This window comes from Akebia trifoliata, chromosome 9, assembly GCF_017979445.1.
Source record: "Akebia trifoliata isolate Shusen 1 chromosome 9, ASM1797944v1, whole genome shotgun sequence".
NCBI lineage: Eukaryota > Viridiplantae > Streptophyta > Magnoliopsida > Ranunculales > Lardizabalaceae > Akebia > Akebia trifoliata.
In genome coordinates, this window is record NC_141383.1 from 20871064 (window position 1) to 20943152 (window position 72089).

At 34.1% G+C, this 72089-nt stretch overlaps 4 protein-coding genes and 1 pseudogene across 5 annotated transcripts; 4 read left to right on the forward strand and 1 right to left on the reverse strand.

The window, feature by feature from the left end:
• Positions 1-25176: 25176 nt before the first annotated feature.
• Positions 25177-28675, forward strand: LOC147394583 (tryptophan N-monooxygenase CYP79A68-like). The gene is made up of 3 exons (XM_086453872.1): positions 25177-25317; positions 25872-26863; positions 27823-28675. The coding sequence occupies exons 1-3, from the start codon at positions 25266-25268 to the stop codon at positions 28459-28461; spliced, it is 1683 nt and encodes a 560-aa protein (XP_086309998.1). The 5' UTR covers positions 25177-25265; the 3' UTR covers positions 28462-28675.
• Positions 28676-30931: 2256 nt separating this feature from the next.
• Positions 30932-34520, forward strand: LOC147394584 (tryptophan N-monooxygenase CYP79A68-like). The gene is made up of 3 exons (XM_086453042.1): positions 30932-31073; positions 31656-32647; positions 33606-34520. The coding sequence occupies exons 1-3, from the start codon at positions 31022-31024 to the stop codon at positions 34242-34244; spliced, it is 1683 nt and encodes a 560-aa protein (XP_086309168.1). The 5' UTR covers positions 30932-31021; the 3' UTR covers positions 34245-34520.
• Positions 34521-35813: 1293 nt separating this feature from the next.
• Positions 35814-36955, reverse strand: LOC147394585 (uncharacterized). The gene is made up of 2 exons (XM_086453313.1): positions 36722-36955; positions 35814-36296 (listed from the first exon to the last, which is right to left on the reverse strand). Exons 1-2 carry the CDS (start codon positions 36953-36955, stop codon positions 35814-35816), a joined length of 717 nt encoding a protein of 238 aa, XP_086309439.1.
• Positions 36956-59900: 22945 nt separating this feature from the next.
• Positions 59901-64715, forward strand: LOC147394586 (tryptophan N-monooxygenase CYP79A68-like). 2 transcript variants are annotated; one of them, XM_086453045.1, is made up of 3 exons: positions 59901-59961; positions 62176-63164; positions 63681-64715. In XM_086453045.1, the coding sequence occupies exons 1-3, from the start codon at positions 59937-59939 to the stop codon at positions 64317-64319; spliced, it is 1653 nt and encodes a 550-aa protein (XP_086309171.1). In that variant the 5' UTR covers positions 59901-59936; the 3' UTR covers positions 64320-64715. The 2 variants fall into 2 exon arrangements, with proteins under 2 accessions (XP_086309171.1, XP_086309170.1); XM_086453044.1 differs by lacking the exon at positions 59901-59961 and having other exon boundaries at positions 62034-63164.
• A 408-nt stretch (positions 64716-65123) lies between these two features.
• The window catches only part of LOC147394587 (tyrosine N-monooxygenase-like), a 10068-nt pseudogene continuing 3102 nt past the window's right edge, over positions 65124-72089 (forward strand).

Sequence of the window (72089 nt, forward strand, 5' to 3'; positions counted from 1 at the left end):
TTTATTCCAAGATTCCCATTTATAGCTTGGCTAGCTATGCAAAGGAAACTCTCTACAATCGAAAATATAAACAACGGAGGATTAAGTGGGTGTTGCATTGCCAATTGTATTTCATGAACCAAGAAACGAATGACCATTTGTTTTTTGGTTGTCACTTTAGAAGATGGACGAGGAACCAACGCTTGCGGAGGTTCAGAATACTAAGAGAGCGGTCAGGGTCAGTTGTTGAAAAGCCTATGGTGATTGAGAGCATTTAAAGGCCGACCAAACACATCCCGCAGATGTTGTTTACATCATTTTGCGCTGTGATTTATTTCTGTTGGAAAGAGAGGATTTGAGTAGATCCTATCACCAAAGGATGTAGTGCTGAAGCAAGTGGAAGAGGTCATTACAAATCGATCAGTTCGATGGTACCATTATTGATGATGATACATCAATCAGCAAGTAGTGCCCAGATTCTTCAGAAAAGCCTGCTGTTTTTCCATTGTACAAATAAATCCTCCAGTTAAACATCTATTTTGGAAAGCGCCTGAAGTGAATGTGGTGAAGATAAACACGGATGGTTCAACGTCTTAGACTGGGGCTGGTTTTGGTTTTATGGGGAGGGATAGTTGTGGTGCTACTCTCTTTGCAGGATGGAGTAACTCTATGCAAGATGACATTATCATGACTGAATTACAAGCAATAGTTGAGGTATGAAATACGCGAGAATGAGAAATTTTCTAAACATCCTTCTTTTGTTGGATTCACTCTATTCAATTAAAAAAATTATGAAGGAGATAAAACTGGCGTGAAAATATCTAGAGATCATTTTGGAGATTACCATCCTACGTGATTCTTTTGAAACATGTAGCTTCAAATCTATTACACCAAATTTTTCATAACACAAACTCTCTTTCTCTCTTTCACTCTCAAGCTTGCAAGGAATTATCTGAATTATCTAATACCATAGGGTCTAAGCTGTAGAAACATTGTGATTTCTCTAGTAGCATTGACGTGATCAACGAGTGATTTGGTCTCTACAATCTCTGATGATAGGTGAAAACGTGAAACTACTCCAGTTCGAATCTTCTTCAATACATCAAAAGTATGCATTCTAATCCTACAATCGTCGTTAAAAACCTTGTCTCAAAAATTGGGGTTGGGCAAACAAATCATGCTCTTCCCTTGAATTTTGTCTAAGGTCATGTCTTCTATTTATGCAAATGTGTTCACATCCATTTTTACAATCACGTTCCTTTTGGTCTTCTTCTCGCTCTTTTAAATCTTGTCTAAAAAATTGGGGTTGGGTGAAAAATCATGCTGCTTCCTTCAATTCTGTCTAAACTCATGTCTTCAATTCATGAAAATGTGTTCATATTCATTCTTACCTCCTTAATTTTGCGTCATTTCGGGTCTTCTTCTCACTCTGTTAAAACCTTTTGTAAGATATCTTTACTATTATAATTAGAGTAGGAGAGTAAGAGTGGTTCAACACCAAAATTTGGAAGACCAAAAATGCTCCCTTATTTTTATCATGGCTATTTTCATAAAAAAAATAAAATAGATTACAATCAAATGGTTGAATCACATAATTTAGTTTATAGTTTCCTAAAATTAGAGAAATATTCTTTTATTATGTTACTTTCAAAATTATCTTTGTTAATATTTTAAATTACAAAAGGCCCTTACAACATAAAATTACAATCCCAATTCCCAACCCTATATCAACGTTAGTTAATTTTTTAAAATTATAAAAATTCATTTATTATTTCATGTTCAAAATCACTTCAGTTAACATTTTAAATTAAAAAAAGGTCCTTATGGAATTTGATTATCTATTTGAAATATCTAAAACAATTTTAAAAGTATTTATAAAAACTTTTAATCAGACACAAATCCTAAATACATGTGCCTTTGCACATGCCACCTACAAGTAAATTAGCTTACAAAAACATCTCCTTTGATAATCCTACAAAATATGGTTTTAACAAGAAAACCTAGGTTTAGAAGGTTGTTTTAATGGGTTCCAAGGAATTACGAAACAATCTCTGTAAGATATGATGTAATATAATAATGTATAAATTAGTAATCCATATCATCTTTGTTAAGATAAAATTTTATTAGACTAACGTAGAAAATTGTGTTTGAGACGATAACAATTAAAATAAATTACAAATCAAAATAGATAGAGCATGACCAATGATTCACGTGGTTTAGCAAGATAGCCTACGTCCACGGGTGATGATGAGATCCTTCCGTTGTCTCCATGAAAGCCATCTTTGCGCCTCAAATGTCATTTGAGGTTAGAAAAGAAATGATGAGCCTAATTTTCTTGATCAAGCCCATTACCCATATAGAATTCTAAACTGACTTCTCTTGCAAGCCCATTTAAGAAGCCTATGTTCATTAGCTCAATCACCGTAACACAATCCATTTATTAATCATATACCCATTCAATAAGTCCAAAGCAGTTTCACATGGCTCAAATTGGGTGTCATATCATTGAGCCTACATTCACCTGATCACTAGATCAAAAGCCTAATTCACTCCCTATCCTTGTTTGTGTAAGAGGAATAAAATAACCAACATTGGTTATACATGGGTCAGATAGAAGCCAAGGGTACTCATTGGCCCGAAGAGACTTTGAATCCATTCATGACAAAGATCACATTTATAGGGACATTCTCATTTGAAAAACATTTCCCTACTTTCAAGGTTGGCTTTAACTGGAACTTGACTACGAGATTGACGGAATGGATTACACTTGAAAAATACGGACTCTAATGTATGACAGATAGAAGAACTGTCATTCCCTTAAATTTAAGACTCTTAAGATTATCATATGTGAAATAAGGGATTGATCATTTTCTTTCGAATTTCTTTTAAAAAATGCTTGAGCTGGACTTTAAAAAATCTTGATAAATATTAGAATAGAAGATCTTTCTCTTCAAAGTAGTTGATGATTATACATTTTCCATCAGTGAACACTTGAACAAGTAAACATACTATTTACAATGTTCAAGATGACTTTTGATTTTTTCGACTTCAACATTATCTTCATCGGATGTGAGCTCTTGGCTGAAGAACGAAAGTTGTGACTTGAATGGTTCTGCATTTTCTAATTTCTACACAAGCTTCATTCTGAATTTTTTTTCTTGATAGGACCTTTCCTCCCATTTGATGATGCCCTAATTTTTGCTTAAGTTACCTTTCCAGGTTTTCAACCTAGCGAGTTTTTTTTTTCTTTTTCTGATGATGCCTTGATTTTTGCCTAGGTCGCTTTTTCAGGTTTTCAACCTAGCAGGCCTTCTTTTGTATTTATGGTTATGCCCTAACTTTTGTCAAAGTCGTCCTTTTAGGTTTTCGACTTAGTGGGCTTCCTTTCTTCTTGATGATCTTGAATAACCAACTCGACAACTTCTTAGTTCCCTGTACCTTAACCGAGTCAATTAACATTCAGGAGGACTTAATAGGTGGGTTTAGGATACGATTTAGAAATAAAAGATATAAGGCTCAACTTTCCAAAATGCCCCTAGTTGATATTCTTCTTTTTCTGTCAATTATTTTGATTTTTTTCTAAATGCCCCTAATTTGACATTCTTTTCTTTTGATTATTTTTTCTAATGCCCCTAGTTTATCATTCTTTTCTTTTGAACTTTTAAATAAGGGATTTTCCTTCTGGATGACACTTTTCTTAAGAGAATAATTTTTTTGCATAACCGGGCCTGAAGTAACTTCTCATGTTGCCAACGTACCCCAAATATTTCTTTTTCTTTGGGGAACATGTCAAAACGTAGTTCATACTAGATATCCCTCCCGAGGTTGGTTTGTGTGGTTTAGAAAAAAAATGCTATTGATTTTTTTTTAAAGGCTGCGAGGGGTTAAAGAAAGTTATCTTTTTTTTTTTTTGTAATACAGGAAAATGGTTCGACCAAAGGAGGCCCCCTTTGGTGAATTGCTACTTGACTTGGTCAAGGTTTGAGGAATTCGATGTCTTGATTTCTTTGTCGAGTAAGGCCTTCTTTTGAGAAGTAGTAATTTTCAGTCTTCTTCTAGAGAACTGAGTGTGATTGAGTTTTTTTTATCTGACATTGACTCGTTCAACCCTTTTCAAACTTTGAAAAAAATCTAGCATCTTTGTCGATGGTTTCAACTAGATTATTCTTGATCGACTTAGTTTGTGAAGACTGAGCGGCTTGAGGAGATGGTGCGAAAGAGGTGTTGGCCACTTGTAAGTAATTGACACTTGGTTTGAAATATTTGGATTTTGACTCAAACGAGTTACCAAAAAGTCCAGAAGAGTAGGCATCCTCGACTTGATTTCCAACCTCAAGGAGGGATTGAAAAGTGTAAAGGTACAGAGGCATCAAGTACTTGGCATAATTTGGAGTAAGATTCCTGAGAATGATCTTAACTTGTTCCTTATCTTGAGGTCGTTCCCACAATTGAGCTGGTTTAGCTCTCTATCGAGTAATGAACTCAGTGAAAGTTTCCCCGGACTTCTGTTTAGTTGTTTCTAGGTCTCTTCTTTTGAGCTCAATAACCGTGTTGCATGAATACCGACTAATAAACTCCTTCATCAATTCATGCCATGTTCTTACCCGAGATAAATCCAATGACATTAGCCAGCGTAGGGCAGGACCTGTAAAGGTTCTTTGAAAAAGTTGTGCCATCTGTTCTTCACTTAAACCCTGAGATTGCATGATGCCTACATATACTTTCAAGTGAGTCCTAGGGCATGTCTGGCATTGTGACCTTCTCTAGTAAACGAACCGTGGGAAATAACGTCATTGCTCTTAATCCAAGAGTAAGATCATCGGGGTCTTTGATATTCTTCAAAGTAGTTTCAACCTGAGTTATTCGATGAGCTAAGACATGGTCGACATGTAATTGATCATCTCTTTCTCTCAAGCTTGCAAGGTATTATCTGAATTATATAATACCATAGAGTCTAAGCTGTAGAAACATTGTGATTTCTCTAGTAGCATTGATCAACGAGTGATTCGGTCTTTACAATCTCCGATGATAGGTGAAAACATGAAACTACTCTAGTGCGAATCTTCTTCAATACATCAAAAGTATGCATTCTAATCCTACAATCGTCGTTAAAAACGTTGTCTCAAAAATTGGGGTTGGGCAAATAAATCATGCTCCTCCCTTGAATTTTGTCTAAGGTCATGTCTTCTATTTATGCAAATGTGTTCATATCCATTTTTTCAATCATGTTCTTTTTGGTATTTTCGCCACTCTCATCCTTCATTACTTTGACAAGTACGACCCATCGAAAAAAAAATGATAATGAAAAATTCAATGCCAATTCGACCTTTTATGAGTTTTTCATATTGTGAGTTGGAGAGAAGAAGAAGAGTTCAATCCAAATATAAAAAAAATGTTGCAGCAATTTACAGCAACAGAGAAGAAGACTGCAACTCAAAAACGAAGGAGTTCGACCTGTTGGAGAACAAGACGTCAAGAATCTGCTGCTGTTGGAGGAGACATGGAGAGGGAACCTTTTATAGTGAAATGTTCTCCTTTAATAGAATTCAAGTTTCTGTTTTCGATTTCCTTTATTTCTTTTTTCCTTCTTTTGTATGTTTTTTCTCTTTTGAATTTCCTCTCTTTCTTTCTTAAGAGAATGGGAGTAGCGATTTCATGCTACTCACCTCGTTGGTAGTCTCTTGTTGACGAGTTGTGATTGGTCAATTTAATTTCGATTCCATTGGTTGATAATAATTATTTTTTATTATTTCAATTTTGATTGGATTTTGCCGACATTAAATTTGATGTTTAAAATTTAACTTACAATTTGATTTTGAATTTTAATTGTCCAATTTAATTTCATTTTGGTTTGGTTGATTAAGTTCAATTTTGAGTTTTGAATTTGTTGCTTTAATTTAGTTAGGTTTCGATGGAATTTGAATTTGAATTTATTGGTTGATTGATTTTTTATTTTTTATTTGATTTTTCATTTTAATTGATTAAAATAATTTTTAATTTGATTTTGATTAAATTCGATTGCTTGATTAAGTTTTAATTATTGCTTGATTTTTAATTTTAATTGTTTAATTCTTAATTTGAATTTTATTTTCACTAGGTTGGATTTTTAATTGGATTTCAATTTGATTTCTTACTATGTTTTCCTAAGGATCGGGGTCTTTAAATTTGAATGTTGAGGGAAATTTCGGTCATTTTTATGATTTTTTCTAAATTTCTCCATTTTCGTCAATTTAGGTCCCATTAGACTCAAAATCATATTCTAAGTGCAATGGAGGTACTTTCAAGATTTTTTAGATATCCAAAATTTGTGAGGGGTATTTTCGTCATTTTGTCAATTTTTACAAATTTTTATAAATTTTAACGTGAGGTTTCTTTCAGTCCTAACGAGATTATTTTCAAGTTATCGAATCGTGTAGTGAACCTAAGGCATACGTACTTTCTAACTCGAGTGTAAGGTGTAGCGATCCTAAACGTGGAGAAATTTCTATGCCGAGTTGTATTGAATAGGGGGGCTGAAAGGACTAGAAACAAAAGGAATCAGGGATAGTACTCACAAGCCTTCGAGTTCTTATAGACATTAGTCTTATTTACATCGGATTTTAAATCAATGTCTAAGATTTTTTTTTTTGTTATATAAATGCAGATTTGGAACGGTTTTAAGCAGTTCCAAAATCTAAGTTTTGGAACGGTTTTTAACACTTCCAAATCCTGAGATCTAGATTGGTTACCAATCGTTTAAATTCATTAATGACACTTTGATTAAAGACGATCTGTGAACCGTTTCATACTAGCTTAGAAACGGTTATAAACCATTTCTAATTTCCATATTTGTTGTAGTGTTCACTCTAAAAAATATAGCATGAATCTCAAAAATAAATCCCAACAATTGTATTTACTATGAGTGTTGATATTCTAACTAGAAAGTCTTCACTCCGTCAATACTCCGCTGACATGTTCGAACATGGAACCATAGATTTGTTTCTATAGGATATAAAATTGTACATCTTCTATGGGGATTTGTATTTTTTTGTATCCCGAGGAAAAAGATCTATGGTTCCATATCCGTAACACTTCAGTCGAGAATTGATCGAATGAAGACTTTCTAGTTTGAAAATAATAATTCATTTTATAGATTTATTTTAGATAAATCTCTCTCGAAAATTATTTTTAATCTATTACATAAACTTGCATTGGATTAGAAGTAAAAATACTTTGGATTAACGTTTTCTCTGTGATTCGACCTTTATTTGCCAAGATTTTTTTTGTTCTTATTTTCTCATCATCTACAGCTCAAACAAGATTATAAAGGGAAAAATCTAATTGCATCACATAAGAATTAAAGAGGGTGGAAAAGATATATTTAAGACAGAGAACAAATGTTGATGCCTAAAAAAGAACTTCACCAAATTCCATTTGCACTCCAACCAAGATTCGATTCTAATGAACTTGAAAGATGAAAGATATTCATGTTTAGTTTAAAATTTTAATGTTGATAATTGCTTCAATCTAGGGTTGCACAAAAAACCGTTACTCGTTACTTGCACGAAACCTAACCTGAAAAACATACCCGTACTTGACCCATATCCATAAAATACCCAAATCGAACGTAACTTCGTTCAATTCAGTAACGACTTCCCTTCCCTGGAACCGGTTCAAACCTGTAATTGACCTAGATATTACCCGCTACCCAAGTATTAATACAAATGCATTTTGAGATTTTTTTCAATATATTGTTAGGTTTTTTTTTTAGTTTTTAAAATTTTTTAACTTATAAACATTTTTAAATGTTTTTTATAATTTTACATTCTATTTTTGTGTAAACACCCCATTTTTGAATGTACCTAATTCGACAATTCGTCATCCAGTTGCCGTGAATTCTTAATGATACAAGTAAAGAACTCAAAGGCTTATGAGTATTGTCTCCAATTTTTCTTATTTTCAGTCCTTTCATCACCCTTACTTACTACGACTAGACATAGAAATTTACGCACACCTAGGATGGTCATACCTTACACCTAGGAAAAATTTAGCAAGCACGTAAACTTAGGTTCGCTATACAGTTCGATAACTTAGAGACCTTGCCACACTAGGAAAATACAACCTTGAAACTTAGAAATAATCATGTTGGGATTGAAAGAAATCTCACGTTAAAATCAGTAAAAATCTATAAAAGTTAACAAAATAACGGAAATACCCCTCATAAATTTTGGACATCTGAAAAATCTCAAAAATACCTCCATTATGCTCAGAATATGATTTCGAGTCTAACGAGACCCAAATCAACGAAACCAAAAAAATTTAGGAAAAATCACAAAAATAACTGAAATGCCCCTCAATGTCCAATTCTAACCTAGAGACCATGATCCTTAGGAAAACGATAAAATAAATAGAAATCAAATTTAAAAGTTAATCTAATAAAAATCAAGTTCAAATTAAAAATCAAACAATTAAAATTAAAATTTTAAACTGAAATTAAAAATAAAATCCAATCGACCAACCAATTAAAATTAAAATTAAAATAAAATCTAACCAAATTAAAATCAAATTCCAACTGATCAATTAAATTTGAATTAAAATTAAATCACAAATTCAAATCGATCTATCAAATAAAATCTAAATCAAATAGCCAATCAAAATTCAAATTAAAAATCAAAATCCAATAAAAAATTTAAATCAATAAAAATCAAAAACAAAATTAATCAACCAATATAACTCAAAACAAAAGTTTAGCAATCAACAGAAGAAAAATTAAATTTACCAATCGCAACTCATTAAGGGAAGATTATCATGGTAAGAGTAGCATGGAATCCCCACCCCCATTCTTCTTGAAAGAAAATAAAAAAAAAAAACGTGTAAAGGTAAGAGAATAAAAAAAAATTAAATAGAAACTGAGTTTTTATAAAGGAAAATGCTGAAATCACAGTAAATTCGGGGTCACCCCTACACGACTCTTTTATAAATATGTTGAATTCCCTCATGTCAAGGGCTCCCTCTCCAGGTCTCTTCTCCAACGAAGAATTCAATAGCAAAAGCTCTTCTTCGGCTCTTTGAATTTTCTTCTCCATTCTCTACTCTCCTTTCTCATCAACAGCCTTCTCCTTCCCCATTAAACCTGCATCTACAGCATTCTCCTTTACCTCTCTCTCTCACATCTCTCACCTCTCCTTCACGTCCCTACAACAACCTTCTCTTTCCCTATTGAACCTGTAACTTACCTCTCTTTCATTTCTTCCCCACGCTCTCTCTCTACTCTCTCTCTTTCCTTTACGTTCTCCAGTCTAGAACGATCTATTGCTGTCCATTTTCTTCCCCCCCCCCCCATTAAGCCTGCAATACCCACTCCAAAATGCCCCCCACAACCTTCTTCTTATACTCCATTGAACCTCACACCCCTAGCCGTAGCAGCCCGCTTTTTATCATCTTGTCTACTCAACAGATTTTTCTTCGACTCGTTGCTACAACGCTGTTACATCACACATAAGTACATCTCTCTCTCTTTCTGCTCTCGTCTCTCGCATTTTTGCAGCGGTGAATACTCGCAAGTCTTTGGGTCTTACTTGAAGGAATTAATTCGTTGCTATCTCGTTCTATAGGTAAGTCTATTGTTAGTTTTTTTTTTTTTTGTTCTCTTTCTTTTCTTCCTCATTTTTCATGGCACATTGCTTATTTTTAGCTCTATTTTCATATGCTAAACTTTCCCCCTTACATTGAGGTTCCACATTGATCTTGGCATCCTGATCATCATAGAATTTGGTATGAAAGGGATTTTTTTTGTGATGCTATATGGTGATTTTATGCATTTTTCTATGTTTTTAGTTGTTTTTGCGTTTCAATAGGGTTAGGAGGATATTTTTTTATATATTTTCTTTCTGTTTTTATCTATTTTTATTGCATATCAATAGGATTAGAAGAAATTTGCTTCCTTTGTATATTGTTTCTATATTTTATTTATTTATTTATCTTTGCATATTGATATGATTAGAAGAACATTTTTTGGTATTTTTTTATGTTTTTATTTGTTTTTACGTTTTAATAGGGTTAGGAGAATATTTTTTTTATTTGTCTCTATATATTGATAGGATTACGAGAGTATTTTTTTATGCATCTTTTTTATGAGTTTATGATGACATGATCTTTGTGTCTAAGTATGATGGTCCTATACGATTTTTTACAATGAATTTGTAATGAGTTGATGACTATTACATGTGATGATACATTCTTACCATGACGAGCATGTATGTCGTTGAATCCTAATTATTTCGAAAAAAAATTAAAAGGCATGTCGTTGAATGCTACCTGCTTTGGAAAAATTGAAGATTATGTATGCATGCCTGTTTGGGTCGATTTAAGAATCATATGAATTTGGATTTTTACTTAATTTGTAAATTTTGTATGCATTGGTATTTGACAATCTCCAATTTGGTAAGCATGATGATATGGAATTTTTCATTGTTATTTTATTGGTTGCCAATTTAGTGATTCGTCATAAATTCACAATTTTCTTATTCGAAAACTCCTATTCATAATCTTGTTTTGGAAAATTGATATTTTGAACTTTTTAATATAGAAATTGCATAATTTTCTATTTTGGAAAAACATATATTTATAAATTTCTATTTTAGAAATTTCACGTTTTATCAATTTCCCAATTTAGAAGATTTTGCATTTTCTTATTCAGAAATTTCAAGTCCATAAAAATTTGGAATTTCCTAATTCGAGAATTTGGTATTTTTTGGAAACTTTTCATTTTGGAGAATTCATTTTACAAACTTATAATTTTGGAATTCACGATACCTTTTTCAAATTCTAATTTAGGAAAATTCAAATTCCAAATTTAAAAGTTTTCTAAGTTCCAATTTAGCAGTTTTGCATTTATAATTTTTTTATCTAAAGCATTTTTCTTGAATTTCTATTTTGGATGATTTGGAAATATTGTTATATGGATTCTTGAATATGGGATGAGATTCAAGGCTTTTTCAAAATTCCTTTTTTTTAACGAGATTCAAGGAATGATTATGTAATGATTGGAACAATTATAGCCATAAGATTCATTTAGAACATCCAATATAAAATGATGATGATGATTGGACCATTGCCTTGGTCATAGTCTTTCTCGTTTGACCTTAGGATTTTTCTTGGATCGTAGTAGAGACCGATCATCTTGATCAAGCAAGTTCGGTGCCTAACACCTTTTTAAACCTATAATCTGTCCCCTTGCCCGTTTTTCTTATCCATGGATCGATCCATATCTATTTGAAGTTATTTCTGATTTCTAGACCTAAACTAGGTGGCGACTCCCATTTCTAAAAAAATCCCCCTTTTACCAGTCAAATCCTTATTCGCTATTTAGTAAAAAAAAGTCGTAACAATTTTAGTAGTGACTCTACTGGAGATTTTAGGGTCAAACCTAACCCAATCCAAAACTATCCTTAGGTTGATGTTTTACTCAAATCAACCTATTTGACTCAAAAAGACTCTTAGATTAGGCTAGATTTTATCCTTTCTTTTCATTAGTATATGATTGGATGTAATTGATTGTTCATTTCCTTTGACTGGTTTGATAATTTGTTGTATGTGGCTTGTATGATTTGATATTCACGAAAATGCCCTAGATGTATTTTTTCCCTTCGCACATACTCACAAGCATGCATACTCATATTTGCATAATGACATATCCTTATAAACCCCCGTAGTCGGATCCAAGCTAACTTGGTCTTTCAAGACAAAGGGGATGATAGTGAACGCTATAACTTGAATATAGTACCTTCAAGTATATCAAATTGGAACACCACGTACTGCTTGACCAAGTAAAATTGGGATAGTATATCGGTGTTTCGGACTGAAATGACCTAAATTTTGTTCTAACCTAACCTCAATCATATAGTGAGTTTAGAACCTTGAACTTAAGTGCGGTCCCATTAAACCACGACTCAAATCGATCAAGAGAGTTCCTAGGTTACTTTATTTAATTTAACTAAAAGGTAAGAGAGTGGACTAGTCCACACAGTTCAAATTAAATTCGCAATACCGGTCCAACCCAAATGATATATTTGATAAGACATACCGATCAATGTCAAGTTAAACCAGTTAGCCCAATTGGTAAATAGATCTTATAGATCAACACATGAACTGATTGGATTAATTGACTTAAAAATGGTAGATGAAATTATTCAAGTAAAATATTCAGATCTATTGGGTTGAATCGGCCAAAACTCAAATGGATACATAGTCCCAATCACTTTTTACTTGCCAATTTAATTCAACGGACTGAATATTTCACAATCAAATTAAGAGTAGTTAAAATCATATTAAGGGATGTACCGATTAGTATAATCTGGATCTTACTTTTTGAAGATTGTACAATCCTTAATTATAATTTGAAATTACGAAAGATTCCTGATCAATCAACAAATCATCTTCATGCAATTTCTTGCTCAGAATGTGTTATCGATTAGAGACTTTGAATTTAAGGGGTAATTTAATAAATACTATCAAGAGGGACTTTTATTTCTAATTGCTAAAAACCTATTCTTGGTTTGCAACAAATAATCCATCCTTAATGGGATTTCAGGATATCATTGTTCTTAAGCGTAAGCGTCTACCACCTAGTTGGAGTTGTGAGTTGAGTATGTTAGAGGGAACATTAACACCAAGTGAATCGTCAAAAATGACCTCTAAATCTGAACTGAAAGAAATTCGTAAGATTTTGACAGTATTTGCAATGGATATAAACAACATAAAGTGCAAGGTAGAAATACAAAATAGATATCTAAATAAACAAGAAACCCCCTTGACATCAAAGAGGTAAGGGACCGGAAGGAAACATGATTAAGAATTTTGAAGAGGTTTATGAGCTCGATGGTAATGAAATATACTTTAACGAAAATCCAATGCTATCTAACAGAATGACTCAGTTGGAAACGGCCTTGAAAGAAGACATAAAAGGGATTGATGAAATCGTAGCGGGCATTGAGGCCCTAAATTAAATCCTTAAAATCTGTTTGCCTGAGATATTTGTAATGCCTGAGATGAAAAAATTCAATGGGGTAGGTTGTGCAAGAACGCACCTCAAATATATGTCACTAACATGCGCACTTTGGTCTTAAGTGATGAACATATGATATTATTATTCTAACGTACCTTATCCAGATCAGTGTTACGATGACTGATGTCTCAGGATTCGTCTACAATTGGGACATGGAAGAATATGTCAAAGTTGTTTTGGCACCAATACAAGTATAGTACCTAAATCAAAACTTCTCGAAGAGATTTAGAGTCGACTAAGCAAAAAAACGGGAAAACATTTATTGACTTCATCGACCGTTGGAAAGTTGAGGTTGCACAAATATGGGATAGACCTTTTGAAAAAGAACAAGTAGCTATCATCTTGAAAAACCTCTCCTAAGGGTATGCTCAGCATTTAGTCTCCTAGTACCTTCCTACGTTCGAATTCTTATTGCAAGCTGGTAGCCAACTAGAAGATACTTCACTTCTAGGGTCCTTTCCAACACTTTTGACAATAAGCTTAAAAAGCCATTCACCAACTTCAAGCAGAATACTAATCACCACCATGTAGCTAATACATCTGTTGCATCGCCCTTCATCACCTTGTTCAAGACCTCATCAATGCCAAAAAAGTTGTTGTCCCTTCTCTTATGTAGCCAAATGTTACCACCAATCATTTACCCATGTGCCAACCTCCTTAGACCTTGACAATGGTATCCAATACTCATCTCCTATTTGACCCAGTTCTCCTTGTCCACCTAGTCAATCCTAAACCACCTAGCCCTCTTCTTATTAGAATGATAGTCTCCAAGGGAATTTTCACCATTGGCTATGAACAATTCACCCTAACTTCAGATGAAATGTATTGCTTGTCCCCACTTCATTATGATAGTTCTATTTTCATCACTTATGTTTCAACCTAGATAGACTTAAAATAATCTAGTTTCTTAGAAGATAAAAATCCTAACTTGTTGGACCAAGAATACGAATTTTTCTCCCTCTATTGCAAAAAACCTGAACATGTGACTCGGGAAGAAAGAACGTTCAAAATATCTGAACTCGATATGGCCTCGGCCAAAAGAAAGAATCAAGTCTGAATAAGCAAATGTTAAAAAAGAACAAAGAATCTGAAAAAGAAGTTCAAAACTGGCAAACTTCTACAAAGTTTCTCAACATTGCCTAGTTGTTTTTTGAATATTACCATGCTTTAGTCATATTGGTTGAAAGCAATGTCCTGAGCCCTCAGTCTGTAACCAAACTCACTGTGAGTACTTGTCTTTAATTTTTCATGAGTCTTGTGACTTAGTTTGAGTCTAGTTTTTGTTTAATTTCACAATGTCTTATCTTTGTTAGATAGAGTCTAGCCCTTTTCTTTCTACTAAGTCGAGTCAATTTTTCAACTCTACAACGGCGTCTGTTGCCCCATATGGATTTAATTGAACAAAAAAAATTTCTAAATACCTTGAGCGTATTAACGAATTAACTAATAATCTTGTTTTGGGAGTGGATCCTCTAACGAAGAACTCCATCCCGAGTTAGTCGCATTACTTGAACAAGAAGACAAAGGTGGCTCAACATCTAATTAAGGAAGCGAAGGTCATTGACCTCACAATAAAAAAATAATTCCCAAGAAATTTAGATTAGATCTAACATATCCCCAGAGGAACATGAGGAGGTGATGAATTTATTCAGAAAAGTCAAAAGACTTATTCGCATAGTCCTATGGGGATATGTTGGGTAAGTTTGGGTGTTGTCCAACAAGAAATGGATACTCATTCTATGAAACGAAAACATCACATATAAAGCCAGAATGAAATCACATAATCAGAGGACAAGTTATGGAATATATCAACATTGGATTTCTCAAAATAGTTGGGCACCCAGAATAGATTATTATTGAGGTAGCTAACAAGAATCTTAAAATCATTAACATGAAAATGTATGAGACACATCACGATTGATATGAGAAATTTTCTTTCACACACCCTCAACATGTCAAAGTTCGACTCAGTTCTTATCATGGACTACCCAGGACTCTATGTTATGTGGCATGAAAGGAAGTCTTTGAAATGAAAAGTTCATTTATTAAAGTTTGAATAAAAACTCAATCATCAAAAATGAATTTGATTTATCGCCATAAATCATTTATGTTTTAATAAGAAAGTGAAAATGCGGGACATGCAAGTTTAAGATTTAGCCTTCAAAGAAAATCGAGCAGTTGTCTCCAACCCAATAAAGAAAATGCAAATCCAATAGGGAAGGTCCCTTCGTCACTAAGATAAGACTATTTGGAAAAGCTGTCAAACTTCAAAAATCCTAACTATGCCAAAATGCTAGAATCAATTAACCTTGGCCAAATCGAGCGGTACTAGATCTAAGGAGGCCATCTTTGGCCGAATCAATTTTTCTGTTACCCAGCTCAATATCTCCTTCTTTAGTCCTTTGCAGTCTTTTCAAAAAGTAAAAAATAAAAATTTTGCCTTTTTATTTCTTAACCTTATCACCCAACCTAGTGGAGGGAATTGTTTGAACTATGTTTTGGTTGATCCCAAAATTCTGGGGTATGTAGGCAACCTGAGAAGTTACATCAGGCTTGACCACACCAAAAAGAAATTATTCCCTACACAAAAAAGGAAGAACGAAAAAAAAAATAATAAAACAGTAACAAACTAAGTAGGGAATTAAGTTCAAAGAAAATGAATTTTTTTTGAAAAAAATGCCACATAAGGGGCATTTGGGTTTTGAGCCTCAAGTTTCCTTTCTTTCGTAGTCTATTCCTAAGCCCACCTATGGAAGTTCTCCTAAATACCGCACGAAAAAATCAAGGAAAATAGCATATCATGATCCGACAGTAACTCCAGAAGTTCAAAAAAGAAGAAAAAAAAAGAAAGCCTACTAAGTCGAAAATCTAAAATGACAACTTAGGCAAAAATTAAGGCAAGCTCATAAGATTGAAAATCTAAAAGGACGGCCTTGCCAACAATTAGAGCAAAAAAAAAAAATGGTAAGTTCGCTAGATAGAAAACCTGAAAAGACGATTTAGGCAAAAAATAGAATATACTCGTCAGATTGAAAACCTGAAAAAGTAATCTCTCAAAGTAATTAAAAGGAAATCTTAGTCAAGTTGAAGATATAAAAGGTGGTCCGAGCCAAAACATCAAAAGTTTGAATAGCCAAGCTTCATCGACTATAGGGCAAATAATTAATCATTGTACAATCAATACCCAGTTTGAACCAAATATGGATTCAATGGATTTAAGTATCTCGTCTATGATTGATCTAAAGAGCTTCACATCCCTAGGTGAACCAACGGGAAAAAATAACAGATTTTGTGATGAGTTTCAAAAGGAAATATTGTGTTCCAATTTCTTTGAGCCTAACTCAAAATCTTCAACATAAAAAGTCAAAATTAAAAGTTAAATCGTTGTTGCACTTGCGGTAATCTAAGATTTCAAACTTTCATAACAGGGGCACTTCCCTTTTCTAAAGGGTGTAGTTTCCCCATTACAATAGGGGCATTTGTCTTCAAATTATGTTCATAATCTCCAATGCAATGTTGCCTGCCAAACTAGGGGCATTTTGTTCCGAAGCCTGATCAATTTCAATCCTAAAGGATAAGGTTAACCTTGAATTAAAGATTTCCCTCTTGATAGCAATTTTGAAAACCCCTGAGGCTCAATGAAAGTTAAAATATTGACTAGACTATCATAAAATCCTATACTTTCTAGAAATGTTGTTAATCTCCTATTTTTTTTGCCCAAAATAGTTTATTATTCTTTCACCCTGAGGAGGTATAGTAGAACTTCTAGAAAAATAGTTCATTACTCTTTCACCCTAAGAAAGTAGAGTCTAACTCCAAGAAAAATAGTTTATTACTCTTTTACCTTAAGTAGTTAAAGTAGGACTCCTAGAAGAAATAGTTCATTACTTTGTCACCCTAAGTAGGTAGAGTAAAACTCCGAGAAAAATAGTTCGTTACTCTTTCACCTCGAGTAGGTAGAGTAGAACTTCTAGAAAAATAGTTCATTACTCTTTCACCCCGAGTAGGTAGAGTAGAACTCCTAGAAAAATAGTTCATTACTCTTTCACTTTGAGTAGCTAGAGCAAGACTCCCAAAAAAATAGTTTATTACTCTTCACCCCTAGTAAGTAGAATAGAACTCCTAGAAAAATAGTTCATTACTATTTCACCCCGAGTAGGTAAAGTAGGACTTCCAGAAGAATAGTTCATTACTGTTTCACCCCAAGTAGGTAGAGTAGAACTCCTAGGAAAATAGTTCATTACTCTTCTGCCCCGAGTAGGTAGAATAGAACTCCTAGAAAAATAGTTCATTACTCTTTCACCCCGAGTAGGTAGAGTAGGACTCCTAGAAAAATAGTACTCCCAAAAAAATAGTGCATTACTCTTTCACTCCGAGTAGGTAGAGTATGACTCCTCAAAAAATAATTCATTACTTTTTCACCCTGAGTAGGTAGAGTAGAACTCCTAAAAAAATAGTCCATTACTCTTTCACCCAGAGTAGGTAGAGTAGAACTCCTAAAAAAATATTTTATTACTCTGTCACCCCGAGTAGGTAGAGTAGGACTTCAAAAAAATTGGTTTATTACTCCTTCACCCCAAGTAGGTAGAGTAGGACTCCCCACCAAGAAAATAGTTCATTATTTTTTTACCTAGAGTAGGTAAAGTAGAACTCCCAAAAAAAAAATAGTTCTTTACTTATTTACCCCGAGTAAGTAGAGTATAACTCCAAAAAAAAGTAGTTAATTACAATTTCACCCATGGTAAGTAAAATAAGACACTCAAATTTTACTCAAATTATACTCAGTCTATGCTCAGATTTTACTCAGTTTTATTCAATTGTTAATTCACAATTTTCTCAGGTTTTGATAAGATTTTATGTTAATTTTATGCAGTTTTTCATTGTTAAGTTTGTTACCCTCCCAACATGAATGCATAGATGGAGGTCTGTCTTTTCAAAATTATCACTACGCTATTGCACACACGTGCACTCTCATTGCATTTGCATTTGTCAAGGAGAATTCTTCAAAATTCAAGGATTTGACATTTTTAGTCCAAAGAGAGATTACCCCTTAAGGATCTGGATGCCTGATAAATTGTGGTATCAAGCCGCAAAATGAGCTGTCACTAGCTTTGGCATTTGGATGTTGCACTATCTACCACAATAGATTGGTCATTTAGTTTGCTTCCACCATCTGCAAAAGAGGGGCATCTTTAGACACTTTTGTTTTTGCATCTGCCTAATTCAACAAATCGTCATCCGGTTGCTGTGAATTCCCAATGATGCGAGTAAAGAACTCACAGGCTTGTGAGTACTATCTCCAATTTCTCCCATTTTCAATCCTTTCATCACCCTTACTCACTAGGACTAGCATAGAAATTTACATACGCCTAGGATCACCACATCTTATACCCGATTTAGCAAGTACATACACTTAGGTTCGCTACACAATTTGATAACTTAGAGATCTTGCTACGTTAGAAAAATACAATCTTGAAACTTAGAAATAATCACATTGGGATTGAAAGAAACCTCACACTAAAATCCGTAAAAATCTACAAAAATAGATGAAATGACAGAATTACCCTTTATAAATTTTGGACCCCTAAAAAATCTCAAAAGTACCTCTATTGCACTCAGAATATGATTTTGAGTCTAATAAGACCCAAATCAACGAAATCAGAAAAATTTAGAAAAAATCACAAAAATGATCGAAATGCCCCTCAATATCCAATTCTAACTTTTAGATAACCTGATCCTTAGGAAAATAGTAAAAAAAATGAAATCAAATTTAAAAGCTAATCTAATAAAAATCAAGTTCAAATTAAAAATCAAACAATTAAAATTAAAAATTTAAACTCAAAATTAAAAATAAAATGCAATCGACCAACAAATTAAAATTAAATCTAACCAAATTAAAATCAAAGTTAAAATCAAATTCCAACTAACCAATTAAATTCGAATTAAAATTTAATCACAAATTCAAATCGATAGATCAAATAAAATCTAAATCAAATAGCCAATCAAATTCAAATTAAAAATCAGAATCCAATAAAAAATTTAAATCAATGAAACTCAAAAACAAAATTAATCAACCAATAAAACTCAAAATAAAAGTTTATCAATCAATAGAAGCAAAATTAAATTTGCCAATCGCAACTCATCGACAGAGGGTTTTCGTGGTACGACTAGTAGGGAATCTCCACCCCCATTCTCATAAAAAGAAAGCAAAAAAAAAAAATGTGTAAAGGCAAGAGAAAAAAAAAATTAAATAGAAACTATGTTTCTATAACGGAAAATGCTGAAATCATAGTAAATTTGGGGTCACCCCAGCACAAATCTTCTATAAATAGGTTGAATTCCCTCACGTCAAGGGCTCCCTCTTCAGGTCTCTTCTCCAACGAAGAATTCAGCAACAGAAGCTCTTCTTCTGCTCTTTCATTTTTCTCCTCCATTCTCTGCCCTCCTCTCTCATCCACAGCCTTCTCCTTCCCCATTGAACCTGCATCCACTGCCTTTTCCTTCACCTCTCTCTCATGTCCCTGACCTCTCCCTCACGTCCCTACAACAGCCTTTTCATTCACCATTGAACCTGCAACTTACTTCTCTTTGACCTCTTCCCCACGCCTTCTCTCACTACGTGAAAACTAAAAAATTCTATAGAAAAAATCGACAAGCCAAAGCCCACAAATTTTAGAAACTGAATTTTGACGGTCTAGGACTGTCGTAATTCTTGATGTTCCTAGATTTGACGGCTTAGAGCTGTCGAATTTCTCTCATCCTTCATTAATTTGACATATTCGGCCTGTAAAAAAAAATAATTTGACAATGAAAAATTCGACACCAATTCGACCTCTTGGTCCATCGAATTTTATGAAACTTGACAGTCCAAGGCCGTCAAATTTGGGCTTTTTTCACATTGTGTCTCTTCTCTCTCCCTTTCCCTCCCGTTCTCTAGTCTAGAATGATCCATTGCTACTTATTTTCTCCCCCCCCCCATTAAGCCTGCAACACCGATTCCAGAACGCCCCCCTTGCTGCCCTTTGTTCTTCCACTGAATCTGTAATATTGTCTCTCCAGAATGTCCCCCTCATAGCCTTCTTCTTATACTCCATTGAACCTCACACTCCTTGCAGCAGTAGCCTGCTCTTTATCACGTCCTCTACTCAATAGATTTCTTTTCAACTCGTTGCTACAATGCTGCTACAACACACATAAGTATATCTCTCTCTCTTCCTTCTTTTCTTCCTCATTCTTCATGGCACTTTGCTTATTTTTATCTCTGTTTTCGTATGCTAAACTTGCCCCCCTACATTGAGGTTCAACGTTGATCTTGGCATCATGATCATCATAGAATTTGGTATGAATGGGAATTTTTTTTTTTGTGCTGCTATGTGGTGATTTTGTTGCATTTTGAATGATTTACAATAAGGGATATGCATCATTTTACTTTTTTAATATTTATCTCCACATATTGATAGGATTAGAAGAATTTTTTTTATGTATTTTTCTATGTTTCTATTTGTTTTTGTGAATCAATAGGGTTAGGAGGATATTTTTTTATATATTTTCTTTGTGTCTTTATTTTTATTTTATTGCATATCGATAGGATTAGAAGAAATTTGCTTCCTTTGTATATTGTATCTATGTTTATTAATTTATTTATCTTCGTAAATTGATAAGATTAGAAGAACGTTTTTAGGTATTTTTCTATGTTTTTATTTGTTTTTGTATTTCAATAGGTTAGGAGAATATTTTTATATATATATTTTTTATTTGTCTTTGTATATTGATAGGATTAAGAGAGTATTTTTTTATGCATCTTTTTTATGAGTTTGTGTTTAAGCATGATGGTCCTATACGATTTTTTACAATGAATTTGTGATGAGTTGAAGATTATTCCATGTGATGATACATTCCTAGCATGACAAGCATGCATGTCGTTGAATGATAATTGTTTTAGAAAAATTGAGAGGTATGTCATTGAATGATAATTGCTTTGTAAAATTTGAAGGTTATGTATGCATGCATGTTTGGGTCGATTTAAGAATCATATGAATTTGAATTTTTTTCTTAATTTAAAAATTTTGTATGCATTGGTATTTGTTGATCTTCAATTTGGTAAGCATGATGATATGAAATTTTTCATTGTTATTTTATTGGTTTCCAATTTAGTGATTCATCATAAATTCACAATTTTCTAATTCAGAAACTCCTATTCATAATCATGTTTTGGTAAATTCATATTTGGAACTTTTTAATATGGAAATTGCATAAATTTCTATTTTGGGAAAACATATATTTATAAATTTCTATTTTAGAAATTTCACGTTTTAGCAACTACCCAATTTAGAAGATTTTGCATTTTCTTATTCAGAAATTTCATGTCCATAAAAATTTGGGATTTCCTAATTCTTGATATTTTTTTGGAAACTTTCCATTTTAGGGCATTCATTTTATAAACTTCTAATTTTGGAACTCACCATACCTTTTTCAAATTTAATTTAGAAGCTTCATAAGTTCCAATTTAGCAGTTTTGCATTTGTAATTTTTCTATTTGGAAGATTTTTGATAAATTTCTATTTGGATGATTTGGAAATATTCCCACGTGAATTCTTGAATATGGGATGAGATTCAAGGCTTTTTCAAAGTTCACTTTTTTGTACGAAATTCAAAAAATAATTATTTCATGATTGGGATAATTGTAGCCATAAGTTTCATTTAGAACATCAAATATAAGATGATGATGATGATCGAACCATAATCTTTCCCGTTTGACCATAAGATTTTTCTTGGATCGTTGTAGAGACCGATCATCTTGATTGGGCCGGTTCGGTGCCTAACACCTTTCGAAACCTGTAATCTGACCCCTTGCATATTTCTCTTATCCATGGATCGATCCATATCCATTTGGAGTTATTTTTAGTTCCTATACCTGAACTAGGTGGCGACTCCATTTTTTCAAGAATCCTCAATTTATCAATCGGACCCTATTCGCTATTTAGTGAAAAAGGGTTGAGGCGATTTCATTTTGATAAAAAAAAATTTATATAAGATTTACAAATCTATAAATTTAAACTTTTGTTTAAAAACTAAATAATTATATAAATTAAATAGTTAAAAGTTATATTAAATTTTAAATTAAATTATTGTAAAATAAAATGTATTTAAATATATATCTAAATCCATACCAAAAATCAGGCCTGAGTAGGGTACATGTATTTCCTTTTGATCTTTACCCGTACCTAAAACTTAAGGGGTCGATTCCAATTTTTTGTGTATCCAACATACCCCCCAAAAATTGGGTTGGGTACCCGAATACTCCAATCCAAGATCCAAAAAAAATTAATGTTTTGATTTAGTTTTATAACCCTAAGATAATTTTGTCAAAGTTCTTAATTATCCTGGGGTGCAACTTTCGCCAACTTAACCCCACCTTAGGTCATATTAGATTTGCAAAATTTTGTTTGTTGGATTTAGGCTTATATCTTTTCTCGGAATATTTCACACACACACATACACAGTCTTCCCAAACTCTTTTGAGGGAATTTATTTATTTTGTTAAGTATGAAAATATTGTATGAACAGTCAGAATGACGTTAGTGTGAATGCCCCATATTTGTTGTACCCAAATTCAGCCCTAAAGAGGTAGGGGTGCAAATGGTTTGGATTTTAGCAAAATTGGAACTGAACCAAACATGATTGGTTCTACAAATTTAGAACCGAACCAATCCAATTACCCTATAGAACCAAACCAATCCAAACCAACCTTGGTTTGGATCGGTTCTCGGTTCTCATACTTTCAAAATAGAAAAACTAATATTTTTTCGTTCAAAAGAGGAACCCTTTGGATCATATCATAAATAATGGCTATTTAAAAAATGAAAATGATTTTATGATTAAATTTTGACTGAAATCTGTATAAATTGAAAATTAGAGGAAAGTCAATGAGACTAAAAAAAATTGTAATTTTAAAATTGGTATTGTGGATGGATTAGTGAGGAAACTAATCTATAAATGGTAGATTAATGAATCCAATTCTAGGTTCGTATAGTATATTTCATCTAACAAACACGGCATAAAGGTTCTTGTAAAAAAATAGGGAATTAAACTCTTTGAGAAAGTTTTTCCATAAATGGGTAGATCCATTTGAGAGTTGAGATAGAGATTTGTGTGCATTTTTTTTTAATGAATTTTTGTTAAAAAAAATTAGAGGAGATGAAGTTGAAGACTTTAATGAGTTACCTCTTTGTTTTCCGACGAGGTGGCGAGGTAAGAGAGTCGAACGATGGCTAGGTTTTCTTCAAACTTGAAAAAGAGATAAATAGATAAATAGAATAAGGAAATTAAGAAAGAGTATATATATATATATATATATATATATATATATATATATATATATATATATATATATATATAAAACTCTTTCTTACTTCGGATTAGTTCGGATCTCGGATTGGTTCGGTTCTATTATACCCCTAATCCGGAACCAAACCAAATTAATCGATTTTTTTTTTTTTTTACAGTCCACACCCAAACCAAATCATGCTCATCCGAACCAATCCAATCCAAAAGACTTCGGATTGGTTCGGTTCTCGGATTTACCCAAACCAGTGTGCACCCCTATAAAGAAGTCAACCAGTCTAACGGTTGCCATTTTTTTTTTACAAAAACTCCCTTGGAGTTCAGACGACTTCAAAGGTACCTTACTTTATGTTGTTTGTTACCCGCCAAACCTCACTTTATCAAATTTATTATAGGAGTGGGATCCACATCAAAAAAATTCAAATTTAATTGGTTTATTCGGTAGCCATCTATTTTCAACACCTACTATCGAGTTCAAAAAAATAAATTTATTTAATTTTTTGTTTTCTTTCGAAACTGAGTTTTTTCATGAAATCTACAGTTATGTGTTGTTGGATTGCTAATTTGATAATCTATGTGAGCTCAACAACTCTTAGTAAGATTTGAAATCTTACTAAGTTAGTGATGATAGTATGATTTATAAGCTAACGTATGTCCAACAAACAAACTTGACAAAATATGGGAGTTTTTTATAATAAAATTACAACAGATAGGTCTGCTTACTCTATAAAATATATCTGAAAGAAATAAAAAGCATTTAAAAATATAAGAAAATTATAAGGTTAATTGGTCGCATCAGATATGCATTTAATAGAGCAAACCTAGGTAGTACTGATTTCCTACCTAACCTATTGTAAGGTAAGAAGCAGTATGAAGGGAAGATAAGGACTAATGTGAACACAACTAGGCCCACTCACACTCCGAAATCCCACCAAATAAAAATAATAATATCCAATTTATTATTTTTATATTTACTTACTAAATAAATACAACTAACTAGCAATGTATGAGGTTGATTACGCAGCTTTAGTGACAAGGACACAGAATCACACATCTTTTTCTTGAATATCCCTATAAAAAAGATCTATGGTTCTGTGTCTTAGCCGCGTATTAAATCCGTGTGCATTCATCACGACTCTAATAATAATAACTCTATGAGTCGCAATGAATGCACGTGAAAAATCATATTAGGATACACAAGGAAAACGATTTGCAATTCTATGCTTTTGTCACATCAGCCGCGTGCCGACCACCTAAGATTTACCATGTGCATTCTTTATTAGTCTAAATGAATATAAAACGTATAATTTACATCCAACCGATGGACTTCTTTAATTATTATTTTGAGTCTTGGAAAATGTATATAGAACTGTAACTGTATTCTTGATTTTTAAAACAAACAAAGGAGACATCAGTCTAGGAAAATATTAAATAAAGACCCAAAGTCTTTCATTTTTTAAAATAAAATTCCTTGAAATTCCGATGCAAAAACTAGGAAAGATCCTACATTGTTTTAAATAAGACAAAGTGCGATATCAAAGACTTTAAGTTAATGAGATTGGCTGAAGAATTTGAGTTTAATTGTTGGTAAGAGAAGAGGCTTGCGGCTTTATCTGCATGTGTTCATGCTTTCCTCGAGTGTTTAATTTTTACTGCAAGAGAATTTGCAATTGAATACCTGTAGTCAACCCCTTTAGTAGGGCAAGGAAACCCGACAGAGTTAGGCAAATCCTACTCTCTGTCCCCTGCTCTCCTTCTATATAAAGGCATTGGTTTGCGAACTCCTATGTATTATATAACATCCACCAGTACCTAAAGCTTTGATCATTATTTATAGCGATAAAGAGAGTGAGAATTATTTATTTTTATTGAAAGAGGCTTGGATCATTGGGATCTAATGAGACACTCACTGTTTCTTTCTTTCCTCTCTCCTCGATCAATGGCACCAGGTATGATTACTCTAAAAGTAGAATTATATTTACATTGATGACTTTTTGATTAAATATTACCTTGAACAAGCTATGTCAATAGCATATATAACAGAAATAATTGTGGAGGTCTATCTTTTAGAAGTCTTACTGGAGTGACATTGAAATTTTGCGCGTTGTTGACGTTGAGCCGCGCACAAAATCATAGATGCTTTTCACTTGTATCTCGATTAAAAGCATCGACGGTTCCATACACACATCCACGTCACTAATGTGTAAAACGAGATCAATTTTACTGTCACTCCATTTTTATTTTTAAAAATATATTCGAAAAAATGTCCCCTAATAAAACAGAGGGACCAAATAAGACATACTTAATAAAATATTAGTCTAAGAAAGATCTTTTGAAGTATTTTTATAAAATACCTAAATTACCCCTTCAAATAACTTTAGAAATTTGGAAGAAATAGGTGGCTCCTCCATGTTTTCGAAACCCTTTTAAAAATTGATGACACGATATATTCTTGACCTTGCTCTTCTCTTATAAATTGATGTTTGTCTTTTTTTTCTTACAGTGTTGATTAGCGTCGGCATTCTTCTACGTATCTTCCCCCATCCCATAGTTGTGTTGCACCTCATAACATTTGCTTTCGCATTTCTCCTTGTATTTCGATTTGCAAACAATGGGAAACATCAGCTACTCCCACTTCCTCCTGGTCCAATCCCCTGGCCAATCGTAGGGAACCTACCGGAATTGTTTATAAACAAGCCAAGGTTCCGATGGATACATAGCCTTATGAAGGAGTTTAATACTGATATTGCATGCATACATCTCAGAAATGTATGCATAATCCCAGTGACTTGTCCAGAGATTGCTAGAGAATTCTTGAAGAAACAAGATGCAATATTCGCATCGAGGCCTATCACAATGGCTACTGAGTATGCCACTCATGGCTTTAAGTCAACTATTTTTGTACCATGGGGAGATCAATGGAAGAAGATGAGAAGAGTGTTGGCATCCGAGGTGCTCAGTCTATCTAGAATCCAGTGGCTTCAACAAAAGAGATTAGAGGAAGCCGACAACCTTATTCGATATATTTATAACCAATGCAACAAAACTATGGGTGATAGTGGTGGTGGTGCAATTGTGGACATGAGGAGTCTTGCATGGCAATATAGTGGGAACGTGATAAGAAAGATGATGTTCAACAAGAGGTACTTGGGAAAGGGAAGGAGCGATGGAGGACCTGGTGTCGAAGAAGAAGAGTACATCGATGCAGTTTTCACCATTCTATCTCTCTTTAATGCCTTTTGTGTATCTGATTATATGCCTTGCTTGAGACGGTTTGATATAGATGGTCATGAGAAGATCATGAAGAAGGCAATAGGGATCTTGAACAAGTATCACGATCCAATTATTGATGAACGTATACAACAGTGGAGAGGTGGAAAGGATGAGTGTTGTCTCAAGAAAGAGCCCAAGGATATCCTTGATGTCCTCATTTATGTTAAGGATTCTAGTGGAAAACCACTGCTATCGACGGAAGAGATCAAATCACAGTCTGCGGTAAGATTTTTATAACTTAGTACTCCCACTTGTCGGACCTATAGGGATAATAATTTAGATAAACAATCTTAAAATGAATTGTCCATACCATGAAGATCAGCCTATGTGTATAGGCTGTATGCTATTATAATGAGAAGGCCAAATCGATGTTTAATTTATCGACAACAAAATTTGGAAGACAAAAATGTCCTCATTTTTTGACATTCGACATTAATAATATTAAGATGAAAATGATTTGGACTTACAATCACATGACCCGGTAACCATTTCAATTTCTAGTCTTCTAAAATTATAGAAATATCTTTTTATTATGTTGTCAAAATAATCACCCTAGTTAATATTGTAAATTATGAAAAGATCCCTACAACACTCATTTTACCACCATATTGACAGAAGGTGTTAATTTGTTGAACACAAAATTTGGAAGACCGAAAATGTCTCCACTTTTTCATTTAAATTTACTATTATAACTGTCATGCTTTTTGTTAAAAAGAATAAAACTACAATCCCACAAGTTGAGTGTATATTTTTATATCTTCTTCCACTCTCGGGTGTGTCATACCCCAGTTAAGCCCTCTCATCCTCTTATATTCATAGTTCTCCTTTTCTCCATAAGATTAGTCTTTTGGAATACTTGGTTGGTTAACATGGTATTAGAGCACTAGGTTCATATAGGTTACGGGTTCGATTATTTCCACCCTTATAAGTGAGGGGGAGTGTTTGAGTGTATATTTTCCTCTAATCTCGAGTGTGTCATAACCTAGTTAAGTCCCGTGATCCTCTTATATCCATAGTTCTCCCCTTTCTCTATAAGATCGGTCTTTTGGAGTAGTTGGCTAGTTAACACCACGATCCTATAATCATTAATCAATTTTAAATTTTTTAATTAAATTACAATTTTTGTAACGTGTTTCCATTATCACATGCTGCCTAGTAAGAGGGATCATTTTGTTTTGCAGGAATTGATTTATGCTGCAATAGACAATCCATCAAATGCAATTGAATGGGCATTAGCAGAGATGATCAATCAACCAGAAATTCTTCGAAAAGCTGTTGATGAAATCGATCAGGTGGTTGGTAAGGAGAGACTTGTCCAAGAATCAGATTTTTCCCAACTCAATTATGTCAAAGCATGTGCAAGAGAAGCATTTCGGCTCCACCCTATTGCACCATTTAACGTTCCACATATGTCAATGGAAGATACGGTGGTTGCTGGCTATCACATACCAAAGGGTAGTCACGTGCTACTGAGTCGAACCGGGCTAGGAAGAAACCCTAAAGTCTGGGATGAACCACTCAAGTTCAAACCAGATCGGCACTTAAATGATGGGTCTACTCAAGTTGAACTCACTGAGTCAGAATTGCGGTTTATCTCGTTTAGTACGGGTCGACGCGGTTGCGTGGGGACTCGACTAGGGTCCCTAATGACTATTATGCTATTTGCTAGGCTTCTTCAAGGGTTTGATTGGAGTGTACCACCTGGAGATGGATCGTGCATCGATCTCAATGAGTCAACTCATGACCTATCATTGGCCAAGCCACTGCATGCATATGCTAAGCCACGCTTGTCGCCACATTTGTACCGAACATCTAAGTAGAAATGTGGTCCATTGCCTTTAAAATTGAGAATTATTAGAGTATTTTATATGTTCCATTGTAATAAGATGTATCATGATACATCATATCATGTTTATAATTAGAATCATTGTAATAAGGTGCATGTTATGTTGATGCACTAAATCTTCTAGATGAAGATAAAGATCAAGCTAGGGTTAGGTTAGATCAGATTATTTAGAGTTTAGTTTTAATTAGGATAGGCGTAGTTTGTTATCAATTTTAAACCCTGTCAGGGTTCTTGCAAGTTTAATTAATCAATTTAAAGGTCAATTTTCTACAAGAATAATATCCATAAATTTAATAAATTAAGAGAACTTTTAAATAAATTAATATACATAATTTTGCCCATAAGGGTTTATGGAAAATTCTCTGTACTACATTTGACCATTGCCAATAATCTTTTCATTTTTTCTTAAAATTCTAACTGATTCATACGTATGAAAGATTGTGCAAAAAAAAAAAAATTGTGATAAATTAATTTTTAAAAAAATTTGGGGAATATATATCAAGAGATCTCTGTTAGGAATGATATCTTATCTATTTTCTTGGTCTTTCTCCCAAGTTTGGAAAATAGAAAGACCAAGAAACAAACCATTAAAGAAGGAATGATAGAAGTGAAGTAATTGCCATATTTAATTTTCTATCTTGGCCTTTACCCCTTTTTTAGCCTCTTATTTATAAGTTTTCTTTGTGCAAGTTATTATCATAAGGGTTGTGTTGTAAATTAACTGTTTAGAGTTACCCCCCTATCAAACCATGGGTCTTGCCATATAAATGTGTCGTCGCCATTACCAATTCTACACACAATTCAATTCTGGATGGTCTCCCTTAGTTGAAAATTTTTCCTCCACATCCATGAGGCATTGTTGGGTTTTATGGGCGTTGTCCAGAAATATTCCCCTTTCGATTAAAAACCGAAGGTCCAAAACAACTTCCATGACACTCTATGACAGATTAAGAACTTCTTCCTAGATATTAAACCAAAGTCACTACATAAATTCGTTTAAGTTTCAGTCATCCAGCCAAATCCAAACATTCCACGTGTCTTTCTTTTTTTTTTTTCCCCGCCAAAACATCCTTCCGTAATCTTCACAATAACGCGTTTCCTTCTCTCGACTCAGTTTGACAATTTTTTTTTCCTTATTCTACTTTACTGACTCACATGAGAAAAAATAAATATGGTCGGCAATTATAAGAAATTTTAAAAATTGAAAACCACGTTTCATACTAAACACGTGGTTTAAAGGACGACTCGTAGAAGTAAGTAATGTTTCACGTGGAATAGAGCCATTTTCATGATAAAGTTGTTCCTTTATCAGCTCAAGCCGAGCTATGCATAAACAATTCAAGCCGAGTCAGCTTCACAAAATTATAGATCCTTTTAATGGACAGAGGAGATAAGAAGTGAAAAACAATTTTTTGAGTATTATTTTTTCAGCGGTTGATGGTTTAGTGGTCTCCTCCATTTTCGTAGTCCTAAAAGAATGTTTTTGAATTTTTTTTATTTAAAATCTGATCCGATATACACGTGTGTCTATATATGGGGTCATGACCGGCGAACAACAATTTGTTACAACATCTAGATGCCATCCATTTTAGAAGATCGGATAACTTTCGATGGAGATGTAAAAAAAATGATGGTAAAATGGACAGTATCCAGGTGGTCTTGTAATAAATGATTTTCCCCCAATCCTGACTAGGCCATTACGTGAAAAATAGATAAATTCGATGTTAAGCTTCGTCAAATTTGACTATAATCGACAGATCTTAGAATAGAATTTATCCCATTTTTCACATAGTGGATGGAAAGGGAACTCAAATGTTCACTCACAATTCTAATCATGTACATGTGAAATCTAAGGATCAAGATTAAAAAAATGTCCCAAAAATATAGTATGAATCTTGAAAATAAATCCCAACAATTGTATTTGATATGAGTGTTAATATTCTAACTAGAAAGTCTTCACTTAGTCAATACTTCACTGACATGTTACGTACACGGAACCATAAATCTGTTTTCTTGGGATACACAATTTTACATTTTTTATGGAGATTTGCATGTGTATCCCGAGAAAAAAGATCTATCATTTCATATCCGTAACCCATCAGGTGAGTGAAGACTTTCTAGTTTGAAAATCATTATTCATTTAATACATTATGAGATGCGTATAAGATCAATAAAAGCACAAGTTAAGTTAATGAGATTGGCTGAAGAATTTGAGTTTAATTGTTGGTAAGAGAAGAGGCTTGCAGCTTTATCTGCATGTGTTCATGCTTTCCTCGAGTGTTTAATGTTTACTACAGGACAATTTGCCATTGAATACCTTTAGTCAACCCTTTAGTACGGCAAGGAAAACCGACAGTTAGGCAAATCCTATTCTCTGTCCCCTGCTCTCCTTCTATATAAAGGCTTTGGTATGCAAACTCCTATGTATTATAGAACATCCATCAGTGCTTAAAGCTTTGATCATTATTTTATAGCGAAAACGAGAGAGAGAATTATTTATATTTATTGAAAGAGGCTTGGATCATTGGGATCAAATGAGACAATCACTGCTTCTTTCTTTCTTCTCTTCTCGATCAATGGAACCAGGTATGATTACTCTAAAAGTAGAATTATATTTACATTCCCGACTTTTTGATTAAATATTACCATGAACAAGCTATGTCAATAGTATATATAACAGAAATAATAATGCTTTGGAAAAATGATTGTGGAGGTCTATTTTTTAGAAGAGTCTTGCAGGAGTGACATTGTAATTTCACGCGTTGTTGACGTTGAGCTGCGCACAGAATCATAGATGCTTTCCACTTGTATCTCGATTAAAAGCATCAACGGTTCCATACACACATACACGTCACTAATGTGTAAAGCGAGATCAATTTTACTGTCACTCCATCATTTTTCTTTTTAAAAATGTATTCGAAAAAATGCCCCTTAATAAAAAAAATATGGACCAATTAAGACATACTTAATAAAATATTAGTCTAAGAAAGATCTTTTGAAGTATTTTTTTTAAAATACCTAAATTACCCTTTCAAATAACTTTCGAAATTTGGAAGAAATAGGTGGCTCCTCCATGTTTTTGAAACCATTTTAAAAATTGATGACACGATATATTTTTGACCTTGCTCTTCTCTTATAAATTGATGTTTGTTATTTTTTTCTTCACAGTGTTGATTAGCGTCGGCATTTTTCTGCGTATCATCCCCCATCCCATAGTTGTGTTGCACCTCATAGCATTTGCGTTCGCATTTCTCATTGTATTTCGATTTGCGAACAATGGGAAACATCAGCTACTCCCACTTCCTCCTGGTCCAATCCCCTGGCCAATCGTAGGGAACCTACCGGAATTGTTTATAAACAAACCAAGGTTCCGATGGATACATGGGCTTATGAAGGAGTTTAATACTGATATTGCATGCATACGTCTCGGAAATGTACACATAATCCCAGTGACTTGTCCAGAGATTGCTAGAGAATTCTTGAAGAAACAAGATGCAATATTCGCATCGAGGCCTATAACGATGGCTACTGAGTGCGCGACTCATGGCTTTATGTCAACTGCTCTTGTACCTTGGGGAGATCAATGGAAGAAGATGAGAAGAGTGTTGGCATCCGAGGTTCTCAGTCCATCTAGAATCCAGTGGCTTCAACCAAAGAGATTAGAGGAAGCCGACAACCTTATTCGATATATTTATAACCAATGCAACAAAACTATGGGTGATAGTGGTGGTGGTGCAATTGTGGACATGAGGAGTCTTGCATGGCAATATAGTGGGAACGTGATAAGAAAGATGATGTTCAACAAGAGGTACTTGGGAAAGGGAAGGAGCGATGGAGGACCTGGTGTCGAAGAAGAAGAGTACATCGATGCAGTTTTCACCATTCTATCTCTCTTTAATGCCTTTTGTGTATCTGATTATATGCCTTGCTTGAGACGGTTTGATATAGATGGTCATGAGAAGATCATGAAGAAGGCAATAGGGATCATGAACAAGTATCACGATCCAATTATTGATGAACGTATACAACAGTGGAGAGGTGGAAAGGATGAGTGTTGTCTCAAGAAAGAGACCAAGGATATCCTTGATGTCCTCATTTATGTTAAGGATTCTAGTGGAAAACCACTGCTATCGACGGAAGAGATCAAAGCACAGTCTGCGGTAAGATTTTTATAACTTAGTACTCCCACTTATCGGACCTATAGGGATAATAATTTAGATAAACAATCTTAAAATGAATTGTCCATACCATGAAGATCAGCCTATGTGTATAGGCTTGTATACTATTATAATGAGAAGGCCAAATCGATGTTTAATTTATGGACAACAAAATTTGGAAGACAAAAATGTCCTCATTTTTTGACATTCGACATTAATAATATTAAGATGAAAACGAATAAAATTACAATCACATGACCCCGTAACCATTTCAATTTCTAGTCTTCTAAAATTATAGAAATATCTTTTTATTATGTTGTCAAAATAATCACCCTAGTTAATATTGTAAATTATGAAAAGATCCCTACAACACTCATTTTACCACTATATTGACAGAAGGTGTTAATTTGTTGAACACAAAATTTGGAAGACCGAAAATGTCTCCACTTTTTCATTTAAATTTACTATTATAACTGTCATGCTTTTTGTTAAAAAGAATAAAACTACAATCCCACGAGTCGAGTGTATATTTTTATATCTTCTTCCACTCTCGGGTGTGTCATACCCCAGTTAAGCCCTCTCATCCTCTTATATTCATAGTTCTCCCTTTCTCCATAAGATCAGTCTTTTGGAGTAGTTGGTTGGTTAACATGGTATTAGAGCACTAGGTTCATATAGGTTACGGGTTCGATTATTTCCACCCTTATAGGTGAGGGGGAGTGTTGAGTGTATATTTTCCTCTAATCTTGAGTGTGTCATAACCCAGTTAAGCCCCGTGATCCTCTTATATCCATAGTTCTCCCCTTTCTCTAAAAGATCGGTCTTTTGGAGTAGTTGGCTAGTTAACACCACGATCCTATAATCATTAATCAGTTTTAAATTTTTTAATTAAATTACAATTTTTGTAACGTGTTTCCATTATCACATGTTGCCTAGTAAGAGGGATCATTTTGTTTTGCAGGAATTGATTTATGCTGCAATAGACAATCCATCAAATGCAATTGAATGGGCATTAGCAGAGATGATCAATCAACCAGAAATTCTTCGAAAAGCTGTTGATGAAATCGATCAGGTGGTTGGAAAGGAGAGACTTGTCCAAGAATCAGATTTTTCCCAACTCAATTATGTCAAAGCATGTGCAAGAGAAGCATTTCGGCTCCACCCTATTGCACCATTTAACGTTCCACATATGTCAATGGAAGATACGGTGGTTGCTGGCTATCACATACCAAAGGGTAGTCACGTGCTACTGAGTCGAACCGGGCTAGGAAGAAACCCTAAAGTCTGGGATGAACCACTCAAGTTCAAACCAGATCGGCACTTAAATGATGGGTCTACTCAAGTTGAACTCACTGAGTCAGAATTGCGGTTTATCTCGTTTAGTACGGGTCGACGCGGTTGCATGGGGACTCGACTAGGGTCCCTAATGACTATTATGCTATTTGCTAGGCTTCTTCAAGGGTTTGATTGGAGTGTACCACCTGGAGATGGATCGTGCATCGATCTCAATGAGTCAACTCATGACCTATCATTGGCCAAGCCACTGCATGCATATGCTAAGCCACGCTTGTCGCCACATTTGTACCGAACATCTAAGTAGAAATGTGGTCCATTGCCTTTAAAATTGAGAATTATTAGAGTATTTTATATGTTCCATTGTAATAAGATGTATTATGATACACCATATCATGTTTATAATTAGAATCATTGTAATAAGGTGCATGTTATGTTGATGCACTAAATCTTCTAGATGAAGATAAAGATCAAGCTAGGGTTAGGTTAGATCAGATTATTTAGAGTTTAGTTTTAATTAGGATTGGCTTAGTTTGTTATCAATTTTAAACCCTGTCAGGGTTCTAGCAAGTTTAATTAATCAATTTAGAGGTCAATTTTCTACAAGAATAATATCCATAAATTTAATAAATTAAGAGAACTTTTAAATAAAATAATATACATAATTTTGCCCATAAGGGTTTATGGAAAATTCTCTGTACTCCACTTGACCATTGCCAATAATCTTTTCATTTTTTCTTAAAATTCTAAGCTGATTCATACGTATGAAAGATTGTGCTAAAAAAAAAAAAAATTTGTGATAAATTAATTTTTAAAAAAATTGGGGGAATATATATCAAGAGATCTATGTTAGGAATGATATCTTATCTATTTTCTTGGTCTTTCTCCCAAGTTTGGAAAGGAGAAAGACCAAGAAACGAACTATTAAAGAAGGAATGATAGAAGTGAAGTAATTGCCTTATTTAATTTTCTATCCTGGCCTTTACCCCTTGTTCTAGCCTCTTATTTATAAGTTTTTTTTTTTTTTTTTTGGGTGAGAACAATATAATTTAACTGTCTAAAAATATAAAATTTTGTATAATTTCAATAATGGAAAGATTCCTTTATAATCCAATCTTAATTAATAATATATGTAACAGCTAATATATATCACAAAGAAAAATATGAGTTGACTCGATGATTTGCCAACTTGACTTGGCGATAGACTTGATTCCATCAAATTTTGGTGTTGAATCACCTCAAACTCCAATTGAATCAGCTCATCCGAGTTCCAAGTTGAGTAGAATTCTATACATCTGGTATCAAAGATGGGATAAGGATGATATAAATATAGATATTAAATTCAGTATTTTACAAAAAATGGCCAAGTGTTTTGAAAACAATTATGTTCTTTTTAAATAAAAATAAAATAAGAGAATAATTATATAACTGATTTTAAAATTATTTATTTTTACCAAGACATTTAAATGGCAGTCACGTACGCCTCATACAAATTCTTTTCAATTCCATCTCAATTTTTTTTTTTTTTAAATTCCTAATAACTTTTTTTCTTTTTTCAACACACTCGACATAGAAATTACGCACGCTTAGGTGTATCCTATACAAAACCTCGATGTTCAATCAATGTCTATAGACCACACTACACTAGAAAAATGAGACTCTGTAACTTAAAAATCATCACCCTGGACCAAACAAACTTCTCGTCAAAATTTGAGATTTTTTACAAAATACGCTTGAAATTTGAAATGCATTCAGACATCATTTTACGCCTAGGAGAAAACTTTCACCACATGAAATGACACCAACATTTTTTTTTTTGCTAAGCAAGCAAGATGATTTGTATTACATATGGGAAAATTTGTACATTGGGCAGACCCTAACGATTTACAATTCGAAATTGGGGCAATTCAAGCTTATCTCCAATATAAGCATGTTTAACCTTAATAGGTAACTCCATTACTTGCATGAACTTCATCGACTGTTGACTATGAATTGCTGTTGCAGCAAGGGCGTCTGCAACAACATTCGCCTCTCTCCAAACATTAGTTACTCTGACTTCGATTTTTGATAGCATTGTCCGTGCCTTATGTATCCATTCGTCTAGTTTCCAAGAGACTACATGACTTGCAAGACCCATCACTATGATAGCTAAATCCATTTCAACAATAATTTTTTTACCAATTAAATCAAAGTTCTCCAATGTAACTACCAATGCACGGATTTCTGCTACATTGTTTGTCGCTTCTCCGAAAACCCAGTACCCTGTTGCCACAAGTTCTCCATGATCATCACGGAGAATAGCACCACCTCCTGAAATACCTGGGTTACCTCTTGCCGCACCATCAGTATTAAGTTTAAACTAGCCAGCAGGTGGCTTTTCCCAGCAGACTTTGACTATACGTCTATGAGGAATCGTTCTCCCTGGACAGAGGACTTCTTGTTCTCAAATATAGATTTATTCCTAGTGATCCAAATGTTCCAGCATTCTACCCATGGAATCATTCCATTGACATTTCCAAATTGAGATTTTTTCGATAGGCCCCAATCAAGAAGTAATCCAGGCGTCATAATTCTGACTTGCTCATCTAGAAGGTGGCAGCTAAAAAAATTCCACACCTTTATAGAAAAAGAACATTTATAGAAAAGGTGTTCAATAGTTTCTTCATCATCTTCACAGCATGGACATCTTGACACCATGGAGAACCCCCATTTTTTTCGGATCCGATCCACCGGACATGCTTTATGATAGATCTTCCACGCCAAAGTCTTCATCTTGGTGGGTACCTGAGCCTTCCAGATTGCCTTGCAGATATGAGATACATTACCCCTTTCTCTCACTGATTCCCATGCCGAACGGGATGAAAACAAACCAGATTTTGACGGCATCCAGATTGTTCTATCAAAACTTGTTTGCTGAATATTTGAAGCAATAATCTCTTCCACTGCATTGCCATCTTGAATTAGATCTCTAAGTTTAGAAACATTCCAGCCCACTTGACTCCATACCTCCTTCACCATAATTTTTTTTATTTTCATTTGGATAGGAGTCGATCAAAGGAATTGAACCTCTCCAGTTGTGTAGAAAGAGAGAAGTCGTTGCACCGTCTCCAATCAAAATTTTCGAAAGTCTAATTGTTGGTTGAAGAAAATTTCGAATAGTTCTCCAAATCTTGGAACCCCTCATTTTTTACGGAGTCCACCAATTTCCATCCTTGACATACTTCTTCTTAAGGTAGTCATCCACAACCCTTTCTCATTTGTCAATCTCCAACATGTTTTCGTTAAACTCGTTTTATGGATCTCAGCAAGAGTTTTAATACCTAGCCCACCTTCTAGCTTAGGTTTACATACTTTATGCCAAGCTACAAGATGATTTCTCCTCTTACCCTCAGTACTACCCCAAAAGAATTTAGCAAAGCTCGACTCCAAAGAATCTGAGTATACTTTGGAATGGGTAGAATTGAAATTAGGTACACTAGAATGGAAGTGAGTACACGTGAAAGTAAGGTTAAACGACCACCTTTAGATAGAAGATTGGACTTCCAACCCATCATCTTCCTCGAAATCTTGGAAACCAAGCCCCTACACATTTCTCTCGTAACTCGTCCAGTAAACAGCGGAACACCCAAGTAATTGGTTGGTAGAGAGCCCTTTGGAAAACCCAGAATTATTTTAACAAGATCTATTATCCTTCCTTCCATATGATTAGCCACAAAAAAATAACTTTTTTCTAAGTTGACTTGCTGACCTGAAGCCTTCTCATAAGATTCCAAAAAATCTTTGATAACTTTTAGAGACTTCGTAGTAGCTTTAGAAAAAATGATCAAATCGTCCGCAAATAAGAGATGGCTAGGGGCTACCCCTTTTTTTGAAACTGCAAATCTCTCCATTTTTCCTGATTGTGCTAAATGATTCAGTCCCACACTAAGTGCCTCCTCCGCGAGAATGAAAAGACTAGGAGATAAAGGATCTCCTTGTCTTAAACCACGACTACCTCTGAAATATCCATATGAGCACCCATTGACTAGCACCGAATAAGAAACACTTTCCAGACACCCGTTAATCAACTTCAAAAATTCTTCCGAGAACCCCAACTTGAAAAGTACTGCCCTTAAGAACGGCCACTAAAGCCTGTCATAAGCTTTCTTCATATCGATCTTCATTGCCACATTATTCCCTCTAACTTTGAGATTAAGATCATCTAGCACTTCATGAGCCAAGACAATATTATCATAGATATTCCTACCCTTAACAAAAGCACCTTGTTCAGGAGAGATTAAGGAAGGTAGAAGCTCTCCTAATCTCGAGGCCAAGATTTTAGATAAAATTTTATACAAAAAATTGCATAAACTAATAGGCCTAAAATCAGAAAAGGATAGAGGTATCTCAATCTTAGGAATCAAGGCAATAGACGTGGCATTGACAGATTTTGGAATGACGCCTTCCTGAAAAAATTGATGACTGCCTTCATCAAGTAATGTTTGATGATATCCCAACATTTAACGTAGAATATCCCTGAGAAACCATCCGAACCTGCTGCTCCTTGGGCCTTCATACATTGTACAGCTTGCAAAACCTCAATTTCATTAGGAAGAGCACACAACCGATCATTCTGCTGAGTAGTAACTTTACAATTCAACCCCTCCAACAAATTTCTATAAGAGCATCTTTGAGAAAAGTTAAGTAGCTCTATAAAAGAATGGACTGTCTCTCTACCAATTTCTTCTTGGTCTTTTATAAATGTCCCATCAGATTTTCTAATTCGTCTAGTCGAGTTTCTCAATGTATGAATCTTAGTAGAAAGGTGAAAGAATATAGTGTTTCTGTCACCTTCCTTGAGCCAAGAAACTCTTGATTTTTGCTTCCAAAACGACTCCTCATTATTTTCCCAAGCAGCATACTCCAACTTGGATTTTTGACACTCTAAATAGAGATTTTGATCCCAACCTTGAGTAGCAAGTAGGTTTTCATATTCTTGGACCTTAGTTTCTGCTTCCTTTAGTCTTTTTTGTACATTGCCCACAACCTCCTTATTCCATACTTTTAGAGCACCCTTCATTCGTTTGGGTTTTGAAAAGAAAATATACAAAGGAGACCCTTCCGCTCTAGGAGACCAAGACTCCCTCACAATTTGCAAGAAGTCTTCCCTCTCGACCCAGAAATCCAGAAATCGAAATTGTCTAGGCCCCTGTAAAGGTTTAAAAAATTGAATAAGAAGACGACAATGATCGGATGATAGTCTTGGCAGATGTGATGCCAAAGGTGTACCCAATTCTAAAATCCAAGGAGGAGACACTAAGGCACTATCCAATCTTGTCCAAATTCGAATAATTCCTTGCCTATTATTACACCATGTGAATCTATTACCTGAGAAACCAGCGTCAAGTAATTCTAGAGCCCTAATGAGTTCTCTTAAGTCTTCCATTGATACACGATTTGGAAACCTCCCACCTTTCTTTTCGTCAGGAAATAGAATAGAGTTAAAGTCCCCTACAATAATTAGACTCCCAACATCTTTCAGCAACTCTTTTAAATCATGCCATAATTTACGATTGTAGCTACGTGGTTTTCGTCATTACGACGGCCACATCTACTAAAGATTGGAGTCGCCACCATTCAAGTTGGAAGTTGGTGTGAATGGTCACCCGATGGACATTTTTCAAAAAATGGCATTTTTGGCATTTGGGTTCTTTCGAGTGGGGGCCCATTCAAATTGGGGTGTCTACAACTATTCTTCTTTGTAGGAGTTGCGTGCAAAGAATTGAAAAGAATAGATTAAACTCTTGTTTGTATGAGCTAGAAAACTTTGTTAAAAATACTACTTCGAAACACCAAATGGATTAATGATTTTTGTAGAAAATGACTACCCAAGTGCAGGGTCTAACAGGATTTGCCTTATTAATTCCTTGATTTCGTAACCCGAAACTCGTTTGAGATCTACGACTTGATAAAAAGTTGATGAGTTTTGAAATTCGAGCTTTTTCTTTGATCATGTTTTGACAAATTAGAATTAAATGCATCTTAAAAGGAATTTTTATTTTATATTTTATATTTATTTTTTGTATTTTTTGAAAATTTTATTTTATTTTATTGACTGATCTATGTATAGAGCACGAATTAATTTTGTATCAATTTTCTTCGTATTCCAAAAACGGATTACGCGTTCTTCATTTTGTTCGTGCATGGAGAACAAATGGAATGGATCATCTCTTATCCGTACTGGTAACACTGACCAACTGGATTTTAAACGCTTAAAACTGGCACGTCTCTCCATTTCTTTACTTTTTGATTTTTTCTTTTGCTTTCCAATTTCCTTGTGATTTCTCTTTCTTTCTTTTGATTTCTTTGTTTCTCATTGACTTTGCATTTGTGGGCGATCGATTTTGCTATTGAGACAACTGGGAGCACGCCTAGGGCATCGAAGTAATCTTCTTACCTTCTCTTCCCTTTTTCTTTTGATTTCTTTTTTTCGATTTCAAAGACCCTTTTCTTAATTTCTCTTCAGGCTTAAAACCACTTTTTTGATCAGATTTTGAAAGACTTCAATGCATTTGAAAATTCTCGGTACCTATTTTTGATCGGTCAAGGTAAGCGTCTTACCTTTTTAACTTTAATTTCCCTTTTTGTCTTTTCATCTTGTTTGGGAGTGCTGTCATGATGGGAAACATTTCGAATTGCTCCCCTTATTTTTTTTGTGTGTTTGATTTATTATTTTGTTGGACATTGGTGTATGCAATTTTGGTATGGACTGTTGGTTCGTGGAATTTTGGGATGGTGGAGATGTGGTAGGGATGGGGTCGAATTTTGTGTTGACTGGGGTGGAAGTTTTGGGTTGGATGTCAATGGAGTGGAGAGAAGAAGTGGATTGGGTCTTGGGTGAAGTTTCTCATGGTGCTAGGGAGGTATGTGGTTCATGAAGAGAGATAGTGGATTCAGATCGTGGAGAGCTGTGATCGGGATTGGTTTAGGGGACGAATATGAATGTTTTGACTAGGGATTGATGAGGCTTTGTATTGGGTTAGGTCGAGAGTTTCAATTTTTTGGTAGATTGGCATGAGATGAAGGGTTGGAGGGTGGATCTGGCGTGGGTAGTGATATTTGGGGGGTTTGAGATGGGATATGATGGACTCAATGAGGTCGGGTGATAATGTGATGGTGGATCTTGGGTGGGGTTGATGACGTTGGTAGTAGAGTCAGGTTATTTATAAGTGAGGGTGATTTCGGGGATGAGTCGAGTGAGATTTGGAGACTGTCTTGGGGGTAGGAATTCAGAGTAATTTGATGGTGGTTTGAGGCTGTTTTGGCAGGGATTTGAGTGAAGGGGTTTGAGTGGGTAAATGGTTGAATTTTGGGGTGGTTGGTCTTGGATTGTTTTGTTCTATGTGCCTTCTCATTGCATAAAAAATACTTTTGATTTTGCAATATCTTTGATCATGCTCCTTTTGTTCAAAACTTTTTCTTGCTTTCATTTTTATGCTATTTATTTTCATATTTGCACTGTGGCCCTTTGGGGGGTTTGATGGGATTGTTGGGAATTCTAGGTTTGGTTTATGTGGGGAAACGAGGTGCTTGGATATATGGATCATTGTTGGTTGGTTGGGGGTGTATGAGACAAAACAGGTAGGTCGAACTAGGTTTTGGTTTTGAGTTTAATAGGAGTGGGCGGAGAAAGACGAGTGTTAATATCGGACTCAAGGTGTGTTGTGTGGCGCCCCGCCGAACACTAACACAAATCCCCATGTCAGATCTCGAGGTATTATGTAGCACCTGGAAATTTCGGCATGGTTTCCTCTGTTTATGTTAGCATTCCAAGGCGTTCAACCTGTACCTGATAAACGACATACAATCCTACATACATATACAAAATAGAATACGAGCGGAAGCCTATATACATCCAATAATATACGGTAGATCAGAGTACGGAAGAAGAAATTTACGGGATTATACATGAATCCCTCACTCTAACAAAATTCCTATCACTCAGTACAAATCTATAATACTCCTAGACAAATGGAGTATAATCCCAATACTTACCAGGTGACGGACTCTGGTTGTCTATCTGACCCACCAGATAGTCCTCACTCGTGCTCTATACCTGCCTCGCCAAACTCTAAATCTAAAACTAAAAAAATAGAGAAGGAAAGGGTGAGTAACAATGGTTACCCAGTAAGGAAACAAACAATTTCTGCCAATAACCCATCCTACATGAATGAATAAGCATATTAAATCATTTTAAAATCTGTAAAATTTTATAAAAGAACTACGATTAACTGGTACATATAGCCAGGGATGGGCAACTAAACATTTTAAAACTCACATTACATCGATCATCATTACTCACTATAACATTCTCTTTTTATACAAATCTAATTGATCAAATGGAAACATTAAACATGGATTTCATTTTATATATCAAAATAAGCAACAGATACATAATACACAATGGTGGAGTATTGGAATTAGAGTGTTGGGATTCACGACTGAATCGCTCCCAGTCGGGACATGATGTTACAATTTCTCTCTGGCTTTTAGTTCCTGATTTTGTGGCTGGTCGCTGCACTTACCACGCTTGGTTGACCATTTATCCGGCTCAGGCTGGCCGTTTGACGTGACCGTAAGCAATGGGTCTCTTTTCGATGTGTCAGAACGTTCGACTACTATAGATTGTTAGTGATCACTGATTAATCATCTTCGTCTATGCCTATCAGGCGTGCATGTGATTCCCAAATATACAAACCATTCGTATACGACCACCTTTACATTACAAGTTCACTGGTAAAGATAGAGAGGAATAAACCCGGATTCCAGTTGTAATTCCATTCTCATACGCTTCCCATACCACGTATGAGCTTGGTGGTCCCTACCGTACATCCCAGGATAGTACACCACTCCGGATGATATGACGCACTATCCCTTCAGGCATTCACAAACTCTTTAACAGCTCACAAAATAGCTACATATGTATATTATTTTCATTTGAAAACAAAAGAGAAATTAACAATACAAGGTTGAGAATGGATATCCAGTTTCCTACAATGCAAGTGTGGCCACCCGGCCTAAAATAAATAACATAACGGAAACGTAAACAGCGCCTCGCGCTAACAGAAAGGAAATAAACATGCAACCAATAATATTATCCCTGAATATCTGTTCACCAACCTACACACAACACAACAACGTAAAATGCATCACCCCTCGGGTGTGACTCTGACATTTTACCGTTTCATACCTTTTTTTCCCTCTTTCCGATTTTTTTACAATTTTCAATCTCTTCAATAAAACATCCATTTTCTGATATTCATCAACTCAATATGAGTTCATTGAATATTAAATCACATTTTCCAACTAAAAAATTTATTTTTATCAATAATATTGAAAAAAATATAAATTTCATATCAAAACGGGGTCCGAGCAGTGCACAAGACCCAATTTATAGAAATAACCCGTTAAAATATCCTACCCACGTATAATTTGTTAAAAAATACAATTAAACATATCAAACATGCAATTTCTGGTGTGAATTTTGAAATAACAAAAGAATTCTATATTTTGGAAATACATCAAAAATTTTCAGATAAAATCCTAAATGTAATTTTCACAATCTACGATTACTAATAGAAATTGAGAGTTCTTTACAATCACTAGGCGACGAAAATTGAAGCACGTGCGCGGAAATCGAGGCGAACGGCACGGAAATCGAGACGGACCGAACTTCGAAGCGATTGATTTTCGAAACCGACCCGGTGGTTTTGAAGATCTCGATGTGCTCGTCTTTTCTCCCTTCTACGGCGAAAGACGGTTTGACCCCGAAATCGATGAAAACTGAGGTCGAAGTTACAAAAATCTTCGTATAAAAATACGGCTGATTTTTGACTATACGGGGTGAAAAAGACGAGAAAACGGAAGGAATTTGATTGGGTTGTGTAGAGAATGAGGCTGTGGACGTTTCTCCCTTCTACGTCGGAAGACGGTTTGACCCCGAAACAGACGAAATTCGAGGTCAAAGTTTCGAAATTTCCGTATCCAAATACGGCTGATTTTTGACGATATCGGGTGAAATAGAAAGTGAAACAAAGAAAGGTTGGGTGGGTTTTGTAGAGAACGTAGCTGCGGATCTTTTTCCCTTCTGCGGTGATCGTCGACGACGAACCGTTTGCGAAGGATCTAAGGTAGAACATCGGTGGAAAAAAACAAATTTTTTTTTTCGCACGGCTGTATTGACGAGTTGGGGAAGATGACATATAAAAAAAATTTAAATATTATTTATATTAAATTTGGGACGAATTCGGCATTTTATCAATTGTTTTGATCGACAATAACTTGATCATCCGGACTCCAAAACTGACGAATGAATACTCTATTTCGCCTAATTTTTCATTCCGGATCTAATGGTATAGTCAATTTCTACAAATTTTATCTCTAACAAAAATTTACATTTTTAGCCTGAGGTGACCCCTAAACTTGATGTCGTTTTCGTTTTTGGCGATAATTCGACTTCCTGATCTCCAAAAATGACAAATAAATAGTCTATGTTGAATAATTTTTCGTTATAAACCCAATGGTATGATCGAATTTTAAAAATTATTACTCTAACAAAAAGTCACTGTTTTAGCCTAGTCCGACCCGATAATCGAGGATTTTGCAACTTTTATATTCGGACTCGCATTTGAGCGTGCTTATAGGCTAAACTATATTTTTCGATCATTTTGAATCTAATGGTGAGGTCAGATTCCATTAAAAATGATTAAAAACATCCTAAAATTTTACCCCTAAATCCCACTTTCAAGATTTTCTTAATATTCCACTATTTATTTTTCCTCGAGATACGAATTAAAAATTTGGGGTGTTACATGTTGGGTGAAATGGGTTTGGATAGGTGGAACTTGGGGTTGGGATTGGAATTGGTAGGTCTAAGTAGATGGGTTGGCGTAGGTATGACTTTTGACTAGATGGATTGAGAGACTGGGCAGATTAGGGTAGATTGGCTATTAGGTTGGTTGGGCTATAGGTAGGTTAAACCAGGGTGAACAACCATAGGTTTTTAATGTTATCCGATGACTCTGTAACTTGTAGATGGGGAGAGACCTATGAACCAGGATAGCGAGACATTCTTCTAATGAGGAGCAATATGCCAAATTGATGACCAGGGCTCGCTTTGCCTTGGGGTCTGGTGTGGTCACAGATTCCGAGGGACGACTATGGATGGATGGTTTACCTTCATCCGAGGATTCTGGTTCCGGTGTAGTGGTTGTCTTTTCCACTGAAGAGATTCCAGAGACTCAAAGTGCTTGGAATGAGACTGGACCCCCTTTGTTTGATATTTGATGTACCCTATAGAGACATAATTTTGTATTAGTAAACACTTAACAGTTTTGTGCATATATTCCACTTTATCATTTCTCAGTGTTTATTGCTTTATTTTGATTGTGTGTGCAAATGATTTGGACCTTAATAGGCCTTTATAGAGTGACATTGACCATTTGGGCCTTCATATGCCCGACGAATATTTGTGAGCCTGCGAATGGGAAAAAGGAGTTATCGGGGTCCAAAGGACCCTTGAGAGTGTTCTCAGGTGACTTGGATGGGTGGGTAATTACGGGCCTAAAAGGCTTTGTGTAGTGAGATGGGAGTGCCAGGGCTTCAAAAAGCCTCAATTTGATAAAAGGCTCCTCCTAGTAGGCCTTGAAAGGTCCAACTTCATACACCCAATATAGTTTTTAACATTTTGGGAATCTTTTAGGAGTTTTGTTCGCATGTAATGAGTACGAGAGAATTCTAGATAGTTCCCATATGATTTCTGGGATCTCGGGATGCGAGACGATTGTTATAGTTAGCTAAGACTCCGCATGGTTTCCAAAAAAATGGAATGAGGCAAGTTTGAACACAAATATTTAAGAGATTTTGGTCTGTGCTCCAAGCACAGACATATTTGTTAAGATTCCATCCATGCTTATAGCACAGATAAGTTAATTAAGCTTTCATTTGTGCTTTCAACACGGACAGGTCAACTTCATGCTTATCTGTGTTTGGACCATGCACCAACATGATTTCTTCTTCTTCAAAGCATGTTATAGATCTGATTGTGCCCTAACATCCATATTTTTGTTTTCCCTTTGTGTAGATTTTTGCTACCTCTTACCCCAAGGATTCTTCCCAAACTCCATACAGGTGCCTCCTATTCTTTCTAACTTAAAAAGGTATGACATCGTCAAATTTTTTACGTAGTTGGATAGAGGGTACGGAGTAATGATACAAGGTTCAATGGGGTTTGAACAAGTTGGGGTTCACACTCTCTTTGCTTGAGGTTCCATTGCAATGGGATTTGGTTGAGGCTATGTTGGGGTGTTGGGTTCCTGAACTCAACCTTTTTTGGTTTGGGGAACACGAAATAACTCCTACCATCGAGGAGTTTGAGGTACTATTGGGTCTTGAAATATCCGATGCGGTGGTTATTCTACTTTTATGTGAGGGTTATCGGGGTGGGGCTTTTGATTTCTTGGGGATAAATCGAAAGTTCTTGAAGATTCCAGATGTGTTGGAACTATCATTGTTCTTCCCACCGGAGTTACTATTAATCTTACTTTTACCTTACTTATGGGACAAGTAGGGGATCAAACCCAAGAGAAAGGGGGAGTAGAATTAAGTTAAGAGGATAAAATTCGAATTAACAAAAAGGAATTAAAACTATTTTTCTTTGTAATTTTGAACTTATTAAGAAGATTTAAAGTTACTAGAAAATTAAGCAAAGTAAATGAAGTTAAAAGCAAGTAAACTTATGAAATTAAAACATTATTAGAGGTGAATCTGAAAGCGCCATCGATCTGCGGGGTGTGCGGATCCGCTTTTGACTTTTGAGGTTTGGGATTAGCCACCTAGTTATTATGGTCTAGGAACCGAATATCGACTCAAAATGGATAAAAACAACTAATCTACTTAAAAAAATACTGAGTCCGGGGATCATGTTACGGGATTGGAAAGTGTTAGGTACCAACTCCGCTCGGCAAACGCCGGTCTCTATTAATTCCCAATAATATTACATTGCAAAAAAAACCTAAGCACTAAAAAAATAAGAAATATTTACTTTTACAAAAACAACGATTTTGTTTTCTCAGATCTGATAGAATAGTTCCTCGTATAACACTCCTCGCTTTATTCTGTCATCAGATTCGCTTTAGATCTCCAAGACGAAGTACCTCCTCATTATATCTGAATTTTTCTAATTTGTTATCGATTTTTGGATATTTTTGAAGGATTTCTAGGTGTTTTTTGAGCTAAAGTTGGGGTATGGATGTTAGGTAAGGAGTTAGGACTTCAAAATTAGGGTTTATGAGAGGCTAGGAAGCTTTTTGACCTACTTTTCTTAGGGTTTATTTTTGATATGAAAATAGGTTGTAGAGACCCCTATTTATAGATTTTTTTAGTGCTTGTTTTGATAGAGTTAGTGTTTAATTAGAATTGTTTTTGGTAGAGTTAGTGTTTAATTAAAATTATTTTAAATAGAGTTATAATTTAATTATAATTGTTTTAAATAGAGTTATTGTTTAATTAGAATTCTATTAGGATTTTGACTTTTAGTCTCACTTGATTGACTTTAAGATTTTGACTTTAGTCTTACTTGATTGACTTTATTTTTGACTTTAGTCTTACTTGATATGAAAGCGCTCTCGATCCGCGGGGTGTGCGGATCCGCTTTTGACTTTTGAGGTTTGGGAGTCGCCACCTAGTTATTACGGTCTAGGAACCGAACATTGACTCGAAATGGATAAAAACAACTAATTTACTTAAAAAAAATACTGAGTCCGGAGATCACGTTACGGGGTTAGAAGGTGTTAGGTACCAACCCCGCTCGGCAAACACCAGTCTCTACTAATTTCCAAGAATATTACATTGCAAAAAAAAGACCTAACCACTAAAAAAATAAGAAACATTTATCTTTACGAAAGTAACGTTTTTGTTCCCTCAGATCTGATAGAACAGTTTCTCGTACAACACTCCTCGCTTTGTTCTGTCACCGGACTCGCTTTAGATTTCCAAGACAAAGTACCTCCTCCTTAGATCTGAAATTTTCTAATTTGTTATCGATTTTTAGGTGTTTTTTGAGCTAAAGTTGGGGTATGGATGTTAGGTAAGGAGTTATGATTTTAAAATTAGGGTTTATGTTAGAGAAGCTTTTTGACCTACTTTTCTTAGGGTTTATTTTTTGATACGAAAATAGGTTATAGAGACCCCTATTTATAGATTTTTTTTGAGTACTTGTTTTGATAGAGTTAGTGTTTAATTAGAATTATTTTAGGTAGAGTTAGTGTTTAATTAGAATTGTTTTAAATAGAGTTATATTTTAATTATAATTATTTTAGATAGAGTTATTATTTAATTAGAATTATTTTAAATAGAGTTATTGTTTAATTAGAATTCTATTAGAGTTTTGAATTTTAGTCTCACTTGATTGACTTTAAGATTTTGACTTTAGTCTTATTTGATTGACTTTAAGATTTTGATTGTAGTCTTACTTGATTGACTTTAATTTTGACTTTAGTGTTACTTGATTGACTTTAATATTTTGACTTTAGTCTTACTTGATTGAATTTAATTTAGTTAGGATTTCACTTTACATTAATTAATGTTTTAATTATTAATTTTAGAATTTTTAATTATTAAAATTGTAAAATTATCGTTTTACCCTCAGAGAGGACTTTTTGCGTTTTAAGTCGTTTTTCAATGTTCCAAGATGTTTTGGAATCAATTTTTTGTAAGGAATTCAATGACAATATTGGTTTGTATCATTTATGAAATTTTTTGTGCGAAATGATGATGAATTTTGTGAGGGGCATTTTCGTAATTTTATCAAATTTTGTTAAAATTGACGAAATGGTTTATTTGATTTCGATTTGCTGTTTTATGTGTTTAAAATGATTTTCTAAGCGTTATGTAGGCTCTAAAGATGTTTTGAGATTAGGGGTATTTTGGTAATTTTATCATTTTTTAGTGATTTTTATCGTAAAGCTTCTTTTTGTCTGTAAGATGATGATTTCTATGTTTTTGAGTTATATTTTCCTAGCGTAGTGTGGTTTCTACAGTTTTGTTAGTTTAAGATACCTTATCCGAATTTCTGAAACATATCTAGTAACAAATAAAATATTGGAATAAACATCCATCATTGGGAACTATCGCGATCAGGTTGACGAGTTGATTAATCAGGCAAGTGTGAAAATAGGGTGCTACAGATGCCCCTTTTTGGAAGAGGGTTGAAGCAAACTAGATATCAAATCTATTTCGATAGATAGTGCGATATCCAAATGTCAAAGCTAGTGACAGTTCATTTTGCAGCCTGATTTAACAATGTTGTGACTTGGATGGTTCTACATTTCCTAGTTTCTACACAAGCTTCATTATGAATTTTTCTTCTTGATGGGACCTTTTCTCCCATTTGATGATGCCTTAATTTTTTCTTAAGTTGCCTTTTTAGGTTTTTCAACCTAGCGGATTTTTCTTTTCTTTTTCTGATGATGCCTTGATTTTTGTCTATATCGCCTTTTTAGGTTTTCAACCTTGCAGGCCTTCTTTTGTATTTATGGTTATGTCCTAACTTTTACCAAAGTCGTCCTTTTGGATTTTCGACTTAGCGACTTCTTTTCTTCTTGATGATCTTGAATAACCAACTCAACAACTTCTTGGTTCCCTGCACCATAACCAAGGCAATTAACATTTATGAGGACTTAATAGGTGGGCTTAGGATATGGTTTAGAAAGAAAAGATATAAGGCTCAACTTTCCAAAATCTCCCTAGTTTGATATTTTTTATTTTCTGTCAATTATTTTGATCTTTTTCTAAATGCCCCTAGTTTGGCATTCTTTTCTTTTTATCAATTCTTTTGATTATTTTTTCTAATGCCCCTTGTTCCTTCTCTTTAGGTCGATCCCACAATTGAGCGACTTTAGCTCTCTATCGAGAAATGAACTTAGTGAAAGTTTCCTCGGACTTCTGTTTAGTAGTTTCTAGGTCGCTTCTTATGAGTTCAATAACCGTGTTGAATGAATACCGACCAATAAACTCCTTCATCAATTCATGCCATGTTCTTACCCGAGATGAATCCAATGACATTAGCCAGCATAGGGCAGGCCTTGTAAATGTTCTTTGAAAAAGTTGTGCCATATGTTCTGCACTCAAACCCTGAGTTTGCATGATGCCGACATATACTTTCAAGTGAGTCTTAGGGCATCCAATACTATCAAATTTCTCCATGTCTAGCATTGTGACCTTCTCTGGCAAACGGACCGTGGGAAATAACGTTATTGCCCCTAATCCAAGAGTAAGATCATTGGGGTCTTTGATGTTCTTCAAAGAAGTTTCAACCTGAGTTATTCGATGAGATAAGACATGGTCGATGTGCAATTGATCATTTCTCTCTCTCTCAAGCTTGCAAAGTATTATCTGAATTATATAATACCATAGGGTCTAAGCTGTAGAAACATTGTGATTTCTCTAGTAGCATTGATGTGATCAACGAGTGATTTGGTCTCTACAATCTCTGATGATAGGTGAAAACATGAAACTACTTCAGTTCGAATCTTCTTCAATACATCAGAAGTATGCATTCTAATCTTACAATCGTCGTTAAAAACGTTGTCTCAAAAATTGGGGTTGGGCAAATAAATCATGCTCCTCCCTTCAATTTTGTCTAAGGTCATGTCTTTTATTTATGCAAATGTGTTCATATCCATTTTTACAATCACATTTTTTTTGGTATTCTTCTCGCTCTTTTAAATCTTGTCTAAAAAATTGGGGTTGGGTGGAAAATCATGCGACTTCCTTCAATTCTGTCTAAACTCATGTCTTCAATTCATGAAAATGTGTTCATATTCATTCTTACCTCCTTAATTTTACGTCATTTTGGGTCTTCTTCCACTTTTTTAAAACCTTTTGTAAGATATCTTTACTATTATAATTAGAGAAGTAGAGTAAGAGTGATTTAACACCAGAATTTCGAAGACCAAAAATGCTACCTTATTTTTATCATGGCTATTTTCATAAAAAAAATAAAATAAATTACAATCAAATGGTTGAATAAGATAATTTAGTTTACAGTTTCCTAAAATTAGAGAAATATCCTTTAATTATGTTACTTTCAAAATTATTTATTAATATTTTAAATTACAAAAGGCCCTTACAACATAAAATTACAATCTCAATTTCCAACCCTATATCAACGTTAGTTAATTTTTTAAAATTATAAAAATTCGTTTATTATTTCATGTTCAAAATCACTTCAGTTAACATTTTAAATTACAAAAAGGTCCTTATGGAATTAGATTATCTATTTGAATTATCTAAAACAATTTTAAAAGTATTTATAAAAACTTTTAATCAGACACAAATCCTAAATACATGTGCCTTTGCACATGCCACCTACAAGTAAATTAGCTTCCAATTTGATAGTCCTACAAAATATGGTTTTAACAAGAAAACCTAGGTTTAGAAGGTTGTTTTAATGGGTTCCAAGGAATTACGAAACAATCTCTCTTGGACAATAAAATGTTAGATATGACGTAATATAATAATTTATAAATTTGTAAACCATATCATCTGTGTTAAGATAAAATTTTATTAGATTAATGTAGAAAATTGTGTTTGAGATGATAACAATAAAAATAAATTACAAATCAAAATAGATAGAGCATGACCAATGATTCACGTGGTTTAGCAAGATAGCCTACGTCCAGGGGTGATGATGAGATCCTTCCATTGTCTCCATGAAAACCATGCTTGTGCCTCAAATGTCATTTGAGGTTAGAAAAGAAACGATGAGCCTAATTTTCTTGATCAAGCCCATTACCCATATAGAATACTAAACTGACTTCTCTTGCATGCCCATTTAATAAGCCTATGTTCATTAGCTTAATCACTGTAACACAATCCATTTGTTAATCATATACCCATTCAATAAGCCCAAAGCAGTTTCACATGGCTCAAATTGGGTGTCATATCATTGATCCTACATTCACCTGATCACTAGATCAGTAGCCTAATTTACTCCCTATCATTGTTTGTGTAAGAAGAATAAAATAACCAACAATTTTTTTTTTGAAAGGTCAACAGGGTTAAGGTAGACCCAGACCAGCTACAACCTTAAGATAGGAAAACCCCTACGATCCTTATCAATGAAAGAACTGAGATTACAAGGGAGAGCTCCTCTATCTTTTTCAGAATATTCAATAAAGTCTTGGGAGGATGGAAGATAATCCGCCACTTAGTTAGCTTCCCTGAAAACATGGTTGAAGGTGTACCTGTGGGAACAAAGAATGGGCCTTCTAATGGAAAGAACTAACTTTATAACACTCCATGGAGTACTCCATCGGTTGTTAAAAATATTGACTGCCATTAATTAGAATGTTTGAACCTGAATGTTGAGGCATCCTTTTGCGATACACAACTTGACCCCTTAGAGGATAGCTTGTATTTCGTGACAAATGATTGGTTATGCATGGGTCGCATAAAAGCCAAGGGGTACTCATTGGCCCGAAGAGACTTTGAATCCATTCATGACAAAGATCACATTTACAGGGACATTCTCATTTGAGAAACATTTTCCTTACTAACTGAAATCGCCTCGACCCCCGGCCGTCCGCTAAATAGCGGATTAAGGATCCGTTCTACGTATCTCGAGGATTTTTAAAAGAATAAGGAGTCGCCCCCTATTTAGGTCTAGGAACCAAAATTAACTCCAAATGGATATGTGTAAGTCCGTGGATCAGAGAGATGGGTACGGGATCGGGTTACGGATTTCGGAAGGTGTTAGGCACCGAATCCGCCTGATCAAGATGATCAGTCTCTACTGCGATCCAAAAATATCCTACGGTCAACATTCAAAGACTAAAAGTCAAACTAGGGTCCAATCATCATCAAATTGCATCGGATTTACTAAACAAATCCTATAGTTAAGATAATTACATGATTTAATGAGGCATACATGACACCAAAAATTAATGGATCAATTCGATCATATTTTGAACAATACGAAATCGATTTTTAATGCCGCGTATATAAGATTAGTGAATTGGCCCATTGACGATATTTTTTCAAAGAGATTCGATTTTTGAACCATTACGTGCATTAAATTTAGTGGGTTAACTCACAAATTTTGAGTTGCCACGTGTATTAAATCGGTGAGTTAACCACGTGCTTAATTTTAAAATAAAATCGATTCAAATTTTCAATGTCCTAAAAATCAGCGAGTCGACTTGCAATTTGTTAATCAAAAGAATCCTAATTTTTTTTGAATTGCCACGTGTATTAAATTGGTGATTTAATCCACGTGCCTAATTTTTAAAAAATTCGACTCGAATTCTCAATGTCTCCAAAATCAGCGTGTCGACTCGTAAATTTTATATCATAAGAATCATAATTTTTTTTCGGAATCGCCACGTGTATTAAATCGGTGATTTAACCCACATGCCTAATTTTTAAAAATTCGATTCAAATTCTCAATGTCCCCGAAATCAGCGAGTCGACTCGTAATTTTTATTGTGAAAATTGATTTTTTAGTTTTATGTTTAGTGTACACCCTTAATTTTTATTGAGTAGATCAACATTAATGAGTTAACCCACTAACATCAAAAGTCGGCGAATCGACTCGATAGACATCAACAATCAATGAACCGGTCCACTAACTTGAAAATAACAAGTTGGCCCAATTAATCTATTAACAAAAATGGTCGAATTGATCCATTAATTTTTAAAAAAATTAAAGGTTGCCATTAATAACACGTATGCCCCGAAAATCAACGGATTAATTCGAATGCATAAAAATGTGAAATCAAGAATCAATAATAATAAAAATAAACTAAAAATAAAAAAATAAAAAAATAAACAAATGAATAAATAAAATAACTTACCTTCACCAAATAATTTTGGATTTGTGGATTCCTTCAAAAAGAAATTGAAAAGCTTGTGACGCCCAATGATGTTGGAATAGGAGGAGATGATGACCATTGTGGGGTGTCCAATAAATCGAAGAAAGAGCGTTGCCAAAGAGAGAGAGAAATTGCTATTATTTTTTTATGGAACGAAAGAGTATTGGAGAGAAGTTATAAGATTAATGGAGATACAAAAATGGGTAGCAAGATAAATGAAATTGGAGCTTTAATGGGTGGAATATGATGAAGGTGTGGCTGTAATGGAGATGAAAAAGTTGCAGCAACTATGAGGGAGATTAGAATGGAGAGAGAGAGAGGTGCCTGGGCATTGGGCAGCAATGTGAAGGAGGATGTTGCTGAATTTTAATGATGAAAGTTGCTGAAATTTGTTTAATGGGGGAAGAAGAAGATAGAAAGTTGCAGAATTTTTAATGGGAGGAAGAAGATGGAAAGTTGCAGAACTTTTAATGGGGTAGAAGAAGATGGAAAGTTGAAGAATTTTTAATGGGGAGGTTGCCAAATTTTTAATGGGAGAAGAAGAAGATGGAAAGTTGTAGATTTTTTGGTTATGGAGGGTAGTAAAAAAAAACGTCGGCTCGAGTCACTCTTCAATGGTCCCTTGCCTTTTCCTTTTATAGTGGTTCTCCACAAAAATCATGAGAGAGGGAGAGAGGGAGAGATGGGAGAGTGAGAGGAGAATATGGGTGGTTATGAGGAGGAGTTAGAGACGTTGGAGAAGAATATGGGGGAGTTGGAGAGTGCCCACGTTTTATTCTCTCTCTTTTTTTTAATTTAATTTTTAATTTTTTTATTTTTATTTTGGAGAAGGAGAGGTGGTGATCCCACGCTACTCGTACTGCTGTAATTTCTCGCTAACGAGTTGTGATTGGTTGAATTTGATTATTTTTTTAGTTGAATTTTGGATTCGTTGACATTTTGATTTAACTTTTATGTTTTAAATTAAATTTGAATTTGTGTTTGATTTTAAATTTTGGATTAAAATTGTTAGATTAAAATTTAATTTGAATTTGGATTGTAATATGTGTTATTGGTCGATTTGATTTTGTTTCGATTGGTTGATCATTCGATTTTAAATTTATTTTTATATTTTAATTGGTTGAGTGATTTTCAATTTGATTTTAATTTGAGTTTTAATTGTTTAATTTAAATTTAATTTTTAATTTAAATTTTGAACGGGTTGATTAATTTACGTTTTAATTTGAAACTTAAATTGATTTTAATTTTTAATTGGTCGGTTGATTGGATTTTGATTGGTCAAGTTTTGAGTTTTAATTTGATTTTAGATTGGGTTCGATTTTAAATTTTAAATTTATTGATAGAATTTGAGTTTAATTTTGATGGTTGATTACTTAAAATTTTTATTTTGGTTGATCGAATTTTTATTATTATTATTTTTAATTTGAAAAATATTTTTGATTGGATTTAATTGTTCGATTTTAATTTGAATTGTTTGATTTTAATTTTAATTGTTTAGATTTTTTAATTTGAATTGTTTAATTTTTAATTTGAATTTTATTTTTAGTTTAGATTGGATTTCGATTTACATTGTCCTAAGGATCGGGATCTCTAAATTGTAGAGTTGGATATTGAGGGGTATTTTGATATTTTGGCGATTTTTACAGATGTTTCTCGAACTTCTCTATTTTCATCGATTTGGGTCTTGTTAGACTCGAAATCATATTCTGAGTACAATGGAGGTATTTTCGAGATTTTTCGGAGGTCCGAGGTATATGAGGGTTATTTTCGTTATTTTGATGATTTTTTTACAAATTTTTATAAATTTCTCTATTTTCATCGATTTGGGTCCCGTTAGACTCGAAATCACCTTCTGAGTGTAATGGAGGTACTTTCGAGACTTTTCGGACATCCAAAATTTATGTAAGGTATTTTCATCATTTTTGTGATTTTTATAGCTTTTTAGGAATTTCAGCATGAGGCTTCTTTCAGTCACTGTGTGAGTATTTTTAAGTTCTAAAGTTATATTTTTCTAGCGTAGCGAGGTCTCTAAGTTATCGAATTGTATAATGAACCTATGCATATGTGCTTGCTAAGTCAGGTGTAAGATGTAACGATCCTAAGCATGCGTAAACTTCTATGTCGAGTTGTGACGAGTAGGGGGATGAAAATAAACTAGAAACATAAGGAATCAAGCAGTACTCACAAGCCTTCGAGTTCTTTTATATTCATCATTAGGAATCCATCAAAACCGGGTGACGAATTGTCGAATTAGGCAGATGAAAAAAAATGGGGTGTCTACACTAACTTAGTAAGATTTTAAGATTTAGTAAGGTTCGTTCACATTAGCAATCCAACACTAAAGCCCTCTAAATTTCATAGAAAAATTAAAATTCAATTTTTTTTTTTTTTTTCAAAAAACAATTTCTTTTGGGTTTGATCCAAAGGTTTTGAAAAAGGACGGCTACCAAACTTCCATCTAACAACATAAATTAAAATTCAATGGGGATGAATAACATTTTTTTTTCTTTTTCTTTTTCAAAGTTCATAAAATTTTGTCCTCGACAATCTTGAAGCACCAGATCATGTTTTTTGATGTCACAAGGTGAGCCCACAGACCCTTAGTAAGGGTGAAAATCCTTACTAACATGGTAAGGCTAATCTGACTCTTCTCATTTTAAGGGAAAAAATAGTTGTTTATTATTTTGATAAATATAGTGGTGTCAATGGGTTGGTTCCAGATTGGTTCTAAAGGAATCAGAACTATAGAATCATTAAAATTTTATCAATTTTGGTTCCTATTGATTACAGTTCTCAAATAGATCGATGGAACCAATATCTAAACAATAAAATAATTTCTCCTTAATTGGTTTCAATTCTAGGTTTTTATTGGTTTTGGTTCTCAATTGGTTTCGTTTCAAGAGATCCAACTTTAATCGATTCCAATAAAAAAGATTTAGAATTTAGGTTTTCGATTTCGATTTTAGCTCGGAATTCGGATGTGATCAAATGGGCACCCATTGACAACCTTGGATGAATATGCCGATGTTATTTGTAAAGAAGGTAACTTTTTTAGGGAAAAATACTTGATGAAATCCTCACCCACATCACTCCTTTAATAGCCCAAAATACCCTCTTTTTTTTCACAAATCAATATTTCTCCTTAAATAGATGAGATGCTCAATTCCTATTGCGATAAAAGTCAGATGATTCTTAACGACGATTAATATTTTATTAATGATTGAAAATTTAGTGTTAAATGTGAAGTTTGATGTTGCGTTTTGAAAAAGAAGAAGAAGATTTTTTATCAATTTATTTTTAAAAATATGCATCTTACCATATATTATTTGAACCGTAAATCAATAAAGATTTTGTTACTTAGTAAATTCAAGTGCGTGTATTTGTTGCTGTTTTAGGACTTTAAAGAGATGAATTTGTTACTTTTTAGATTTTAATGCAAGGAATTCTAGATTTTAATGTGAGGAATTTGTCGCTTTTGAATATTTTTTGATCAAGACGTCTGTTTTACCATTATTATATATGTTTTAGGGTCAAATATTAATGAAATACCCTAAAATAATAATAACAATAACAATAATCAAACAAAAATGTTGATCTAATGTTATGCCCTTTTAGAAGCGATGAATTCTCCCCCTTTTAATTGTATCATATTTGTTGCTTTAAGAACCCATACAATGTCCTTTCTAAAACGTGGCCGAATTTTTTATCTAGGATTTTGTTTGGCTTTTATTATATATATGTGAAATCGTCTCGACCCTTTTTCACTAAATAGTCAAGGGGGGTCCAAGTGGTAAATGAGGAATTTTTAGAGAAGCGGGAGTCGCCACCTAGTTTAGGTCTAGGAACCAAAGATAACTCTAAATGCATTTAGATCGGTCGACAGATAAGAGAAATGAGTAAGGGGTTAGGTTATTGGTTTCAGATGGTGTTAGGCACTGAACCTGTCTGATCGAGATAATCGGTCTTTACTATGATAAAAAAACTATCCTATGGTAAACATACAAAGAATAAAATCAAACTAAGGTCCAATCATCATCAATCTATATCATATTTGCTAAACAAATCTTACGGTTAAAATTGTCCCAATTATTATATGATTCCTCAAATTTTGCACAAAAAGGGAAACATTGAAAAATTCTTAATTTCATATCATTTTCTAAATTCACATAGCAATATTCTTAAAATGAAAATTCACACGTGCAAATATTTTTCAATTCAGATAAAATAGAAACTTAGAAATCTTTTCCAAATTAGGCAATTATGAATGTGAAAATTTTAAATTGACAATTATGAAATTTCTGAATTAGAAATATGAAATTTCCTAAAATTGAAATTTAAGAATATGTGATGAATCCCCAAATTAGAAATTTATGTATTTATTAAAATATAAAGTTTTAAAAAATATATAAAATTTTCGAATTAGAAAATCCTAAATTTCCATAAACATGAAATTCCTAAATAGGAAAATGTAAAAATTTCTAAATTGAAAAATTACTAAAATACGGAATCTCTAAATTAGAAATTTATGAATATATGTTTTCCCAAAATAGAAAATTATTAAATTTCTATATTAGAAATTTCTAAATACGAATCTTCCACAACAGAAAATATGAATCCGAAAAATTTAAAATAGAAAATAGAAAATATGAGCATGGAATTTCCAAAATAGAATATTACAAATGTGAATAGAAAATTCTATAAACATGTGCAATTTATGAATTTCTGAATTATCAAATCAAGACCATAATGTAATATTAGTAATTTAATTTCTTAGAGGGTATTTTGGATATTTTAAATAAAAGAATAAATTCATCATTAATTCATCGTTAGTCAGCTACGTTGACTTTTGTTAAGATTATACCTAATCTGGCATTTTACAGATAGTAATCCTAATAATACAAATGTTGCAGGGAGGTATTATTAAAATTAACTATTTAGTACTCTAATTCTAATATTACTGGGGAACCATTGGACTAAAATTCTCTTTTATTCCATTTTATTTTACTAGTCCTTTTAATAAATCAGATGGAGGCACAAACGATCCATTGCTAACTACTAACTAGGCCTCAAAGGTTTGCTCAAATTATAATTTCGACATTACCAAAAATTATAACACTCATTCAAATGTATTCTCATTTCAGTAGTTCTTTACAATTATGATTAGGCTCATATAAAATCTTAAATCTGCAAAATAGAATCTAGCTCAAAAAATAATATATATATATATATATATATATATATATATATATATATATATATAATTAATAAGTGCAAACTAATCCTTACCCAAAGACATCTATCTATCTATTTATAAAGAGAGGATTAAGAGAAAGTGATATTCTACACAAACCCGTCAACAATGAATGCATGAATGTATTATAGTAGAATAATGATAAATTGACTCCCTCTCTAACAAACTTCCCACGAGGCTCTGCATAGAACTCTAGATTTTTTTTTCCCGGGATACACATCTACACATATTTATGCGGATGTGCAATGGCGTATCCCAATGAATATCTATGTTCTGTGCACAGCCATATGGGGAGAGTTTGTTAGAGGGGGAGTTAGAAAATTACAACTCATTACCATATGTAGTAGGTGAGTTTTTTTTTTTTTTTTGAGTCGTGACAACATGACCGCCCCTACGCTCCCATCACAGAACCGTAGATTGTTTTCCTTGGGATACACAAGAAAAAGATTTATGGTTACTCTTATCCCGAGGAAAATGATCTACGATTCTGTGATGGGGGAGTGTGTCAGACGGGGCGTTAGAAAATCATTACACTTTTTTTTGTTTTTGTTGTTGGTTGTTGCTGTAGGTAAGCCTGTCTTTAATGAGTTGCTCAGTAACTTATTTGGAAATAAGTTACTGAACATCTACAATTAATAAGTGCAAATTAATCCTTACCCAAAGACATCTATCTATTTATAAAGAGAGGATTAAGAGAAAGTGATAATCTATGCTCTCAACACTCTAAATTTTGACATCCCACCGAATTACAGTAGAGAAGAGTGGTACATCCCCATACAATTTTTTGAAAGGCAGACGAGATCAAACGGGTTTTGGCCAACAAATATATTCAAGTCAAATGTGGCATAAAGCCATAGTTGCAGGTATGTTTAATTTCATATTTTTATGATGCTAAACATGATTAGTGGATCAACAGACTAAGAATGGTATATGATCGATAAACTCTACCTTTGGTCATACTAGATTTTTTTTTTATCTATCAGATGGTGAGCCAAGTAACCGAACATTTTCCCCAATTGATGGGTTCACTATGTGAAAACTGAAAATTTTGACACGAGAATTTGACAGGCCAAAGCCCACAAATTTTAGAAACTGAATTTTGACAGCCCACGGCTGTTGAAATTTTTGTTGTTCCCCAATTTGACGGCTTAGAGCCATCAAATTTCTGCCATCCTCCATTAATATGACGGTTTCGGTCTGTTGAACAAAAATATTTGACAATGAAAATATTGACACCTTGGTCTGTCGAGTTTTAGGAAATTCGACGGCCTTGGGCTATCAAATATAGGTTTTTTTTTTTCACATTGTGGTTCTAGCTAGTAGTTATATCAAGAATCAATAGAATTTAATTCCTCTTTATCCTCCTTAAATTTCTAATGTGAGGTCTTTTTATTTAGAGCAGTGATTTTCTGACTCGCCCACGTGGCATACTCAAATACTCCCCTAATGTAGCATGTGTTAGAAAAATAGATCCTTTTTCCTCAAGACACACAACTAGTACATGTCACGCTAGGAAAGTATTTTGAGTATGCCATTTGGGGGAGTCAGATTATCAGGACTCTTTTATTTATTTAATTTTTTCTCGTGCAGTATTATTATTATTGTTTTGATTGATAAACTGTGGTTGAGGGCATTACGTGAAAACTAGAAAATTCAACAGAAAAAATTGACAGGCCAAGGCCCACAAATTTTAGTAGTTGAATTTTGATGGTCTAGGACCGTCGAAATTCTAGATATTCACAGATTTGACGGCTTAGAGCCGTCAAATTTCTCCCATCCTACATTAATTTAACAGTTTTGGCCTGTCGAAAAAAAAATTTGACAATGAAAAATTCGATGCCAATTCGACCCCTTTGTTTGTCAAATTTTATGAAATTTAACGGCCCTCAAATTTGAGCTTTTTTCACATTGTGCCTCCCCAAAAAGTACACTACTAGCAAGAGTAGTTACAAGTAAGATCTTCCTCTGAAAAATGCTTAAGCTCTTGAGGGATAAGATTTTCATCCTCAATTACATGAAATTGAGGTTGTCACTCCACGATGGTTCAAACTCATTTTGAATGCATTTAATCGAATAAAGAGAATCCGATGAGATTAGTGGTTGAGGAATATCACGATATCTAGCAAATTTCAACGACTCATAAAAAGCATTGGGCTCTATTAGGGTGATGCCCTCTTCCAACAAGTTACTCCATCCCCCATACATGAACTTTCTTGTGTTATCTCTACCAATAAAACGGAACTCAACACCATGTGATTCTTGGGACCCATCCGTATTTATTTGAACAATGTTTTCATCAGGGGTTTCCCAGAAGAAATGATTTAACCTTGATTTTACAATTGAAAATCCACAATTCCAGTTGTTTAGAATAGAGAGGTTACCTTGGGTGAGTCATTATCAACGACTATATCATGAAACGCCCCTTGCAATGCTTCTTTCTTTCTTCTCTTCTCGATCAATGGCACAAGGTATGATCGGAACTTCGATGTTTAGATTTAATGGTTTAATTTGATTACTCTAAAAATATAATTATATTTACATTTACCACTTTTTTATTTATTTATTTTTGCTTTTGATCACCTCGAAATAGCTATGCATAGCACATGCAACGTACACAAATAATAATGCTTTCGGAAAATGATTGTCGAGCCGTTTTTTTAAAAGGAAACTAAATGCTGGAGTGATATTAAAATTCGCATGCTTTTCATTGCGATGAAAAGCATCTATGGTCCCGTTTACACATCCACGTACCCCAAAAATGTGTGAAATGATGTGAATTTTAAGGTTACTCTAGGATTACTCTTTTTAAAAATATACACAAAAATGTCTCCGAATAAAAATTATGGATCGATTAGGACATACTTAATTAAACATTAGTCCACCAAGGATATTTTGAAGCATTTAATTATTTATAAAATAGCTAAACTACACTTCAAATTTATGGAAGAAACCTTCATTTATTGCATGGGTAACTCCATGTTTTGAAAACCTTTAGGTTTAAAAATAGCTGACATGATCCTTGACCTTGGTCTTTTCTAATAGATTAATGTTTTGCATGTTATTTTTTTCTTTGGCAGTGTTAATTAGCCTCGGCATTCTTCTTTGTATCACCCCCCATCCCATAATTATGCTGCACCTCATAGCACTCGCGTTCACATTTTTCATTGTATTTCGATTTGCAAACCATGGGAAACATCAACCACTCCCACTCCCTCCTGGTCCAATCACCTGGCCCATCATAGGGAATCTTCCAGAATTGTTTAGAAACAAGCCGAGGTTCCGATGGATACATGGGCTCATGAAGGATATGAATACTAGTATTGCATGTATACGTCTTGGCAATGTACACATAATTCCAGTGACTAGTCCTGAGATTGCTAGGGAATTCTTGAAGAAACAAGATGCAATATTTGCATCAAGGCCTATCACCATGGCTACTGAGTACGCGAGTCATGGCTTTATGTCAACTGCTATTGTACCATGGGGAGATCAATGGAAGAAGATGAGAAGAGTGTTGGCGTCTGAGGTGCTCAGTCCATCTAGAATCCAATGGCTACAACACAAAAGATTAGAGGAAGCCGACAACCTTGTTCGATACATTTATAGCCAATGCAACAAAACTATGGCTGATGGTGGTGATGCAATTGTGGGCATGAGGAGTGTTGCATGGCAATATAGTGGGAATGTGATAAGAAAGATGATGTTCAACAATAGATACTTGGGAGAGGGAAGGAGCGATGGAGGGCCTGGTGTGGAAGAAGAAGAGTATGTCGATGCAGTGTTCACTGTTCTATCTCTCATTAACGCCTTTTGCGTATCTGATTACATGCCTTGCTTGAGATGGTTTGATTTTGACGGTCATGAGAAGATCATGAAGAAGGCAATCGGGACTGTGAACAAGTATCACAATCCAATAATTGATGACCGAATACAACGGTGGAGAGGTGGAAAAGATGAGTGTTGTTTCAAGAAAGAGCCCGAAGATATTCTTGATGTCCTCATTTGTATTAAGGACTCTAGTGGAAAACCATTGCTATCGACGGAAGAGATCAAAGCACAGTCGGCGGTAAGATTTTTATAACTTTTTACTCCCACTTATAAGGCTCATATGGTTAATATTTTAGACAATTCAATAGTAAAATTAATTACATGCCCATGCAATAAAGATCATCCTAATGAATATGTCTATATGTATATGTATAGCATTATATGCATTGAAAAGGCCAAATAGATATTTATTGTTGACAACAAAAATTTGAAGATAAAAAATGTTCCAATTTTAACATTTAACATTATTATTATTTTTTGAAAACTAATAAAATTACAATCGCAGAACCCTATTCTACAAAATCACCTTAGTTAATGTAGTTAATATTTCAAACTATAAAGAGACTCTTACAATACATTAAATGATAGAATATGACATAAAATAAGGCTATTAGTTTAAATTTTTTAAATTAATAGTTTAAAGTACTTACAATTTTTTTTTAAAATTATGTCTAAATCATAATTTTTATAATAAACATCCATTTTCACATGCCACCTACTAGTATGTATAAAGCGAGATCTTATTATCATGCAGGAATTGATTTTTGCATCGATAGATAATCCATCAAATGCAATTGAATGGGCATTAGCAGAGATGATCAATCAACCAGAAATTATTCGGAAAGCTGTTGATGAAATTGATGAGGTGGTTGGAAAAGAGAGACTTGTCCAAGAATCGGATTTTTCCCAACTTAATTATGTTAAGGCATGTGCAAGAGAAGCATTTCGGCTCCACCCTATTGCACCATTTAACCTTCCGCACGTATCCATGGAAGAAACTACAGTTGCTGGCTATCACATCCCAAAGGGTAGTCACGTGTTGTTGAGTAGAACCGGGCTAGGAAGGAACCCTAACGTTTGGGATGAGCCACTCAAGTTCAACCCAGATCGACATTTGAATAATGGGTCAACTCAAGTTGAACTTACAGAATCAGAATTGCGTTTCATCTCATTTAGTACGGGTCGACGTGGTTGCATGGGGACTCGACTAGGGTCTTTAATGACTATTATGCCATTGGCTAGGCTTCTTCAAGGGTTCGATTGGATTTTGCCACCTGGTGATGAATCGTGCATCGATCTCACCGAGTCAACTCATGATCTATCACTGGCCAAGCCGCTGCATGTATATGCTAAGCCGCGCTTGTCCCCACATCTATACCCAACATCCAAATAGTAGTGTGGTCCAGTGCCTTCTAAATTGAGAATTATAAAAGATTTATTAGAGTATTTAATGTGTTCCTTTGTAACAATGTGTATCTGGATACACCATATCATGTTTAGGAACATTGTAATAAGGTGCATGTTGATACACCAAATCATCTTGATGACGTTAAAGGTCAAGCTTGGGTAAGGTTAGATCAGGTTGTTTAGAGTTTAATTTTAATTAGGATTTTCCTATTATAAACCTTATGAGGGTTCTTCTAAGCAAGTTAAATTAATCCAACCTTAATAAAGGGAAATTTTTTATTAAATATACACATAATTTTGCATATAAGGGTTTGTGGAAAATTTTCTATAATCCATTCTACCATTATGAATAATTTTTTAGTCTTAAAATTCCAAAAGCCATATCATATGAAAGATCACACCGAAAAGTAAAAAGAAATTAAAAAAATGGTGATAAATTGCCAAAAAATTAGGGGAATTTTATGGCTTGTACTTTTTTTGTTTTTTTGTTTTTTTTTCTTGTGCTAGCACCCGAGAATAAATTAAATTAAAAAGAGAAAACAACGACCTTCGGCCATTACAACTTTCCGCGTACTTTTCATTATTTGATGTTAACTCTTTGGGTTGGAAAAACATTTGAAGTAGGAAATTTATTCCAAGATTCCCATTTATAGCTTGGCTAGCTATGCAAAGGAAACTCTCTACAATCGAAAATATAACAACGGAGGATTAAGTGGGTGTTGCATTGCCAATTGTATTTCATGAACCAAGAAACGAATGACCATTTGTTTTTTGGTTGTCACTTTAGAAGATGGACGAGGAACCAACGCTTGCGGAGGTTCAGAATACTAAGAGAGCGGTCAGGGTCAGTTGTTGAAAAGCCTATGGTGATTGAGAGCATTTAAAGGCCGACCAAACACATCCCGCAGATGTTGTTTACATCATTTTGCGCTGTGATTTATTTCTGTTGGAAAGAGAGGATTTGAGTAGATCCTATCACCAAAGGATGTAGTGCTGAAGCAAGTGGAAGAGGTCATTACAAATCGATCAGTTCGATGGTACCATTATTGATGATGATACATCAATCAGCAAGTAGTGCCCAGATTCTTCAGAAAAGCCTGCTGTTTTTCCATTGTACAAATAAATCCTCCAGTTAAACATCTATTTTGGAAAGCGCCTGAAGTGAATGTGGTGAAGATAAACACGGATGGTTCAACGTCTTAGACTGGGGCTGGTTTTGGTTTTATGGGGAGGGATAGTTGTGGTGCTACTCTCTTTGCAGGATGGAGTAACTCTATGCAAGATGACATTATCATGACTGAATTACAAGCAATAGTTGAGGTATGAAATACGCGAGAATGAGAAATTTTCTAAACATCCTTCTTTTGTTGGATTCACTCTATTCAATTAAAAAAATTATGAAGGAGATAAAACTGGCGTGAAAATATCTAGAGATCATTTTGGAGATTACCATCCTACGTGATTCTTTTGAAACATGTAGCTTCAAATCTATTACACCAAATTTTTCATAACACAAACTCTCTTTCTCTCTTTCACTCTCAAGCTTGCAAGGAATTATCTGAATTATCTAATACCATAGGGTCTAAGCTGTAGAAACATTGTGATTTCTCTAGTAGCATTGACGTGATCAACGAGTGATTTGGTCTCTACAATCTCTGATGATAGGTGAAAACGTGAAACTACTCCAGTTCGAATCTTCTTCAATACATCAAAAGTATGCATTCTAATCCTACAATCGTCGTTAAAAACCTTGTCTCAAAAATTGGGGTTGGGCAAACAAATCATGCTCTTCCCTTGAATTTTGTCTAAGGTCATGTCTTCTATTTATGCAAATGTGTTCACATCCATTTTTACAATCACGTTCCTTTTGGTCTTCTTCTCGCTCTTTTAAATCTTGTCTAAAAAATTGGGGTTGGGTGAAAAATCATGCTGCTTCCTTCAATTCTGTCTAAACTCATGTCTTCAATTCATGAAAATGTGTTCATATTCATTCTTACCTCCTTAATTTTGCGTCATTTCGGGTCTTCTTCTCACTCTGTTAAAACCTTTTGTAAGATATCTTTACTATTATAATTAGAGTAGGAGAGTAAGAGTGGTTCAACACCAAAATTTGGAAGACCAAAAATGCTCCCTTATTTTTATCATGGCTATTTTCATAAAAAAAATAAAATAGATTACAATCAAATGGTTGAATCACATAATTTAGTTTATAGTTTCCTAAAATTAGAGAAATATTCTTTTATTATGTTACTTTCAAAATTATCTTTGTTAATATTTTTAAATTACAAAAGGCCCTTACAACATAAAATTACAATCCCAATTCCCAACCCTATATCAACGTTAGTTAATTTTTAAAATTATAAAAATTCATTTATTATTTCATGTTCAAAATCACTTCAGTTAACATTTTAAATTAAAAAAGGTCCTTATGGAATTTGATTATCTATTTGAAATATCTAAAACAATTTTAAAAGTATTTATAAAAACTTTTAATCAGACACAAATCCTAAATACATGTGCCTTTGCACATGCCACCTACAAGTAAATTAGCTTACAAAAACATCTCCTTTGATAATCCTACAAAATATGTTTTAACAAGAAAACCTAGGTTTAGAAGGTTGTTTTAATGGGTTCCAAGGAATTACGAAACAATCTCTGTAAGATATGATGTAATATAATAATGTATAAATTAGTAATCCATATCATCTTTGTTAAGATAAAATTTTATTAGACTAACGTAGAAAATTGTGTTTGAGACGATAACAATTAAAATAAATTACAAATCAAAATAGATAGAGCATGACCAATGATTCACGTGGTTTAGCAAGATAGCCTACGTCCACGGGTGATGATGATGAGATCCTTCCGTTGTCTCCATGAAAGCCATCTTTGCGCCTCAAATGTCATTTGAGGTTAGAAAAGAAATGATGAGCCTAATTTTCTTGATCAAGCCCATTACCCATATAGAATTCTAAACTGACTTCTCTTGCAAGCCCATTTAAGAAGCCTATGTTCATTAGCTCAATCACCGTAACACAATCCATTTATTAATCATATACCCATTCAATAAGTCCAAAGCAGTTTCACATGGCTCAAATTGGGTGTCATATCATTGAGCCTACATTCACCTGATCACTAGATCAAAAGCCTAATTCACTCCCTATCCTTGTTTGTGTAAGAGGAATAAAATAACCAACATTGGTTATACATGGGTCAGATAGAAGCCAAGGGTACTCATTGGCCCGAAGAGACTTTGAATCCATTCATGACAAAGATCACATTTATAGGGACATTCTCATTTGAAAAACATTTCCCTACTTTCAAGGTTGGCTTTAACTGGAACTTGACTACGAGATTGACGGAATGGATTACACTTGAAAAATACGGACTCTAATGTATGACAGATAGAAGAACTGTCATTCCCTTAAATTTAAGACTCTTAAGATTATCATATGTGAAATAAGGGATTGATCATTTTCTTTCGAATTTCTTTTAAAAAATGCTTGAGCTGGACTTTAAAAAATCTTGATAAATATTAGAATAGAAGATCTTTCTCTTCAAAGTAGTTGATGATTATACATTTTCCATCAGTGAACACTTGAACAAGTAAACATACTATTTACAATGTTCAAGATGACTTTTGATTTTTTCGACTTCAACATTATCTTCATCGGATGTGAGCTCTTGGCTGAAGAACGAATGTTGTGACTTGAATGGTTCTGCATTTTCTAATTTCTACACAAGCTTCATTCTGAATTTTTTTTTTGATAGGACCTTTCCTCCCATTTGATGATGCCATAATTTTTGCTTAAGTTGCTTTTCCAGGTTTTCAACCTAGCGAGTTTTTCTTTTCTTTTTCTGATGATGCCTTGAGTTTTGCCTAGGTCATTTTTTCAGGTTTTCAACCTAGTAGGCCTTCTTTTGTATTTATGGTTATGCCCTAAATTTTGTCAAAGTCGTCTTTTTAGGTTTTCGACTTAGTGGGCTTCCTTTCTTCTTGATGATCTTGAATAACCAACTCGACAACTTCTTGGTTCCCTGTACCTTAACCGAGTCAATTAACATTCAGGAGGACTTAATAGGTGGGTTTAGGATACGGTTTAGAAATAAAAGATATAAGGCTCAAGTTTCCAAAATGCCCCTAATTTGATATTCTTCTTTTTCTGTCAATTATTTTGATTTTTTTCTAAATGCCCCTAATTTGACATTCTTTTCTTTTGATCAATTCTTTTGATTATTTTTTCTAATGCCCCTAGTTTATCATTCTTTTCTTTTGAACTTTTAAATAAGGGATTTTCCTTTTGGATGACACTTTTCTTAAGAGAATAATTTTTTTGCATAACCGGGCCTGAAGTAACTTCTCATGTTACCAACGTACCCCAAATATTTCTTTTTCTTTGGGGAACATGTCAAAACGTAGTTCATACTAGATATCCCTCTCGAGGTTGGTTTGTGTGGTTTAGAAAAAAAATGCTATTGATTTTTTTTTAAAGGCTGCGAGGGGTTAAAGAAAGTTATCTTTTTTTTTTTTTTGTAATACAGGAAAATGGTTCGACCAAAGGAGGCCCCCTTTGGTGAATTGCTACTTGACTTGGTCAAGGTTTGAGGAATTCGATGTCTTGATTTTTTTGTCGAGTAAGGCCTTCTTTTGAGAAGTAGTAATTTTCAGTCTTCTTCTAGAGAACTGAGTGTGATTGAGTTTTTTTTATCTGACATTGACTCGTTCAACCCTTTTCAAACTTTGAAAAAAATCTAGCATCTTTGTCGATGGTTTCAACTAGATTATTCTTGATCGACTTAGTTTGTGAAGACTGAGCGGCTGAGCTTGAGGATGGTGCGAAAAGAGGTGTTGGCCACTTGTAAGTAATTGACACTTGGTTTGAAAATATTTGGATTTTGACTCAAACGAGTTACCAAAAAGTCCAGAAGAGTAGGCATCCTCGACTTGATTTCCAACCTCAAGGAGGGATTGAAAAGTGTAAAGGTACAGAGGCATCAAGTACTTGGCATAATTTGGAGTAAGATTCCTGAGAATGATCTTAACTTGTTCCTTATCTTGAGGTCGTTCCCACAATTGAGCGTTTAGCTCTCTATCGAGTAATGACTCAGTGAAAGTTTCCCCGGACTTCTGTTTAGTTGTTTCTAGGTCTCTTCTTTTGAGCTCAATAACCGTTGTTGCATGAATACCGACTAATAAACTCCTTCATCAATTCATGCCATGTTCTTACCCGAGATAAATCCAATGACATTAGCCAGCGTAGGGCAGGACCTGTAAAGGTTCTTTGAAAAAGTTGTGCCATCTGTTCTTCACTTAAACCCTGAGATTGCATGATGCCTACATATACTTTCAAGTGAGTCCTAGGGCATGTCTGGCATTGTGACCTTCTCTAGTAAACGAACCGTGGGAAATAACGTCATTGCTCTTAATCCAAGAGTAAGATCATCGGGGGTCTTTGATATTCTTCAAAGTAGTTTCAACCTGAGTTATTCGATGAGCTAAGACATGGTCGACATGTAATTGATCATCTCTTTCTCTCAAGCTTGCAAGGTATTATCTGAATTATATTAATACCATAGAGTCTTAGCTGTTGAAGACATTGTGATTTCTCTAGTAGCATTGATCACGAGTGATTCGGTCTTTACAATCTCCGATGATAGGTGAAACATGAAACTACTCTAGTGCGAATCTTCTTCAATACATCAAAAGTATGCATCTAATCCTACAATCGTCGTTAAAAACGTTGTCTCAAAAATTGGGGTTGGGCAAATAAATCATGCTCCTCCCTTGAATTTTGTCTAAGGTCATGTCTTCTATTTATGCAAATGTGTTCATATCCATTTTTTCAATCATGTTCTTTTTGGTATTTTCGCCACTCTCATCCTTCATTACTTTGACAAGTACGACCCATCGAAAAAAAAATGATAATGAAAAATTCAATGCCAATTCGACCTTTTATGAGTTTTTCATATTGTGAGTTGGAGAGAAGAAGAAGAGTTCAATCCAAATATAAAAAAAATGTTGCAGCAATTTACAGCAACAGAGAAGAAGACTGCAACTCAAAAAACGAAGGAGTTCGACCTGTTGGAGAACAAGACGTCAAGAATCTGCTGCTGTTGGAGGAGACATGGAGAGGGAACCTTTATAGTGAAATGTTCTCCTTTAATAGAATTCAAGTTTCTGTTTTCGATTTCCTTTATTCTTTTTTCCTTCTTTTGTATGTTTTTTCTCTTTTGAATTTCCTCTCTTTCTTTCTTAAGAGAATGGGAGTAGCGATTTCATGCTACTCACCTCGTTGGTAGTCTCTTGTTGACGAGTTGTGATTGGTCAATTTAATTTCGATTCCATTGGTTGATAATAATTATTTTTATTATTTCAATTTTGATTGGATTTTGCCGACATTAAATTTGATGTTTAAATTTAACTTACAATTTGATTTTGAATTTTAATTGTCCAATTTAATTTCATTTTGGTTTGGTTGATTAAGTTCAAATTTGAGTTTTGAATTTGTTGCTTTAATTTAGTTAGGTTTCGATGGAATTTGAATTTGAATTTATTGGTTGATTGATTTTTTATTTTTTTTGATTTTTCATTTTAATTGATTAAAATAATTTAATTTGATTTTGATTAAATTCGATTGCTTGATTAAGTTTTAATTATTGCTTGATTTTTAATTTTAATTGTTTAATTCTTAATTTGAATTTTATTTTCACTAGGTTGGATTTTTAATTGGATTTCAATTTGATTTCTTACTATGTTTTCCTAAGGATCGGGGTCTTTAAATTTGAATGTTGAGGGAAATTTCGGTCTCATTTTATGATTTTTTCTAAATTTCTCCATTTTCGTCAATTTAGGTCCCATTAGACTCAAAATCATATTCTAAGTGCAATGGAGGTACTTTCAAGATTTTTTAGATATCCAAAATTTGTGAGGGGTATTTTCGTCATTTTGTCAATTTTTACAAATTTTTATAAATTTTAACGTGAGGTTCTTTCAGTCCTAACGAGATTATTTTCAAGTTATCGAATCGTGTAGTGAACCTAAGGCATACGTACTTTCTAACTCGAGTGTAAGGTGTAGCGATCCTAAACGTGGAGAAATTTCTATGCCGAGTTGTATTGAATAGGGGGGCTGAAAGGACTAGAAACAAAAGGAATCAGGGATAGTACTCACAAGCCTTCGAGTTCTTATAGACATTAGTCTTATTTACATCGGATTTTAAATCAATGTCTAAGATTTTTTTTTTTGTTATATAAATGCAGATTTGGAACGGTTTTAAGCAGTTCCAAAATCTAAGTTTTGGAACGGTTTTTAACACTTCCAAATCCTGAGATCTAGATTGGTTACCAATCGTTTAAATTCATTAATGACACTTTGATTAAAGACGATCTGTGAACCGTTTCATACTAGCTTAGAAACGGTTATAAACCATTTCTAATTTCCATATTTGTTGTAGTGTTCACTCTAAAAAATATAGCATGAATCTCAAAAATAAATCCCAACAATTGTATTTACTATGAGTGTTGATATTCTAACTAGAAAGTCTTCACTCCGTCAATACTCCGCTGACATGTTCGAACATGGAACCATAGATTTGTTTCTATAGGATATAAAATTGTACATCTTCTATGGGGATTTGTATTTTTTTGTATCCCGAGGAAAAAGATCTATGGTTCCATATCCGTAACACTTCAGTCGAGAATTGATCGAATGAAGACTTTCTAGTTTGAAAAATAATAATTCATTTTATAGATTTAT

What these genes read in the sequence shown, in the direction of transcription:
- LOC147394585 (XM_086453313.1), bottom strand. Translation starts at nt 36,955, where the DNA reads ATGGTGAAGGAGGTATGGAGTCAAGTGGGCTGGAATGTTTCTAAACTT. An exon ending in AGGCAATCTGGAAGGCTCAG is followed by an intron (nt 36,297 to 36,721) that starts GTACCCACCAAG and finishes CCTGCTGGCTAG; the next exon opens with TTTAAACTTAATACTGATGG.
- LOC147394586 (XM_086453044.1), top strand. Translation starts at nt 62,145, where the DNA reads ATGTTTTGCATGTTATTTTTTTCTTTGGCAGTGTTAATTAGCCTCGGC. An exon ending in AGATCAAAGCACAGTCGGCG is followed by an intron (nt 63,165 to 63,680) that starts GTAAGATTTTTA and finishes ATTATCATGCAG; the next exon opens with GAATTGATTTTTGCATCGAT.
- LOC147394583 (XM_086453872.1), top strand. Translation starts at nt 25,266, where the DNA reads ATGAGACACTCACTGTTTCTTTCTTTCCTCTCTCCTCGATCAATGGCA. An exon ending in TCCTCGATCAATGGCACCAG is followed by an intron (nt 25,318 to 25,871) that starts GTATGATTACTC and finishes TTTTTCTTACAG; the next exon opens with TGTTGATTAGCGTCGGCATT. An exon ending in AGATCAAATCACAGTCTGCG is followed by an intron (nt 26,864 to 27,822) that starts GTAAGATTTTTA and finishes TTTGTTTTGCAG; the next exon opens with GAATTGATTTATGCTGCAAT.
- LOC147394584 (XM_086453042.1), top strand. Translation starts at nt 31,022, where the DNA reads ATGAGACAATCACTGCTTCTTTCTTTCTTCTCTTCTCGATCAATGGAA. An exon ending in TTCTCGATCAATGGAACCAG is followed by an intron (nt 31,074 to 31,655) that starts GTATGATTACTC and finishes TTTTCTTCACAG; the next exon opens with TGTTGATTAGCGTCGGCATT. An exon ending in AGATCAAAGCACAGTCTGCG is followed by an intron (nt 32,648 to 33,605) that starts GTAAGATTTTTA and finishes TTTGTTTTGCAG; the next exon opens with GAATTGATTTATGCTGCAAT.